Raw genomic sequence first — 71,752 nt, forward strand, 5'->3', positions numbered from 1 at the left:
ACAACCCCATGCAACGCTACAGGCTTGGGGAGGAGTGGCTGGAGAGCTGCCCGGCGGAAAAGGACCCGGGGGCGCTGGTTGACAGCCGGCTGAACATGAGCCGGCTGTGTGCCCAGGTGGCCAAGAAGGCCAACAGCGTCCTGGCCTGTATCAGAAATAGTGTGGCCGGCAGGAGCAGGGAAGTGATGGTGCCCCTGTACTCGGCCCTGGTGAGGCCACACCTCGAATACTGTGTTCTTACAACAAGAAGGATGTTGAGTTGCTGGAGCGTGTCCAGAGAAGAGCGGCGAAGGTGGTGAGGGGTCTGGAGAACAAGTCTTGTGAGGAACATCTGAGGGAACTGGGATTGTTTCGTCTGGAGAATCACAGAATCACAGAATCACTAAGGTTGGAAAGGACCTTCAAGATCATCAAGTCCAACCATTAATCCAGCGCCACCATGTTCCCTAAACCATGTCCTGAAGCGCCACGTCCACACGCTTTTTGAACACTTCCAGAGATGGCGACTCCACCACCTCCCTGGGCAGCCTGTTCCAATGCTTGACCACTCTTGCAGTAAAGAAATTTTTTGTAACGTCCAATCCAAACCTTCCCTGGCGCAGCTTGAGGCCATTTTGTCTCGTCCTATCGCTAGTTCCTTGGGAGAAAAGACCAACACCACCTGACCACAACCCCCTTTCAGGTAGTTGTAGAGAGCAATGAGGTCTCCCCTCAGCCTCCTCTTCTCCTCACTGCAAGAAGGATGCTGAGGTGCTGGAGCGTGTCCAAAGAAGGACAACAAAGCTGGTGAGGGGTCTGGAGCACAAGTTTTATGGGGAGCGGCTGAGGGAACTGGGGTTGTTTAGTCTGGAGAAGAGGAGGCTGCGGGGAGTCACCATCACTGGAGGTGTTCAAAAACCATGTAGATGTGGCACTTAGGGACATGGTTTAGTGGCCATGGTGGTGTTGGGTTGACGGTTGGACTTGATGATCTTCGAGGTCTTTTCCAACCCTAACGATTCTATGATTCAATGATTTCCAAGAGAGCTTGGAGTCAGGCCACCCGGTCCAGAAAACTGTGCACCTCTCTACGTAAGGCAGGGACATCCAGCTACAGCAGGCGTTTTCCTTTCAGCTGTGTTTTTTTGGGGGGCTCTGCCCACTTCGTCAAGAGAGCCCCTGGGAGCTCGCTCCTGCCGGGCGCGTTTGTACTTGCTGCGATGCCCAGGAGCCGCTGAGCCGGGCGGAGGGGCCGAAGGCTGGGGTTGGCCGTCTGGGTGCTGCTGCTCGGGTGGCTGTGACAGCGCAGGGGACGGGTCACAATGGGAGCGGTTCCCAGGGCCATGACCGGGCAGCTCCCACTGCTGTTGGACTCGGTGACGGGTGAGTGCAGCACGCAGGGGGAAGGCTGGGTTGGGTCGGGGACGGGGCAGGTGGCCGGGGGGCTTCGAAGCCGGAGCCGGAGCCCAGCCCCTCAGGGCAGGGCACGGTGCCGCCCTCGGGGCTGGGGCAGAGGTGCTCGGGGCTGCCAGTGGGGGCAGGTGCCCAGAGGGGCTTTGGGGAGGTGCCGGGTGCCCGTGGCTCCACGGGCCGCTCTTGGGCGGCGGGGCTGGGTCCTGGGGAGGCTCTGCTCTGGCGTCCCTTGCCCCCTCACGGGGCACAGCGCAGCCCGGGGCTGGCCACCAGGGTGGCTTGGGCAGGGTGGGCCCCACGCTGTCTCCAGCCAGGGCCTGCATCCCCTTCCGGCCCGGCGACACCGGTGCCCAAAGGCTTTCCTGGGCACGCAGCCCGTGGCTCCTGCGCGTGCGGCGCTCGCAAAGCCTGCCCTTGCTCCCTCCAGCCGCCCTCAGCCCCTCTGCCGCCGGCCCCCGGCGCCAGGCGGCTCCTGGCCCGCTCCCCCAGCCCCGTGCTCCCTCCCGCCCAGCCCCCTGAGCCCCCTTTTCTCCCACCTCCGCCAGGCCATGGCTGCGGCAATTGCCTTCGTCCTGGCCGTGCTGGCCGCCCAGCACGGGCTGAAGCACGATCAGCACATAGACGTGGCCACAGCTGAGCGCATGCAGCAGCGTGAGGAGTATCTGCGCCGGGAGATGAGCCGGCTGCTGCAGGACGTTGAGCGGAGCTGGGGCGCGCAGGAAGCCACGCTCCTTTCTGTGTTGCAGCAGTGGCCGCTTTGGACCATTGCAGTGGCCCTGGTCCTGCTGGCCCAGGTCTGCTGTGTGGCCAGGGAAACGAAGCTTGCCTGGGACAGCTGCCGTGCGCAGCACTGCTCCAGCAGCGACAAGGAGGACGACGAGCTGGAGGAGGACGACGAGCTGGAGGAGGAAGACCTCAGCGGTGCACGCAGTGGCGTCAGGTCTTTGGCCGTGTCCGTCCCATCGCCACTGCAGGGCCTGCCCGACACGTGCAAGGTGCTGAAGGAGCTGGTGGATGACCTCCTTGGAGTCTGCCGGGTGCTTTGCAAGCGGGCTTTCATGCCGCAGATGCACCGAGCCGTTGGGGCGGACGGCACCTGTGAAGCCTGGAGCGTCTGCGAGAACAGCATCGCCTACCGCCTGCTTGTCTTCCTGCGGCCACCCCCCGGGCACTCTTTCATCCTGGAGCTGGACACCACGCGGCAGCTGCCAGCAAGGGAATCCAGCATCCACGTGGTGCTGGAGTGCACGTGCTGGAGGGAGCAGCTGCTGGGGGACGTTTTGTGCTTTCTCCACCACCCCGACAACAAGCTGCTGAGGGATCAGAGCTCCCACCTCCTACGCGCTCTCTGCACGGGCTCCTGCTTGGACGTGGAGAAAATCGCCTGCTGGGTCCAAGTGCTGGTGAGATCAGCCTGGCTGCTCTTGCCTGAGTCGCAGCACTGCCAGCTGACGGTGCTGCCCTCCTCCCAGTCCTGCAGGTTCCAGCTGACCAGCACCTCCGTCATGAACATCTGCACGGAGATGATCTTTGCGGTGCAGCCGGGCAGCTCGGCTGCCTACCTGAGCCTGGCGTAGGCAGAGGCCAGCTTGACCAGCGGCACAGCATGGCCGGAGAGCTGCGCCGCTGCCGAGAGGCTGCCGGCGAGGCACACCCGGCAGGACCATTTCCACCTCGGAGGTCTGCAGGTCTGCACCCATACGCTGCTGGTCCCACGGCGCTTTTCCACCCATGCCTGTGACCCTGAGGACCTCCTTTCCGCTCACACCGGTGCGGCCCGGGGGACAATTTCAGACACGGGGACGGAGAAGCCGCTCACCCCAGAGACTGCCTGCGGAGTCTGTGCCGCAGGCTTGGCGTGGAGGTGACACCGCTCCAGAGGAGCTCAGCATCACCAGAGTTTGGGGAATCTCCCGCGGTCCCACAGAAGATGCCGTTGCAACTGAGGCTCCTGTGACCAGCTGGAACAGGACGGGACCGCCCATCCCGTTGGAACCAGTTGATCCCCGCTGGGACCTTTATGCGACGCAAAGATGACAATAAATGACCTTGTATTAAGCAACCCTCTGTCTGTGAGTGCCTGTGCAACACTTTGTTGGGGAATGTGGGCAGGCAGCAGGTTTCTACCTGCTCAGATGCAGAAGCAGCGGGGCGGCGTTCGGAGGCGTGTGAGGCGTGCCAAAGCAGCACGCTTCCCCCGACCCCTTTCTCCTTTCTTTCCCAGTTTTCTGCTCTGCTTCCGTTTTAAGGGGAAGATGCCCCTGTGCAGGTGTATCTGATGGGAGGGAACGAGGGCAAGGGCGCCAGACCTTTCTCAGCAGTGACGCCTGACGGGACAGCAACCAGCGGGCACAAGTGAAAAACCGTGAGATTCCATCAGAACTCGGGAAAGCGCGTCCTGACCCTGAGGGGGCTCTCGCCCTCACGCAGGCTGCCCAGGGCAGGTGTGGAGTCTGCAGCCTGCGAAAGCCATCTGGACACAGTCCTGGACAGGCTGCTCAAGGCGGCCGTGCTTGAGCAGGGGGGTTGCTCCAGGTGAGCTTGGGGCAAACCAAGCCCTGGGAGTCCGACAGCGTTGCGCTGGGGCGAGCCCTGGGGAGGTGGACCTCACGGCCTCCACGTGGAGAAGGGAACAAGCACCACAAGTGCAGCACGGGGCTCCGGATGCTCTGCTTGCCGCACCGGTGCGAGGCTTGGGCACCCTCACCCCCACATCAGTGTCATGAAGGCACCGAGAGCATCGTCATGTCTACAGGCACGAAGGGCAGCACCAAGGGAGCCGCTGCATCTCGCCGGCTGGCAGAGCGGGAGGAAACCATCCACAGGCCGCATCAGCTTCTCTCACACCTGCACGCTTTGAATGCCTCGGGGTGGCCTGCCTACAGTCCCGGGCAGGTAGAGCAAAGGTATGCCTGGGAGGTTCCTGGAGCGTGCGGAAGATAACTTCCTGACCCAGGCGGTGAGTGAGCTAACTAGCGAAGGCTTTCTGCTGGGCCCGTGGTTTGTGAACCGAGAAGGACATGTGTGTGACGTGATGGTTGGAGGCCGTCTCGGGCACAGGGACCACGAAAGGCTAGAGTTTTCGATTCCCGGAGAAGTAAGGAGCGGGGTTAGCAGAACTGCTACCTTGGAGTCAAGTTGCGCGAGGGCGGGTTCCGGTTGGATATTAGGAAAAATTTCTTTGCCGAAAGGGTTGTCAAGCACTGGAACAGGCTGCCCAGGGAAGTGGTTGAGTCACCATCCCTGGAGGTATTTAAAAGATGTGGTGCTTCGGGACATGGTTTAGTGGTGGACTTGGCAGTGCTAGGTTTATGGTTGGCCTCGATGATCTCTGAAGGGTCTTTTCCCACCAAAACGATTTTGTGGTTCTGCATTCCCTCCGCTTGGGACCTCAGGTCCCCACCACCTCGACAAGAGACACTTAGTTAACACTCGACGGGGCTTCAGGGCATGCTCCCACTTACTGACATCCCCTCGGACGTAGGGCTCTGCACATGCTGAACTGACACAAAGGTGGCACCCGTGTCAGCCTTGGTACATATGCAGCCAGGCTACAGCAAGCTCTGGAGGCATGTGGGTCTCAAGGCACGCACTCATGCAGTACAGGCCACGTTTGTGGGAGGCATGATCTGCAGGGGAGCGCTCCAGCTCCAGCGGTGCCCAGAGGCATCTCCTGAGCCGCAGAAACCTGAGGGGAGCCGAGAGCTGCGGCCCCGGCGTGGCCTCTCCTGCCCCCTTGCTTGCCCTTGCAGGGAGCAAGCCTGTAGCCAGAGGCAGGAGCCACCGGATCTTTCCCACTTGCACCAGGGACACGGTTTGCATTTTGCTTGATTGTCAGGGCTTGCAGGGCTAAGTCCTGGCCCAGCAGAAGGAATCCAAGAGGAGAGGCGGGAGGAGGAGATTTGTCTCGGGCCAAGGGCTCGTAGCTCTTCTGGCAGGTCATGCAGAGAGAAAATTAGGAAGGGAAAAGCCCAGCTAGAACTCAATCTGGCCACAGTCGTAAGAGATAACAAAAAACGTTTTCATAAACAGGTCAACAACAAAAAGGGAGCCAAGGAGAATCTCCATCCTTTGTGATACGTAGGGGGGAACATTGGCACCAAGGATGAGGAAAAGGCTGAAGTACTTCATGCTGCCTTTGCCTCAGTCTTTAATAGCCAGACCAGGTATGCTGTATGCTCAGGGTATTCAGCCCCCTGAGCTGGAAGACAGGGATGGAGAGCAGAATGAATCCCCCACAGTCCAGGAGGAAGCAGTTAGGGACCTGTTGTGCCACGTGGACACCCACAAGCCTATGGGGCCTGATGGGATCCACCCGAGAGTACTGAGGGAGCTGGCGGAGGAGCTTGCCAAGCCACACTTCATCATTTATCAGCAGACCTGGTTGACAAGGGAGGTCCCAGATGACTGGAGGCTTTCCAATGTGACGCCCTTCTGCAAGAAGGGCCGGAAGGAGGATCCTGGGAACTACGGGCCTGTCAGCCTGACCTCCGTACCAGGGAAGATTATGGAGCGGTTCGTGTTGAGGGCGCTCACAGGGCATGTGCAGGACAACCAAGGGATCAGGCCCAGCCAGCATGGGTTCATGAAAGGCAGGTCCTGCTTGACCAACCTGATCTCCTTCTATGACCAGGTGACCCGCCTAGTGGATGAGGGGAAGGCTGTGGATGTTGCCTACCTGGACTTTAGGAAAGCCTTTGACAGCGTCTCCCACAGCATTCTCCTGGAGAAGCTGGTGGCTCGTGGCTTAGACAGGTTTACTCTTTGCTGCGTACAGAACTGGCTAGACGGCCGAGCCCAGAGCCTTGTGGTGAATGGAGTTAAATCCAGCTGGTGGCCGGTCGCAAGCGGTGTTCCCCGGGGCTCTATTTTGGGGCCAGTCTTGTTTAATACCTTTATCGCTGATCTGGATGAGGGGATCGAGTGCTCCCTCAGTAAGTTTGCAGGCAACCCCAAGTTGGGTGGGACTTTTGATCTGCTGGAGGGTAGGAGGGCTCTGCAGAGGGATCTGGACAGGCTGGATCGATGGGCCGAGGCCAACTGCATGAGGTTTCATAAGGCCAAGTGCCGGGTCCTGCCCTTCGGTCACAACAACCCCATGCAACGCTACAGGCTTGGGGAGGAGTGGCTGGAGAGCTGCCCGGCGGAGAAGGACCCGGGGGCGCTGGTTGACAGCCGGCTGAACATGAGCCGGCTGTGTGCCCAGGTGGCCAAGAAGGCCAACAGCGTCCTGGCCTGTATCAGAAATAGTGTGGCCGGCAGGAGCAGGGAAGTGATGGTGCCCCTGTACTCGGCCCTGGTGAGGCCACACCTCGAATACTGTGTTCTTACAACAAGAAGGATGTTGAGTTGCTGGAGCGTGTCCAGAGAAGAGCGGCGAAGGTGGTGAGGGGTCTGGAGAACAAGTCTTGTGAGGAACATCTGAGGGAACTGGGATTGTTTCGTCTGGAGAATCACAGAATCACAGAATCACTAAGGTTGGAAAGGACCTTCAAGATCATCAAGTCCAACCATTAATCCAGCGCCACCATGTTCCCTAAACCATGTCCTGAAGCGCCACGTCCACACGCTTTTTGAACACTTCCAGAGATGGCGACTCCACCACCTCCCTGGGCAGCCTGTTCCAATGCTTGACCACTCTTGCAGTAAAGAAATTTTTTGTAACGTCCAATCCAAACCTTCCCTGGCGCAGCTTGAGGCCATTTTGTCTCGTCCTATCGCTAGTTCCTTGGGAGAAAAGACCAACACCACCTGACCACAACCCCCTTTCAGGTAGTTGTAGAGAGCAATGAGGTCTCCCCTCAGCCTCCTCTTCTCCTCACTGCAAGAAGGATGCTGAGGTGCTGGAGCGTGTCCAAAGAAGGACAACAAAGCTGGTGAGGGGTCTGGAGCACAAGTTTTATGGGGAGCGGCTGAGGGAACTGGGGTTGTTTAGTCTGGAGAAGAGGAGGCTGCGGGGAGTCACCATCACTGGAGGTGTTCAAAAACCATGTAGATGTGGCACTTAGGGACATGGTTTAGTGGCCATGGTGGTGTTGGGTTGACGGTTGGACTTGATGATCTTCGAGGTCTTTTCCAACCCTAACGATTCTATGATTCAATGATTTCCAAGAGAGCTTGGAGTCAGGCCACCCGGTCCAGAAAACTGTGCACCTCTCTACGTAAGGCAGGGACATCCAGCTACAGCAGGCGTTTTCCTTTCAGCTGTGTTTTTTTGGGGGGCTCTGCCCACTTCGTCAAGAGAGCCCCTGGGAGCTCGCTCCTGCCGGGCGCGTTTGTACTTGCTGCGATGCCCAGGAGCCGCTGAGCCGGGCGGAGGGGCCGAAGGCTGGGGTTGGCCGTCTGGGTGCTGCTGCTCGGGTGGCTGTGACAGCGCAGGGGACGGGTCACAATGGGAGCGGTTCCCAGGGCCATGACCGGGCAGCTCCCACTGCTGTTGGACTCGGTGACGGGTGAGTGCAGCACGCAGGGGGAAGGCTGGGTTGGGTCGGGGACGGGGCAGGTGGCCGGGGGGCTTCGAAGCCGGAGCCGGAGCCCAGCCCCTCAGGGCAGGGCACGGTGCCGCCCTCGGGGCTGGGGCAGAGGTGCTCGGGGCTGCCAGTGGGGGCAGGTGCCCAGAGGGGCTTTGGGGAGGTGCCGGGTGCCCGTGGCTCCACGGGCCGCTCTTGGGCGGCGGGGCTGGGTCCTGGGGAGGCTCTGCTCTGGCGTCCCTTGCCCCCTCACGGGGCACAGCGCAGCCCGGGGCTGGCCACCAGGGTGGCTTGGGCAGGGTGGGCCCCACGCTGTCTCCAGCCAGGGCCTGCATCCCCTTCCGGCCCGGCGACACCGGTGCCCAAAGGCTTTCCTGGGCACGCAGCCCGTGGCTCCTGCGCGTGCGGCGCTCGCAAAGCCTGCCCTTGCTCCCTCCAGCCGCCCTCAGCCCCTCTGCCGCCGGCCCCCGGCGCCAGGCGGCTCCTGGCCCGCTCCCCCAGCCCCGCGCTCCCTCCCGCCCAGCCCCGCTGAGCCCCCTTTTCTCCCACCTCCGCCAGGCCATGGCTGCGGCAATTGCCTTCGTCCTGGCCGTGCTGGCCGCCCAGCACGGGCTGAAGCACGATCAGCACATAGACGTGGCCACAGCTGAGCGCATGCAGCAGCGTGAGGAGTATCTGCGCCGGGAGATGAGCCGGCTGCTGCAGGACGTTGAGCGGAGCTGGGGCGCGCAGGAAGCCACGCTCCTTTCTGTGTTGCAGCAGTGGCCGCTTTGGACCATTGCAGTGGCCCTGGTCCTGCTGGCCCAGGTCTGCTGTGTGGCCAGGGAAACGAAGCTTGCCTGGGACAGCTGCCGTGCGCAGCACTGCTCCAGCAGCGACAAGGAGGACGACGAGCTGGAGGAGGACGACGAGCTGGAGGAGGAAGACCTCAGCGGTGCACGCAGTGGCGTCAGGTCTTTGGCCGTGTCCGTCCCATCGCCACTGCAGGGCCTGCCCGACACGTGCAAGGTGCTGAAGGAGCTGGTGGATGACCTCCTTGGAGTCTGCCGGGTGCTTTGCAAGCGGGCTTTCATGCCGCAGATGCACCGAGCCGTTGGGGCGGACGGCACCTGTGAAGCCTGGAGCGTCTGCGAGAACAGCATCGCCTACCGCCTGCTTGTCTTCCTGCGGCCACCCCCCGGGCACTCTTTCATCCTGGAGCTGGACACCACGCGGCAGCTGCCAGCAAGGGAATCCAGCATCCACGTGGTGCTGGAGTGCACGTGCTGGAGGGAGCAGCTGCTGGGGGACGTTTTGTGCTTTCTCCACCACCCCGACAACAAGCTGCTGAGGGATCAGAGCTCCCACCTCCTACGCGCTCTCTGCACGGGCTCCTGCTTGGACGTGGAGAAAATCGCCTGCTGGGTCCAAGTGCTGGTGAGATCAGCCTGGCTGCTCTTGCCTGAGTCGCAGCACTGCCAGCTGACGGTGCTGCCCTCCTCCCAGTCCTGCAGGTTCCAGCTGACCAGCACCTCCGTCATGAACATCTGCACGGAGATGATCTTTGCGGTGCAGCCGGGCAGCTCGGCTGCCTACCTGAGCCTGGCGTAGGCAGAGGCCAGCTTGACCAGCGGCACAGCATGGCCGGAGAGCTGCGCCGCTGCCGAGAGGCTGCCGGCGAGGCACACCCGGCAGGACCATTTCCACCTCGGAGGTCTGCAGGTCTGCACCCATACGCCGCTGGTCCCACGGCGCTTTTCCACCCATGCCTGTGACCCTGAGGACCTCCTTTCCGCTCACACCGGTGCGGCCCGGGGGACAATTTCAGACACGGGGACGGAGAAGCCGCTCACCCCAGAGACTGCCTGCGGAGTCTGTGCCGCAGGCTTGGCATGGAGGTGACACCGCTCCAGAGGAGCTCAGCATCACCAGAGTTTGGAGAATCTCCCGCGGTCCCACAGAAGATGCCGTTGCAACTGAGGCTCCTGTGACCAGCCGGAACAGGACGGGACCGCCCATCCCGTTGGAACCAGTTGATCCCCGCTGGGACCTTTATGCGACGCAAAGATGACAATAAATGACCTTGTATTAAGCAACCCTCTGTCTGTGAGTGCCTGTGCAACACTTTGTTGGGGAATGTGGGCAGGCAGCAGGTTTCTACCTGCTCAGATGCAGAAGCAGCGGGGCGGCGTTCGGAGGCGTGTGAGGCGTGCCAAAGCAGCACGCTTCCCCCGACCCCTTTCTCCTTTCTTTCCCAGTTTTCTGCTCTGCTTCCGTTTTAAGGGGAAGATGCCCCTGTGCAGGTGTATCTGATGGGAGGGAACGAGGGCAAGGGCGCCAGACCTTTCTCAGCAGTGACGCCTGACGGGACAGCAACCAGCGGGCACAAGTGAGAAACCGTGAGATTCCATCAGAACTCGGGAAAGCGCGTCCTGACCCTGAGGGGGCTCTCGCCCTCACGCAGGCTGCCCAGGGCAGGTGTGGAGTCTGCAGCCTGCGAAAGCCATCTGGACACAGTCCTGGACAGGCTGCTCAAGGCGGCCGTGCTTGAGCAGGGGGGTTGCTCCAGGTGAGCTTGGGGCAAACCAAGCCCTGGGAGTCCGACAGCGTTGCACTGGGGCGAGCCCTGGGGAGGTGGACCTCATGGCCTCCACGTGGAGAAGGGAACAAGCACCACAAGTGCAGCACGGGGCTCCGGATGCTCTGCTTGCCGCACCGGTGCGAGGCTTGGGCACCCTCACCCCCACATCAGTGTCATGAAGGCACCGAGAGCATCGTCATGTCTACAGGCACGAAGGGCAGCACCAAGGGAGCCGCTGCATCTCGCCGGCTGGCAGAGCGGGAGGAAACCATCCACAGGCCGCATCAGCTTCTCTCACACCTGCACGCTTTGAATGCCTCGGGGTGGCCTGCCTACAGTCCCGGGCAGGTAGAGCAAAGGTATGCCTGGGAGGTTCCTGGAGCGTGCGGAAGATAACTTCCTGACCCAGGCGGTGAGTGAGCTAACTAGCGAAGGCTTTCTGCTGGGCCCGTGGTTTGTGAACCGAGAAGGACATGTGTGTGACGTGATGGTTGGAGGCCGTCTCGGGCACAGGGACCACGAAAGGCTAGAGTTTTCGATTCCCGGAGAAGTAAGGAGCGGGGTTAGCAGAACTGCTACCTTGGAGTCAAGTTGCGCGAGGGCGGGTTCCGGTTGGATATTAGGAAAAATTTCTTTGCCGAAAGGGTTGTCAAGCACTGGAACAGGCTGCCCAGGGAAGTGGTTGAGTCACCATCCCTGGAGGTATTTAAAAGATGTGGTGCTTCGGGACATGGTTTAGTGGTGGACTTGGCAGTGCTAGGTTTATGGTTGGCCTCGATGATCTCTGAAGGGTCTTTTCCTCATGATTCTATGATTCTATGATTCTATGATTCTCATTACATAAACTGAATAATTGACGTCACTCCCCATTCAGAATCTTTTCACTGTCACTTTTTGCATTCTAGCTGTATGTACGTCTCGTGGCATAAGCTTTGAAAGGCAGGAACAATTTGAAGCAAGTATATACATCAACTTACAGAACACCACCTACTCCATTAAAAAAATAAATCCCCAGAAAAGCTCTGAATCACATGTAAATGCAAAGCTGATATTTAGAATTTCAGAAAGAAACAAGGTACTTGGATTTTCCTATTGCTAACTATAAGGTGGGATTATACATGCATATAGGTATTGTAGAGCAGCCTGAAAACTTCCTGAAGGACCCACTCCTCACTTTGACCGGTGGTCTTGTGAGATGAAGAGAAAGGGCTTACTTCAAGTGTCCACTTATGGACGCCTGCAGTTTGCTGGTTATCCAAAATATTTGAAGGGGGCTGGCAGATAAGAAAAAGGACTTCCAAGAAACCCAGGCCCATCCAGGCCAATAGTTCGAGGCTTGCTGCAATATGCCACAGAACCTACAACAACAGCGGACTATTAGTGGACAAGTTCAACATCTCAGTCCCAGCCCTATTCTCTGCTTCAAAGAGCCTTACAGTAGGATTTTTCAGCCTCTTTGTCTCTGTCACTTGGAAAGCTGGAATGGACTAGTTTAAGTAAGAGCAGTTTTAGGTGACCTCTAAATGCTTTTGCATTTAATGTCAGGAAGAAGAATTCAGATCTGCTTAAAAGTTAAAATTAAACAAGTATACTAGAATCTCATAATTTCTCAACAGTTGAGAAAAAAAGTACTTTAAAAGGGTTAGTTTTTCCTCAGTGTAAAGATGAGACTCAGTCACAGAGGAAAATTACTTTTTTTCTGAAGTTATCGAGCTAAGAATGCTCCAGTCCAGAAACCTATGCTGCTTCTATAAATGTTTAGGGTTTAGAAAAGGAAGCAACTGCTACACGACCAGCTAGAAAATTGTAAAGCTAAGACAAAACCCAGTGCAATGCTATGGATGGCAATGAATGCCACAGGTTTATCTATGAGGCATCTGCCTGCAGAATAAAATTTTTACAAAATGGTGTACCGTAGAGTTTCTTTCAGGAAACGTACTGGGATTCAATCATGAGGAAAAAAGCAAGTTAACTTTGCCAATTAGATTGACTGTGTATCATTGACTAATAATACAGATGAAAAGAAACAGCTCCTAACAGAACATTTATGCATACAAATGATAATTATTAATAAAAAGTCTTTCCTACATCCCTACTGAGAACACAAAATAAAATGGGATTTAAAAGAAAACAAATGCTGCCGCCTAGGGAGCAAAATGGAAATCCCTAAGTTCAAGCCCTTGGTCCTGACTTGTCTCACACAGAATTCAGACCATGGCTGCCCCAGTTAGACCTCTCCCTTCTGCTCTTGCTCATGTTTCTGTGCCACCCAGGACAAATGGAGCAGCTGTATATGAATACAGGCTAACACTATGCTGGTACTTGGGTGACCCTTAACGGCCAGCACCTTTGGATAGATGTTCTCCAATAGACAAGGGTTTTCAACAGCTAGCAGTATCTTTTGAGCCTTAAGCATTTCAGTGGAAGCATGGTCGGTTTGGTACGTTTCTGTCACACCCAAAAGAACGTCAGGATCCCCAGTCCTGAAAGGCTCTGCCAGCAATTCAAGGAGAGATGCTTTCCTCCTTTTTCAAACCAAAGTGTGTTACTGTCTCTAGTTGAGAAAACCTTCAAGCCCTCAAAAGACTGCCTGAAGCAAAAGGGCTGAGCACTTCCAAACTACCCGCAGCTAAGCTGGGAGCTGGAGCCTAGCTCTCCCAGAAAACACACCCGCAGTGTCTGCTGGCCAACAGTGCGTGGAGTCCAGGGAACATTTTGTTTATGTATGTTTCCTGGACAGATTTTACAAAAATTTTTCCTCAGGAGGGAGAGTTGGGAATTTAATCAATTTAAAAAGCTCAACCAGGAACAAAACCATTCATATCTACCTTCATCAGCAAAAAACAGTAAGACATCTTCTGACCTTCATTTGACCTAGATGGATGGTTGCACATTCTCTTCCCAGTCAAGTCAAGACTGTGCTGATCCTGGGAAACTAGAAAATATACTAAAATACTAATCAAACAAAATATTATCTATCCATCTGAGCTCAGACAGAAAAGAGATCCTTTCATATCTTGTTTCACAATCATGCCATTGAGCTAGTATAATCCCTTGTTAGCCTCATGCAGATGTAATAAGCTAACAAGAATGCTTGGCATGAGGTTTGTTGATGTCTAAAGGTTACATCCTTCTGTGTTACTGATTTTAGCTAGTTTGTCAATGCCATGAGTAGATGCCAGTCAACACTTTGAGCAATCAAAGTGGCATATAGATTTTAGTGCATGTGATAAATCAAACATGGTGGTCACCAAACACTGGTGAGTAGTCCCATACTAGTAAATTTTTAATTTCAAGGAGGCTGGGATTTTACCAATTCAGAGCCAGGCGTGGAATGACTCAATGCTGTACACCAGTCTCTTAGAGAGAAATACACCTCTTTACTCCAGCTGGAAATTTATGTTTAAGCAGTTTGAAGAACAGCAAGAAGTATAAATCACAATTTAAAATGCACCAAGAGAGACAAAAAGGAAAGTTGGGCAACACAGCTGTAGCAGTTGCAACAAACTTTCAGAACTGTCCCGTACAAAAACCAGTTTGCCTGGAGGGGAAATAACAGTAAGATACATGAAAATTCAAGTAAAATGAAAAGAAGTTTACAAAAATAAGGAAATTCTGGGCAATTCCTGCTTTCAATGATACTGTTTATTTATTACGATAAGAAAAGCAATGTAAAAAGTTTAAAAGAAAAATAATCTCAAGAGAAAAGAAATATTTCTGCCTTGGTTTAGTGGAAAAGTTAATGCCACCTGCTCCAAGGAGCTCTAGGTACCAAGGTGGAGAGTGTTGCGAGATCCAATGCAATGTGGTTATAGACTCAGTGCCTGGACATTTCATCATGCTCTGAGCCTGCCCAATCACCTTCCCCTCCAAGTAACATACTTCCAGAATCCAGTGACTCCAGAAATATGAAGGAGAGGAGCATAGTCTGGCTTCAAAAACATCCTTGATAGGTGACTTCCCTGAGCAGCAGAGGACAGAGGTGCCAGCAATGAAACCATTCCTGCAGCTAAAGAGGCAGCTGGGTGACAATTCTGAGAACAACTAGATTGTCCAAATTTTGGGCAATCAGAGCACGTGGGAGTCATCAGTGTCAACCCACGGTAGCCACTGATGCAAGATCCACAGGCTGTTTTTCCCTCTCTGCCACTTAATTTTGCTGCTCTAGCACTCTGTCATCTAGATGACTTCCCACCTCACCTGTATGTAAAATGGACCTCTAACAGCACCACTGATGGCAATTGATTTAAATCATAAGAGTGAGTATTCTTCATACAAGTAAGCTTTCTCCTAAGGCTTTATAGGAAGCCTTAAAGCCCTACTGTAGAAGTATGAGTCCTACTCTTCATATGAATGAGACCGTCATTGTCCTAAATGTAATGTACAATTTTAACTTAAAACAAGAATTAAGTCCATCATACCAAAATTCACCACCTTTTTGAGCTATAAAGCTTCACAAACAACCAACTGGAGTACATTCCTGGTTTTCTTTCTGAGTTTGATAAAGGATTTTTTTTTAGTGAGGATTAAGATATGATTAAGCCTTTCTAGCATTGTCCCACATGCACCACAAAATTCTGATTTATGCTTATGCAGTTTGAAGAACAGCAAGAAGTATAAATCACAATTTAAAATGCACCAAGAGAGAAGAAAAGGAAAGTTGGGCAACACAGCTGTAGCAGTTGCAACAAACTTTCAGAACTGTTTAAGACACAAAGCACAGCGAGAAGATCTACATAAAGCAAGAATGTAATTCATAACAAAATACACTATAAGAAATGTTGAAACATTACTTAAAAATATATCAAATGCCTATGAAGATTATTTCAGACCATGATAAGGAAACTTCTGCTCCTACATAGTAATCCTTCTCCTTCTTAGTTTCCACAGACAGTAGTGCAGAAGTTACTGCAAAGTGGCGTTCACCTCCGAAGACTCTAATGTGTTCTAGGCATTCTCAAGCAGAGGAGCCATTCCACCCACCTTCTCTGTAGATGTCTACTGAATGAGAAGTATTTTGTCTTGGGTAAGACAAGAAAGGAGTAGGATCCATGACATACATCTGCACTTCTTCACAAATCTTGCTGTCAAAATTTACCTGTGGGAATTACCAGAACCTTTTAATGTACAGAAAATGAAGTACAGACATTGGGAGCAGATTTGATGAGTAATTACATGCAGTGCTGAATTCACCACTTTTCAAATATGCAGAAAAATAGGATGACTTAAAGTCAGCTTTAAGGTTATATCTTAAGCGTTCATATGCTGGGACCAGTGCTCTAGTGTGATTGTAATTGTCAGCCTACGTGCTATTTTTTATTTGGATTTGTTTTATTTAGTGGTGTTTACAAAACCAGGTATTTTTTCTGACTTTTGCAAAAAAAATTGCAACGCTATGCATACTTCTGTCAAATGATGAAGCAACATTTCTACAACTAACAAGACTGGAGTTGTTAAAGTTCCCTCGTACATACAATTAGTGTAGAAATATGAAAAGAAAACAGCTTACTGTTTCCATCCACTTGTTAGTTCATAGCATAGCACACAACTGCTTCGGCATTTGGTGCAATTTGAAAAAGTGAAATTTTCCAGATCTGGACGTGGAAACAACAGCTGGAGCACACAGGAACTTTCTCAAATGGATTTGCCACCAATAGAGAAATTGATTTTCCATCCATAACTGATACCTTGTCAGGAGGCACTGGTCATCTTTCTTTTCCAACCACATACTCATGTCTCCACATGACAGCTTTATCCTAAGCTTCCAGGTTTCCAGTTATGCCATACATGACATCCCTCCATCAACGATTAGTCTTTGAATGAAGGAAATGAAAGCAAGCACATGCTGGATGATAAGGATAGCTTCAATCCTTTAAAGGAACTATAGAACAAAAGCATTATTGTTTTTCAAAACCAAAGTCACTGACCTGTAAATGTTCATCAGGCATGAAGTGTGCCGTACATCTCTGCCTGCACTGCTGCTGCCCAGCAAAGCCTGACGAAGCCATTGTCTGGGGCTAGAGCAGGTGCCACCTGGCTTGTATCAAAAGGTAGAAGCCATCCGTATATTATCAACGTACCGTAAGACAACCCAAACGAAATTCATTTCAAGCAACATGCAGAAAACAGAGGTGTTTAGCAGAACAGAAGGGAACAAACGTGAGAAAGGCTGTTTGCCCATGTGCACGACAAGTGAGTGAAGGAAAGGACAGAACCCCAGCGCTCGCACACCCTCCCTGCGGGAAGGTCTGACCGTCCCCCTTCGGAGTGTGCCCTTTTACACGAGTCTTGAGTTTTCCGATTTTCCTTTGGTGTTTGATGTAGCTCTTGGGTACCAGCCCAGGGCGGTGACACCAACGCCCCAGGGATCAGAGCCCACAGGGCTTGGGGCCTGGGGGGCAGCACATGTCCCCTGCCCACACCTCCAGTGCTCCGAAACTGCCGTTACTTGCAGCAGGAGCAGAGGGTGCCCAGATCGCTGCCCTGCACTGGCAGGACCTGCAGGCAGGGAGTTTAGGGAAGAGGCTTGGTACATGTCAGGCCGCCATCACCAGTTTGGTAGCTGGCACAGGAAACCCTTCCGGTGGCTCCATGGGGGTCGTTGGCACCTGCAGGCTCAGATCCTCCCAGAAACAAGGAGCCGTGGCCGCTGCCAGCAGTGCCTGCGGCAGAGGTGCTGGGGCCTCCTTGCTCCCAGGTGCTGCTGTGGAAATGGCACTGGGTACCCGTTTGTTTCCTTCTCCAAACAACTGACTTCCCGGTATACAGTCAGGACATCTCTTTCTTACCCTATGATCTATCTTGCATGAGAAAATAAATGGGGGTTCAGGTTATAAGTGTACTATGGCTATGTTTATAAACACTGGTTTTAATACAGTAACAGCACTTCGTTTAAACAGGCAAGCTCATTTATTAAGACAGGCTACATAGAAGGTACATTTAAGGCATTGTTTCCATTTGGATTGTCTGTGTCCCCCTCATTTGCTTGAAAAGTGGCCATCTGCCATATCAGCATCTTCCCATCTTGAAAATTTGGACATCCTTTCTATTTTCACTGCAAGCAGAAGAAAAATATTTTAGAAGAGAAGCGCTACACTTGAATTTGACAGACATTTTATAAAGCGGACTCCCCCATGTCTTTCTATGTGTTCAATTAAATGCAGCGATGCATTTAATTGCATCACGTACGGCAAACATTGCTGCAAAGTAACTGTGATGCAAAGACTTATGAATCACACACACAAAGCGAGCAGCATACCAGACAGCCTTACATTGGGCTTTGTTACCTATAAAAACCTGACAAAACCACGTGCCAATCTGAGACGTATCAAACCACATGACAAATCTCGCCATGAGGACTGAAGTGTCCATTACAAAGCACTAATGCAAGTCAAACTTCACAGTCCCTGAAGTAGGAAACAGTTCTAATGATTACAAAATCTCTCCCTTTCACATGGAAATTCAGCGGGAAGGGTGTGCAACTTGATGCATCTCTGCATCCCAGGCTTCACTAAAATTTGAACATGTGGTTCTCTGAACACTGGAATCTTCTTTATGGAAATTTTAGCCAAGTCTCCCTTAGTTTAGGAACATTAGATTTTTTTTTGGAAGTCCCATATATGGTACTTTAGGGCACTCCATTTACAAATCTCATTTTACCAAGCAAGTGCAGATAGAAAAAGAAAGTGATAGAATGCAAACTGCCCTAGATCTTCGGTTCCTTTTCCTATCTTAATAGGATCAAGCTGTTTTTACTCCTCATGAAATTCAAGAGGCTTACGATTATCCAAAAGCAGGGATAATCTCTACTAATAGTTGTATCAGGGATCTTTTAACCAGAAGACAGTGGAAAAGATTAGGAATATGAAAGGAAAAATCAAGCCCAGGGGATGTAAAACACATGTAAAGATGTAAGGAAAAGTTCTGGCTGAAGGACAGCCCTTACACTAAACCCTGCAAAGACAGCTCCGGCTGCTGGGTCTGTTTCCAAAGAGTTTGTGGTGCTGCCAGACTAGGTTTAAATTAAGATCAGCTGTTGTCACTGCTACTGGACACCAAGTGTGGAAGAGATCTGTGATTTGCATTTGAGCACCCACTTAAGAATGGATTAGATCTAAACTTTAATAAAAAAAGAAAAAAAAGGCCGAGAGGAAGACCAGATTTGGTCTACAGTTAACGGGCTGCACTACAGAACCAAGGATGAGCAGGGTTTGTCCTGCACCTTTGCTGCAGGTGTCTCATGTTACTGTGGATCAGCCACAGCAACCTCCCCTGCAGCACTCTTGATGCACATGGGGCTCTCCAGGTGCCCACACAGTCTTGCACGGCTAAAAGAGCCCATGGACGGTACTGCCTTGGCCATCAGGGAAGTACAACTCCCTTTAAAACGTCCTTTAATGGGCTTAAACACGGGCTGGAAGCGACCTGCAAGTTGGCTGTTGAGAATCACCTAAGTTAATTTAGAACTGACTGTTTTGTGATTCACTATGGGATATGCCCATATATCTGTTTCTACACTGCCACTTTACACTATTTATCCCAGCCACCACTGGTCATGCAGCTTGTTAAGAAGGGCAGAAAGATTTCTTTGTTGTCCTCTCGTAAGGAGTGTGATGGACGGTACCTTAGACTCCTTGAAGTGAAATGACCATTGCTTATGACTATGAACCATTTTTCAAAGCTGAAATTCTTCCAGTAAGACAAAGTGTTTTATCCTTGTTGTGTTCATGCCAAGTCAAACACTTCAGAACAACAACTCCAGACTGAACTAGAAAGCCACTGAATACGCCAACTACTGAATTATTAAAGAAAAAAAATCAGAATAGTATCTGATCACCCTGTGATCAGATGCCAGAAAAAAAATATGGTTAAGATAAAAATCTGTCTTGTGTGTGTAACTGGATTAAATCCCGTGTTTCACACAAAGCATGTACATTACATCTCATACTAATAAGACGTAAACCCCATCATGAATTACTTAAAGAACTGAGTGGAAATAAACAGCAGGTTTGCCTATAGAACGCTTTCTATGTGCAGCGCTGTATTTAGGAATCTACCATGCAGCCACCTGAAACTGAGGGATCATGCCTAAAAAAATGAAACATCCTAGAAATGTAAGGCTAGATCTCAAATCCCATCATTCTGCTCTGAGAAGGGATCAAATACACTGTTTAGGTCATGAGACCTCCTGTCTGTATCTCCACGACATGGATTTGCACCCTATGTGCGATACTTAGCACCTACCTTTGACTTTTATAATACTGATTTCAGTCCATTTCTCCAGATCCCTGGGAATTTTGATATTGTCCTGCACAGATCATTGTATCTTATGCCATTTTGCAAATTTTTATTGTCTTGTTTCCGATATCCAATTTATTACAAAAATACTGAATTATATACCACACCTAAAGGAAATCTCACTTAATAGCTCTTTCTGGTTTAACTGTAAAACGCTGATTACTGCTTTGAAACCACAGCATTTTAAGCTGCTCTGACTTCATCCTGTAACAATTTCAGCTGAATAACAATTTGTCTGCTTATGTGAATGTCAAGTGGAGCTATGTAAAATGCCTTATTAATGTCATGGAGCAACACTTCTGTTTCTTCCTACTCTGCTAGACTAGTTATCTTGCCAAAAAACTAAATCTCATGGATTTGATTGGCTTATTTCTGACAAATCTGTATCAGCTTTACTTACTCCCTTTTTTACCTCTGTCTGTCTACAAGTCAACCGCTTAACAACTTACTCCAACATCATTCTAGGCAGCAAAGATGGGTAGGCTCCTAATATGCAATGTGTCAGCACCTCTTTTCTCCCCTTTTCACAGATTATACTGTGTGTGCCCTTTGATTCCCTGGTTGTTTTTGTGTTGGGTTTTTTTTTGTTTTGTTTTTTCCAGATTGTAGGTTTACCAACTCCCTTTGCAATTTGTCATTTACTTGGGTAGTTTGTGATGTACTGTGGTGAAGATGTTACCAAATTCTGCAGATCTGCATACCTTTAAACATACTTTGACACACTTTGGCACTTTCTTTAAATTATTATTTCCTTAAGTACCCTTTGATACCTCTGACACTTTCCTTATGTTCCCTCTATCTCGGTCATTTGAATTCTGTAAATTATCTGGTCACAATTAATATTTCCCCCCCCCCCCCCCCAAGTCAGAAACATATTTCAGCGTTCCCTTTCTTGAGATCTATCTATTTGTAATTTTGTAAATGCCCATCACTGCTGTTGTGCTACTCTCACTTCTTCCCTCTGCTGGAAACAGAAATTCTGTTATTTCATTTATATAAATACCTTTCACCATCAAATTCAATTCGTAAGCAGTTCCTCCCAGTTTGTACTCAGAGGATACTCTATAGAGGTTTCCAATCAATCATAATGGGGGGTAGCAATGCTCATTAAGTACTGATCGTCTGTTTTCAATTTGTTTAAAAAAAATATTAAATTATTAAAGAATAAAATACCCTCTCTCAAATATTGGGAGAGCTTTTTCTTGATTTTTAAACAACCTGAATGGCAAAATAGTGTTTTCTCTTAACATTTGGCATTCTTACTCTTCCCTGTGAAAGGGAGTACAGGAGATTGGATCTTGAATGTAAACCTTTTGTAGTAAAAGCTGCATTTTGTGTGCGATATTTCATGTTTTCTGATGGAGAGTGTGGAAGAGTCCGGCATTATACGTAATGGCAATGTGGCACTGCATGAATGTGACCCCCTCTGAGATGCTCCTCCTTAAGAATTACAAAAGCAAATATTCAGTACTCCCAGCTAACTGAAACCAATCATCTAAGCCATTTACAGGTATCACGATAAAAGCTGTTGCAAGGGACTGATAGTTGAGAGGACACTGCTAAAACTGCAGTTTAAAAGACCGCGAATGGTCCAAAGCCAATAATCTGTCAGTTAACTGGGATTTCAGGGTGAATATTTCGCTTGGATATAGGGAAGAGAAGATTAGGATGTCAATTAAGTAACTACCTGTTTGAAAGGCAGAGCACACACTCATTCGAATAGGTCTCTCCATCTGTCCCACAGACTGGATTGTAGTCCCTTGGACATCCAGGCACACCGTACTTGTAGCAAGCGGGCTAGGGAACACAGGTATGTAAGAAGCCTAAGATACACCATTTGAAACAGGTCTCTGATCAGCGGTGGATCCGAGAGTTTCTGAAGAACACTGGCACGCTCATGGACAGAAAAGAGCGTTAAAAAGTGCCCCATGATCTTTCATGCTCTTAGGGGAATTTATCGCTTGATGCTTGGCTTCTACTGCCTAGCACGGCTTGAGCTGTGGCGTCAGGGGATATGTGTGCTACAAAACGCCGCTCCTTCCGATGCCTTAGCATCAGCGGGACACATGGGCGTCAAGTTGCCGTGAAGGGCAACCACAGATGGAGCTGGGAAGAGATGGGAATCCCCAGGGCATGTGTGCTGCAGCCCTTGGCAAGCCCTGGGGAAGGGGCCTCCCTGCTCCGGGAGGAGGCCTGGTTGGCGACATGGAGGGCGGGGGGGGATCGTTCGTTCCCAGGGACCACGGGGCAGGCCGCACTCACCGGGACGCTAGCGGCGCCGGGACACGAGAGGAGACCTGTGGAGAGCAACCGGCGTTAACGGCGCCTGGTCCCGCCCGGATCCCCCCCGACCTCCCCCGGGACCAGCCGCTGTCCGTTACCGGGCCCGTCCCCGACCAGCCGGTGTCCGGCACCGTCCTGTGCCGGTTCTGCCCCATGCCCCCGGATGATGCCCGTTACCAGCTTAGATTCCCCGTCCGCCCGCCCAAAGCCGGCCAGTGCCCGGTACCCGCTCAGGTTTCCCCTTCCCTGGGACGGCACCGGGCAGGGCACGGTACCGGCCGGGTTCCCGCTTCCCCGGGACTGTCCCCCCGCCGCCCCCGACCGCCACTGCCCCGTCGCCGTGCTCCCGGTACCGGCGAGAAGGGCGGGCAGCAACACCAGCACCGGCACCGGCACCGCCATGTCCGCGAACGGAGCAACGGCGACAGCGGGGCGGGGCCGCCGGGGCGCAACGGCCGCGGCGGAGCGCGGGGGGGGGCGGGCGGCAGTGCCGGGCGCCGGGGCTGGGAGGAGGTCGGGGGCACTTGGATGCCGGGGCGGGGAGCGCGGAGCTGGGGGATTGAGGGCCCGTGGGGCACCCGCAGGAGTGCGATGGCCCCGGGACACAGCGGGGAGGCAGGGAGTAAGGACTCACCGCGGGGAGCGGTGGCACCCGTGGGGCCACCACGGTGGGGAGGGATGCGCTCTCGTCTCACCTGTGGGCACCCCCAGAGGCACCTCCGGGGCTGGAGAAGGGATGGGGACCCTCCCACGCGGTGCTGGGGGGTTGCGGGGCTAAGGTGCCCGAATGCTGTCCTTGGCAAGCAAGCCTGTGCCTGCCCTACCAGTAGGTCCCCATGGGGTCGCTCATCCCTGCCATTTCCACTGGGAACCCCCAAAATATCCCGTAGTCAGCAACTAGCCAAGCTCTGCTTCTGCATTGCACAGAGCAGTGCAGAAAGCTTTAAGGTCAGGGCTGTGCAGTGGGGCATCAGAGTTAATGGAGGGCACCCAGCTGGAATTTCAGCATTTCCTTTCCTTCCCTGCTTGACTTCACCTCGTTAGCGCCGCGCTTTGATTGCAGCGCCTCTTGGGCAACGCGGGGAAGTTGGAAATATGCATGCAGTGCCATGTAGCTGTTAAGGTCATAGCCCCTGCCTTGTCATAAAGCGATGTGAGACGGCTTGTGCTGAGCTATGAGTGCATTCCTGCCAAGTGGAACAGAAAATCAATACAGCCCCAGGAATAAAGCCAACTCGCCTGCATCCAAAGTCATGGGAGCCCAGGCCAGCGCGGGGCTGGGAAGGCTTGGCACGCCGTCCTGTCAGCACGACTGGGTGTCTGGCTGCGGCTCGCCAAGGAGTATCTCATCTGTTAGTCGCTGATAAGAGTGGTTAGCTTTGCAAAGCCCAGGGGCGAGCTTTACACAGAGTCTGGCTCTGGAATTGTTTTTATGCAGTTTCCTAAAATCTAGGGTATGGGCTTCTTGCAAAATGGCCTGTGCTTGTGTATATGACCTGTCAAGTGTTTTGATATGTCCTGCATAGGTCATATCAATCACACATCGTTCGTGTCTCTCTTTCAGCCTCTGGGTCCTTCCAAGCATGGCTTTTCTTCTCCTGTGTCTTTCTGACAGTGTTCCCTGCCCACATAGCATCACACTCAGGTTATTTTATTATCTGCTGAATATGTTCTTATTCCTCCAGGTAACCTCTGCAAATTGATTGCAGTGTTAGACTTCCATTCAGAGCACACCTTTGAAATGAACACCCATCACAAGGGATGTTTCATGCAAAAGCCTCTGGCTTGGATATTTTAAGCAAGACGCTTAATCTGAATGTTTTGTGGCTGGTGGAGCTTGTAGAGGGGTATTTCTCTCTGCTAGATCTCCTTCCCTAGCTTTGCCATGGTTTTTGCCCTAGATTTGCCTGCTAAGACATTTGAGAAGCGAGCATCTTTCTGCTACCTTGTTATTGGTGTGTGGCTGCTGGATTTGCCATCCTTGGGGGACCTTTAGGTCCCAGAGAGATTTCCTTGGGAGAAAGAGGATCAGAGGTTTAAATACTGAAAAGTTAGGCTGGGATGTTTCCTTGCTTCTTGGAGGTGTGATTTTTCAAAGGAAAAGGTGCCAGCTGAAGGTGAAGAAATCAAAACCAAGGGGAAGCTGAAGAAAGCAAAACCAAGGGTTAGGAGTTGTCTCTTCAGTTGTTCATTTCTTAAGTTCATGTCCCTAAACAGTTAAGTGCAAAGCCCTTGCACAGAGCTGTGTTTGCACAGGAGAAAACCCAATCACAACAGACCAAGTAAGAGCTCAGTGCCCCAGATGTTGGTAGCCCAGACAAGCTTTCTCCTGAACATCTCCAGCACAGCAGGCACCAGATGGATGTGTACTGTTGCCTTGTCACCTAAGTGAATAGCTGCCCCCGCCCCAACATTCTCCACACTAATGTATTTTCCAATGAGTTAATTATGTGCTCATCAATTTGTTGCACTTGATCCCAGATAAACAGGGTGAGCAGGACCATTTTGGTTTAACATTGTTCCAGTTGCCTTTCTGTGACAGTAACATGAACTCATTTGAAGCCATGTGTTCTGTCCTGGATGCTTCCCCTTGACGTTGCAGAGAAAGTATGGAAAAGTAACCTGCAGGTGCTTTATTAACTCTCAACGTGACATGTATGTTAACTTGGTGCCAGTCCAGCCTTCTCAGTGCTGAAAACATTTCCTTTCACTTGTTCAAAGTCTTTCCACTGAGAGTATTTAACTTTGCCTTATTTGAATAAAATTTCAGATACAGGTTTTTAGAGAAGGGAAAATGAAAGAAATGAGATTTTAAAAAGAAGAAAAGATAACTTACACAACTTTTCTTTGGCAAGATGGAGTATCTATTAGAAAATACCCATTTTCTTCCATAAATTATTAAGAACTGGAGGCAAGGAGGATGGTAATTACGCAGGGGGCTTCTTAACAGCCTTTGTATCCTGTTAATACACATTTCTGATATGAATGCTGAGTCACTGGAAAAGAAAATTGCAGAATTATTTGCATATCTCTTAGAAGTTATCTTCTTGTTAACATCAGGTAACTGATTAATAAACATGGAAGATAATAATGATCCTAGCATATAGGCTGCAATACATAATTAGAAGTTACATCCCTACAGAGTAGGTCTGTTTCTGCCTTATGCTTAGTGGAATAATCCTCTGTGCTTGGAAGCTAGAGTTTATCTGAACTTCAGTCACTTTTCTAAGTAAATGTATATGACTCCTTGAAAGAAAAAAGTTCCTTTGGTGAATTTAAATGTAGTTCATATTCTTCTGCCGCCCAGTGGCTAGGTACTAGCAAGGTTGAGAGCAGCAGAATTGACACCAGAAGCACATGTCTCTGTCCTTTTGGAGTAAAGAAGTGTTACGTGTGGGAGTCTATGTTTGGCCTGGAGAACACAGGGCACAGGTCAGAGCCTCAGGTTCACCTAAGAAGAAAGTGATTGTATAGGAAGGAGTATTTACCACTGCTTCCAGCAGGGCTGGCCTGTAGCCTGGCTGCGTCTCGGAAGAAACAAAATAAAACAAGATGCTGAGCAAAACCTTTGGGGTTGAAACCCTTCTGGTGCTCTTTGGCCTTGCCATTGCTCCAGTGAGTGCTAGCCAGGTCCTTCTGAGATGTACTTGCAGCAAAGATTGGCCTTTGATCATGACCACCCTAAGTGATAGCAACTTGTGATGGAAGGTGACGTCCTTTTATGGCTCCCAGCTGTATAGTTTATCCTCAGCCACTCATGACTGCCCTGCTTGCTGGAGATGCCCGACTGCTTGGGTCTGCCTGTGGGAGTGTTTCTTCTCTTAAATCTGTGCAAATCAGTTAGGTGAGCAAAGACCTACTGTTAAAGATCATCAAGTACCCCAGCCACATTGGGCTGAAGTGGCAACCTCTGGCACAAGGTCCAGCTTATTCCAGGATGAGAAAGTTCGTTCCATATCTCCCCAAAGCAGGCTAAGCGAAACAGGAATGGTTGTTACATTCAGTCAGTAATGGGCAGGGCTGAAATGAAGTAGCTAGTGATTGAGGTGGATAGCCACAAACCACAGAAAAAAAGAATTTGGTTGAATGTGAAATGGACTCAACACCAAAGAAAGCTTTTAGACAAAGAATAGTAAATTCCATTATCTGGTGTTCCTTTTTAAAGAATTGAGTCCTCTTGTAAAAAACTGAACTTGCCCCACTCTTGGTGTTCCTCAGGAAGAAAATGTGTTGAAGACCTGTGGACACTGACATCTTCATCCTTGGGGATTTCCAAGACTCAGCTAGACAAGGTTACAACTTTGCTGATCTACTGTTGGCAGCAGTTCTGTTCTGAGTGGGAGGGTGGGAGAGAGACCCCAGAGGTCCTTTCCTTATCACTGCCATGACTCCATGTCCCTGGCCCTGAAATTCATTCAGAGCTTTCATCTGCTGATTCATAGTCTTACTTACGTCACCTATCCTCTTGAAATCAGTGGGCATCAGGCATTGGAGGGTTGGAGACTTCCAGTGAGAGACAGCCCAAAACTCATGCCTGTGCTAGGAAATTTTTACTGGTATCATTCTGCGACGAGGGTGTTGGTCTCTTCTCCCAAGTAACCAGCGATAGGACGAGACGAAATGGCCTCAAGCTGTGCCAGGGGAGGTTTAGATTGGATATTAGGAAAAATTTCTTCACCGAGAGGGTGGTCAAGCATTGGAACAGGCTGCCTAGGAAGGTGGTGGAGTTGCCATCTCAGGAAGTGTTCAAAAAACTGTGGATGTGGTGCTTCAGGACATGGTTTAGGGAACATGATGGCGCTGGATTAATGGTTGGACTTGATGATCTTGAAGGTCCTTTCCAACCTTAGTGATTCTGTGATTCTGTGATTCTGTATCAGTGAGACACAGGCGATTTCTGGGAGTGCAGAAGTGTCTGCATCGTAGTAGAAAGGGCTTCAATATATTGCTTACTCTTCTACCACCTGAAAAAAACCAGGGTGGGGATCTAGTTTATAAACCTTAGCAGCATTCTCTCTTATTCTCTGATTCATGGAAAGCATTTGAATTAGTGGACAGTGGACATTAATGCTACAGTCACACGGCACCTGCAGTTAATGTCCTCGCGCAGCCCCCAGTCATATGGGGGAGGATGTTTACATCCCCTGAAGCTGCAGGACGGTGCCGCTGGCTTGCCCGCTCTGCTTCAGGCAGTCTGGCAGGGCACAGTGTTCGAGCATCTCCCAGCTGTACTTGTGCCATGCATGTGAGTCTCTTGCCGTTAAGTACGGGAGCTTGTCGTTACACCTGTGTAATGGCTGGGGTGAAAGGAAGCAACACTCTTGGAGGAACATAGCACAGAACAATCAAAAATGCTTCTGAGCTGCTTTTCAGCCTACCAGCCTGGGGCAACTCTGCTGAAAGCCTCTTTCCTAATGCACTGGAGGGCCCCTGCTTGTGATGAGACGGGGAATGCCCTAGAAATGGTTTGGCACTGGCTAACTGACAGTTTCTGCCAGCTCGAACCTGGCACAGCAGCAGGGCAGAGAAGGACAGAGGGGAAAGAGCTGGTTTTCCTGAACATTTTTGTCTCCGTGACAATGATTCCTGTAGGGAATCCTCTAGTCAGCAGCACCGAGCAGACTGACAAGCTTTTGGTGTAATTCCGTGTTTGCTGTGCAGGGGGGATTGGTCCCAGTTGACAAGCTGCCTCCCTAGCCAGGTTCAGAGCACTGAGCTTTGGCATCGCCTCTAATTTTGGTAGACTCCTCCAGGCTGTTTTCGTAAAGGCTGAGTTCAAAGGTTCACAGAAAGATGTGGAGGAAGCTCCTTGTCTCATTGCATTCCCTCACCATCCTGTCAGTGGCATTCCCACCCCCATACCAATAAGAGATTGCTCGGGGGGTCCTATCTGTCACACGCAGCCCATGAATCATTCATTTCAGCTGCACTCCTACATTTGCAATCCCACATAGCCCAAAAGACAGGATCCAGGCCTCAAGGATTCAATCATGCACACGCCGCTCACCCTCTCCTTCCTTGATCCTTCCATGCCCATTCATTTTGCTCCATCCTGCGCTGTTCTGTGCTGTATCAGTCACAGGTGGGCAATTTATCCTCTCCTGTTTCCCACGTGAGCCCCATCTATCACCTGCCTGCCTTTGGAATTAATTTACTGGCTGACCACTTTGTGTCCCTGGCTCGCTTCTATCTGTGTGTAACATGGGAGGTGCTCCCAGGAGGGGTGGGGGTGTGAGCATCTCGTGGTGGCTGCATGTGCTGCCTCGTACTATGGCCCTAAGAAGTGCTGCTGACCTGCTGGATGGCACCACTGCACGTGCTGTGGGACAGAATCACAGAATCATTAAGGTTGGAAAAGACCTTTAAGATCATCAAGTCCAACCATCAACCCAACACCACCATGCCCACTAAACCATGTCCTGGAGTGCCACATCTACACATTTTTTTAACACCTCCAGTGACGGTGACTCCACCACCTCCCTGGGCAGCCTGTTCCAATGCTTCATCACGCTCTCAGTAAAGAAATTTTTCCTAGTATCTAGTCTAAACCTCCCCTGGGCAACTTGAGGCCATTTCCTCTCATTCTATCGCTTGTTGCTTGGGAGAGGAGAACATCACCCACCTCACCACAGTCCCCTTTCAGGTAGTTGTAGAGAGCAATGAGGTCTCCCCTCAGCCTCCTTTTCTCCAGACTAAACAACCCCAGTTCCCTCAGCCGCTCCTCATAAGACTTGTTCGGTGGAGAAAGGGCTGCTGTGAGTTACCCACATACTCCTGGAGGATCTGCTCATGCCCTGAGTCACCATCACAGCACAAAGCAGCAGCCTTCCGCCTGGCGGAGAAATGGGCGTGGGTTGCTGTGAACGGCATTTCAGTCTTGAAAAGGGGCTTCAATAGTCCCTGGAGCCTCCAGAAAGCTCCTGAAGGGGTGTCCTGATGGGCAGAAATCAACATAGTTTTCTTTTTCTTTCTCTTCCAGAAGTTTTTTTTTCTGCTGTTGTTTTCAACTTGACTAAGCACGTCTATCTATTTGATCTGTCATGGGCAGATTTACAGGTGCTGGCTTTGACTTCTGCTGTCTGTCTGTGTGCTAGCTCAAATGACGCATGGCAGACCAGGGCCACACATCCTGCTAGAGGGGAAATGTGCTTCGTCTTAGTGATTTGCCCTGGGATCATAACCACTTTGGAGGGAGGTAGCTGGTCCCAGTGGCATTTCTTATGTCAAAAGTCTTCTCAAAGAGCAGAAACTTTAAAGACAGGCTGTAAAAAGTTCTTCTAACTGCTGAAGCTGTTAAAGGAGACAAGTTTAAGGGAACTTGCCTGGAAGGCTGCTTACATTTCTCTGGGTGCTAAGGCTAAACTCCATAGATGACCTGCAGCTGTAGAGCAACAGACAGGCTGGTGGGTCAGCAGAAACTGTTTTCAGCTGTGAAGGGGAGAGATCATCCATAGGGGTGGGAGCAAAGCTGTTGCTGATTCAGCACAGTGCTTGAAAATTAATTAATCCAGCAACGCTTGTCTTATTTCCATAAGGGAAGACACTTACAAAAGTCAAAGGCATCTTCTTTAATAGCTGCCTATTTCTCACAAAGCTGGTGGTTTCAGCCAGAGCACTGTCTGTCTGAAGCTGCTTTCAGAGACAGCCTCACACCCTCTTCTGCCTCTTCACCCTGCAGGAACAGGCTCTGTGAATGGTGTGGTCGCCTGAGAAATGCCTAATCCAAGCAAAGCCTGTGTTCCACATCTCTGTCCCAGCAGAGATTCTGCCCAGCTTCTAGCGTCCTTGGGCCAGGTTTGTGGGACAAGTGTGCTGTATCTCATCAGTGCCGGGGGAAAGGGTTGCTGGTAGCTATCACCATGGCAGAGGGAAGGAGAAGTGGAAGGGAGGACAGGCAGTAAGATCAGCATCTCCATTTTACCCATGCCTTGTTGATACAGTGCTGTGCTCTGAGCATGTTTCATGGCAACATGTGCTGCAGCTCTCTCTGACCCCACAAATGAAGCTATTTGTATCCTGGGAAAACCCACCCAGTGTACTTTATGGTCTCCAGGAGTGAGGATGAACTGCAGATAAGAATTTCAGAGTTGGCTGGTATATCGCGATCAGGGCCAGTCAGGCTTTGATGCTTGTCTGCCTGATGGATTGTCTGGTAAAATGGAAGTTAAAAAGATCCTTATTCACCAAGGAAGTTGAGTGATGGCTTGGAGATGGAGATGAGTTTGCTGCAAAGGCAGCAGGCACCATCCCCATGAAGGCTCAATGCTGCTGAGAGCTGTGCCCTCCCTGTGAAGGCCAGTGCCAAGAGGTGCCACTTCTTGCTGGGTGTGTGTACGTCTTACTGCCTGCCCCACTGCCAGCCACAGCTGCGGGGACTGTATTTTTGTTAGAAACCTGCCATCGGTCAAGGGAGGAGACCAGCAAAAAGAGGAGGAGGTGACAAAGCCTGGGGCGTCTTGGAGGCACCATTTCTGAGCGGCGCTGCTGGATGGAAAACCTACAGAAGGCAGGAATCCTCAAAACACTGCCTGGGCTTGAAGATGATGGAGGAGGGTAAATCTCATCTTTGTTTTCCCCTCACCCTTTTATGGCCTGACCTGGCCCGTACGCCTCTGTCACAAAGCTGTGGTTTCTCTTGCTCTTCTTGCTTCTACATTTGGGGCAGTATCTGGCATCTGGGGTGTTTATTGGTAGGCCTGCATTCTAGAGAAAGCTTATTTTTAAATAGTGTTTGAAATGTTTTTACCTACATCATCTTTTTTTCCAACAATAAAGACAATTTTCATGTGTAATGGAAAAATCCCAGTTCTCCTCTAGATTTTCAACTCCTCTCTCCCCCACATTTTTGGGGAATATTTTGAGGGGGCTGAAAGGGAGGAAGAAAAATATTTTCCGTCTTTTGCATATGGTTCTGTTGTTGCAGAGCAGAATCACAGTTACCTGAACTGCTCTGTAGTTCAACGTGAGAGGCCAAGGTCCCCCAGCCATTATTGGAGGTATGCTTTTGGATTAGTTCCATGCCCACAGGCAATGCGAGTTTAGGAATGCAAGAGCTCGGTTTATTTTTGTCTATCAGTGCTCCCAGGCCCCGCTGAGCCCAGGCTTCTCTGATCTGTGGGGCACTCTTGAACTGGTTCACTTGATTCAAATCTTCCCTAGTGAGAACAGCCAGATCTCATCTGTCTTAGGAATCCTTATTTTGCAAGATGATGGTGGCTTCATTTCAAGAGATCTCAATGACTTGGAGGAGAGAGAAGGATGCAAGAGCGGCAGTTCCTGACCAAGTTAATTGATCCAGCTGAGACATCAGGATTTGGCCATAGCTGGTTAATGAGGCCAGGGCTGGTTGGAGGTGTGAGGATGGTTTTCGCTGCTTCTGCTCTGTCTCAGGGAGTCTGCAGGCTTGTCCTTGTACCATGCGGTGGCAGCCTTGCCCACAGTAAGTGCTCAGTGTCGCCTGCTTGCCTGGCTGGTTGTGTCTGCAACATTTTTTTTAGGGTGAAGAGCTCAATGGACCATGTATGTTGTCAGCTGGGTAATGTTGTACCATAATGTAGTGTGTTCATCCCCGCAGCATCGGCCGTGCACAGCTGCTCTCTCTCCTTGCCGTGCTGGAGACATCCATAATTCAGCGTGAAGCAGCCCGCTCCGTTGGACTGGGTGCTCCACATACAGCGTCGGGGCCGCGTGAGCGACGGGGCTGTGCAGGAATGAGGATGTGTTTTTGGGGCATATGCGAGACTTCATCCAGCCTTTCAGATCCCTGCCTGGCAATCCCAGAGGCTTCCAGGAGCTGTGGGCGAGGACTGGTAGCAGGTAGCAAGGGCCATTCCTAGCCGACTCCTTTCCCCTGCTAATTCACACAGGATTTGTCGGCTCCGTACTGTGTTTCAGTCTGAGCCCCATTTTGGAGGGCTGGGGCCTCTTCTGCTGGCAGGGTTGCCTGTGCCGGCGCTTGAGGGGAGGAAAAAGACAGGCAGTACTTAGTCTGACTGAGCCGCAGCGTTGTGTTTGGCGGGGCTTTCCAGCAGCAATGGCTTGACAGGTTGTGGGCATACTTGGGAGTGAGTCACCAAGCAGTAATGGCAGTAGGAAGAGGAGAAGAGAAATGCTCCAAGAGGTAGGTGTTCAGCTTTTCCTGACGGGATCCAGACAGAGGGGCAAGGTTTACTCGGAGTGGCAGAAAGCATCTAAACTGAAAGGTCTCCTGAGGTGATCTGGCGACACAGCTCAGCTGTGGTTTCTGTCTCAGATCCTCATGTGTTCCTGTCACCAGTTGATGGGGACACCTCTGGCAGATGCATATGATGTTGACAGGAGAACGTTCTACCTGTCAGCTTCTTTAGCCACCAAGAATCTCATCAGGCTGATGTGGCTATCCAAAGACATGTTTGCTTCAGTCCAACCTGGCTTTGCTAGAAAACATCCAAACACGTTATATTTAAACAGAGCAGCACTCAATTCTGTAATAAAATCCTCTGCACGGAGACAGTGTGCCGCAGCTGGTTTGCACTTCACTGAGCCCTGGCAGAAAGGATGTGTGTGGTTTGCAATATTGTTTTTTCCTCCTGAATTTTGGTTTTCACTGCTGTTTCTGATCAGAGGTACACGTGTGGGATAGTAATTAGGTAGGAAGTACTCCTTAGGTTGCATTTTGGCAAATGCAAAACTACTGCTGGTGTTTTCACTCTGCAATACATGCTGGCCAGGTGGCCTAAATGAGGGAGCTCCATGTTTGTTGTGCTTCTGATATGTGTGCCCCACTGAGGATTGGTGCCCTGTGGGCATGTTGCCATTACTGTGGGATCCTGCCAATCCCAGTTTTCCTACATTTAGAGACCCTGTTGCTTGCAGGCACTAACCCCATGGTAATGACAATAGTATAAAAACCTGCAGGGAAGGTGGGGGTGGGGGGGGAAGTAGATGGGAGGTTGATCTCACAGCATTTTTCTTAAACATGCATTTAAATTATTTGGAGAACTGAGTCTGGGCTGGTGCATTTTCTTTTTGACTTATAGCACAGAGGGGACCCTTTGCAGCAGATCTACTTAGTATAGGTGGCTTTGGGCTTCAAGTGGGGGGCTTGGAGCTATGAGATTAATTTGTTGTAGGAACCAAGTGTAGTGCAGTAACTAATGACAAGATAATATCAGTACAGAGCTTGCGAATGAGCTATAATTACTGATGGCAGTGTCTCCAAAGGACAAAGAAGTCGTGGCTTCTTCCTCATGTATTTGCTATTACTTTAGCATGGAGCTTTTCCTGCTGGTAAGTGGCACTGTGCAAGCTCCTCACCCTGCTGCATTGGCCCAGGGGGAGATGTTCCCTGTTTAACTGTGATTCCCAGTAGTTCCCTGCACATTACTAGGCTGATCTACCAGACCCTGGAAGCAAACTGATGGCTAATGCTGAGGTTGCCCCTGAGGCCTGTGGCTATACTGCCTGCAGGAGAGGTGAGGAGTGACCTGACCCGTGGAGCAGCACCCTTGGGTGCACCCAGCATGTGGGAAGCCTTCTTCCTGTGAATAGGTGTGTGGAGAAAGGCTGAGGTGAAGCCAAGGCCCCTAGATGACCCCCTTCCACAGCTATAAAGCTCTGACCTCTTAAAAGGGCCTTCAACCTTGGGTCAAGACTGCTGTCTTTGGGGTGGGCAGAGTTACTGACATTCCTCCCAAACCCTGTGTTAGAGGGGTTTTGAGCGGCAGATCCTCTCTATTTTTGGAATGGTGGTATCAGAGAATCATGGCTTAGGGATATCTAAAAATGGCAATGGAAAGGCACCGGGGATATATCCTAGCCACTCTGACTTTCTTTGGTTGATCCCAGCTCTGAGTCTGAGCAGGTGGTGACCAGTGGCTGCAAAGTCTCATACATCACGTGAAGGGAGCCAAGAAGGGCTGGAGGGAAATCCCAAGGTCTGCTATCCTTCCAGGTCTGTTTGGGGAAGAAAGGCCTCTTGTCTGTGCATCTCGGAGGTCATCTTTGTGGGTGAATTGGATGTGCAGCAAACATCAAAGGTGAAGTGATGCTGTGTTCACCTCAGTTGTCTCTTTAGTCCCTCGTTTTTCTGTGTTCTGCATGCCCATTCCCATGGTGACCATACCTGACATGGACACATGGACACCTCTGCAGTCTCTAGGAGATATCAGCAAGCCTCTTCCGTAGGCAGCTGGGGACCAGACATGGAGCAGAAAGTGCAGTGTGAATTTGGGCCTGGGGGCACTGTTCAGAGTACCTTAGGCATTGCTTTGAGTCCCCCCAAAATGCAGTAAGGGCTAGAAGGGGAATGCCTGTGCTCTGTGCTCACTTGGTGCCAAATCTGGAGCATGCACCCGACCAAGAGCATTGCTGAGAATTAGAGCTTTACCTAGAAGTTTTAGAGAAATTAAAAGTTTTTGCTCTGAAGTGCAGCCTCAGCCTTGTGGCTAGTGGAACTTCTAGTCACAGCCTTCAGGGCAGAGAGGACAGGCTGAGCTTGCAAACCCATTGTGGGCATCCTTCAAAGCCTATCAACACCAGGAGCCAAAGAAGCTGCCTTGGAAACTGTGGTGAAGCTGAAGTTGCAGGGAGCTCCTGGTAGGCTGACTGGAATTGCAATGTGGATACTGTCCCAGATGCTAGCATCAGGTAGAACGCAGCAATCCCAGTGATTCTCATCTCTAGCTGAATGTTAGAAAGGACCATGCTGGTGTAGGAGGATGCTAGGCAGCTTTTCAGTTGCAGGTCTGCCCACTCTGGGGAGCATGAAGAGAGGCAGAGTTCATATCAAAGTACTTTCTCCCCAGGGAAAGAGACTCAGGTGAGTCGACTCTGCCTGTTCCTTGGTTATATTATCCTCTTAGAAAGACGAGTGAGCAAAGCAGGTACATTTGCAGCAGTGGAGGAAGAGGGTTCTGCGAGGAGTTGGAAAGGAGATGGACTGGAAGACCAAGCGGCAGATAATTTGCCTAAGGGACAAAGAGAATGAAGCGGGTTACTCACTTTTTCTTTCACACTTGCCACAGGCTAGTTAAGGAATCAATGTAATGCTGGAAACCTCTGAATGCTTAATGGAAAAACAGCTAATTAATTAACATTAGAAATCATAACCATTAAGGAATTAATCTTTCATGAACTTGATTAGGAATGGTGAGTGAATGGGTACATGGGAGGATGACTTTTGGAATATGAATTGCGGTTGATGCTTTCCGAATCGCTGCTAGTTAATGAAGACACAGAGCAATATTACTGAGCAAACAATGCAGAAGGGAACAAGGCTGTGTAATGATCTTAGCTGGGAGTGGTAATTGATTCGTTTGTTGGGAAGGCTTACAAATTGGAAATGGTATTTGGCATGAACGCTCTGTTGCTAGAGATGACCATTTACTTATGGTAATGAAGGGCTAAATTGTCCTTGACTGTCTGCCTGGAAGGCAGAACTGACTGTGGCTGAGGCTTTGCATCCAGTTCCCAGGGTTGGTTGTGGTCACTGCCCAGGGACCTCAGGAGTTCTCTCATCACAACGTACTCTAATGTATATGAGAAACACAGTTTTCAAAAGAGGAAAAATGGCCATAGGGCTTTGTGAGAGCTATGTAGAAAGAGGTTGGAAGGCCTGAGAGGACTGCAGTGGTGTGGACCATGAGACTTCCCTATGTGACATTTTCCTAAGGGGTGTGTGCTGGCTCAGTCTGGATTTAAAAACTCCAAGTGATGGTTCCCAGGGGGTGTGGATCCACCTGTGTATTTCCTGACTGTTAACAAATGTGTCTCTCATTTTGTGCCTGCATTAGGGATCAGTTTCCCACTGTCTGAAGCTCTTCTACTACCTTTTGCTAAGTCCTTTCTGCACCGAGGTGGAGTGAATGTGTCGGGGCTGTTCCCAGTGGTGCCAGGCAGAGCTCTAAGCGAGCAGAAAACTCTGGCTGTGGTTTGGAGAGTTTTCTGCCTTAGTTAATCAGCTCTGTTTCCTGCTCGGTGCTCATTTGGGGATCATTCTGCTAATAATTGTTGATTAACTTGGCAGTCAGACAGACAGAGAATTGAGTGAGGCTAAGAACTCATTTGGGGTGGGGGAAGAGGCAGATCTTATGGGGATTTAGCCTGGGGGGCACATGCCAGTGGGGTTACAGTAATAGAAAAAGGAGGGGACACAGGCCCTCTGTTTTTATTTCTGGCATGTGTGTCTGACATAAGGTTACGCCAGGGACTAGAAAACTACAAATTGGAACAAAAGCTAATGAACACCCTCCCTTCTTGAAATATGATTTAAAGTACATGGTTAGATACGCATTGCTGTGATAACACAGCTCTTCTGGCAGCAATTGATAGATTTCTCTTTCATTAAAGAAGCTCCTTAAGAACCTTATTCTCCCCTCTTTTTTTTTTTTTATTTAAAGGATTTAGGTTGTTTGTTCTGCACACAGAAAACAACCTATGTCAAAGGCTAACACAGTTAAAGAATAAAGGATGCTTATGGACACCGCTCTTCTCTGAACAGTTCTTTCTGATGCTGTGCACCTGGAGTTAAACTGCATGTCTTCACAGACATCTGTTTGCATTCTCCCCTTCCTGAAGAGTAGGAAGTGTGTTTTTCAGGTGGAAGTGGTAGGAGGCACAGGATGTTTTCAGGGATTTGCTGTTCCAGGCTCTCTTTGAAGGTCCCACTCCCTTCTGTGAGTAGACAATCGTCCTAGCCAGTGCCCAGTCTTTGGGGTGCAGACACTTGGTGCGTAGAACTTGTGCAATGTACTAAGGAACATATCTGGGAAGGGGTAGTGGAACCAAGCTTTTTGGTGATGAGTGGCGAAGCGGAAAGAAGACAAGCTAGTCATGGACCTTGCTTACCAGAAGTTGTTTTGATTTGGTGTGGAAAGTCCAGCGTAGCCAAAAGAATGAGCTCTTGGAGTCTGGGGATTAGCGATATTTCAGGCTGAGCTTTGCTCTGATAACAAGCCCATCTATAAAGTTCAGACTTGCTTCTGGCATGAGTGTTTGGACTGTTTCCCCACAGAACAGAGTAGCGTGTGGTTGTTGAGAGCATGCGATAGTCCTTGGCATTACTTTGTGTGTGATGGCCTGCGCGATGACTGGGAACCAGCCAAATGCCAGCACAACTAACTTAGAAGCAAGAGTCCTGTGCAGAATGAAGCAGCACTAATTTTTTCATGCTGGGCTCACTGGACCTTCAGCAAGGAAAGGCTTCCCATTTCTGCAGGGAAGGCTGCAAAAGGCAGCAATTAATTTAAATAAATAATAAAATAAATAAATAAATGAGAGCAAGTTCTATTAACATGCGTTTTAGGCTCCTAAAAATACCTTTGTGAATTTGGGCTTTAGATATTAAGCAGAATCAAATGTTCATGGATCATCTACTTGAAGGGATAGACCACTCCCATGTACTCTTTATGGATTTTACTAAAAGAAAAAAGTGAGCAAGTATGTGCTTATCAAGCACATTATTAGGCTAATTTACAACAGTTTCATGAAACTAATTAAAGAGGAACAAGAAAAGGATGAAAATAAGGTCACAATTAACACTGAATCAATAAATCACCAGATTCAGCAATTTAATACAGCAAGTAATTGAACCGAATTATGACTTTGGCATCAGAAAGAATTACTTTTTGTGTAAATCCTGTTCAGGGGAAGACAAAGGAGACTCAGCTCTATTTGAAGTGTGCAACTCATTTCCTAGTGGGTTAGTGCGTTGACTTTGCTTGAGAGAACTTGAGAACTTGATCCATCATGGGCAGAAGTCTCTGTAGGATCTAGACACCAGGTCCTAGCTTAGCCCCTCACCAGGTGGTGTTGCTCAGTACAGACTGCTCTCTGCCCAGTAAGTCTTCCATAAGGAAGGAAGCAACATGACTGTCCAGAGCAGCTCCATCTCTTAACACGCTTGAATGGAGTTGAAATGTCCTTGAATATCTCTGTGCTTACATGGTTTTATCTTGGTCCTTATTTCCCCCCTACCAAGTTTACGCAGATATAAAAGAGCCTTTTCACACCCATCATCCAAAGGCAATTGCCAAATCGAGTTGAAGAGCAATTTTAAGCAATGGTCTTTTTAAATCACCTATACTTGCTGACAAACTGGGAGATGCACATACTCAAGAACTTAGCAGTGCTAGGTTAACGATTGGACTCGATGGTCTTAAAGGTCTTTTCCAACCTAAATGATTCTATGATTCTAAGAAATTGGACCTGCCAGGCTCTTTTTGTTAAAGCAAAGGTGAAGATATATTGAGGGGTTCCTTGATGGCTTCAAGTGGTGTTGCAGAAAGCAAGAAATCATTTTGGATGTGAAGCTTTTTCTGGAAGACTGTTAGAAAATGTAGCTTGTTTCACAGTTAGGAGCAGACTTTTAAAGGGACCTGTGTACTCTATGATGAAATTAAGTGTATTGAATGGATATAAATTTAGTATTTCTTTAAATACTCAACCGTATATATCAAAATTGCCAAACTGACAGATGCAAGCAATTCCTCCATAAAAAATTAACCACTGCTGCAAAAAATTCATCTGTTGAAGACCCTTCTATGTTGAATTCTAGAAGTTAAGGAAATTCAGAAGACTGGAATTCACCAGAATGCCCAGATCCTGAACTCAGCAACTTCCAGATTTTTTTCACTTCATCATATGATCCACTATACACCTATTAAAAATGAACAAATCTTCCAGAACTGATATCTAATCTCACGATATCTTCACTGTGGCCTAATTTCTACTGGGTTGTTTTGAAATGTTAACTCTCCAAGCAAGGGACGTTGCCTATGAGATTTCAACTATTTAAAAAATAGGTTAAATATATCTTTAGCTATTTGACTCTATTGTAGCATTGTCTTCTATCTGCTGTCCCTGTCCAGGGCGAGTCTGAGGTGACTGGTGGGGCTTGCTACTCCTTCTGACATTTCTGGGCTTGCTGCTGCTTGTGCCACTCTCTCTTCTCTCATTGCATTAATTAAACTTTATATGGGAAAGGTAATATACTAACAGTAATAAAGTCCTGATGAACCGGCCAACTCCTCTAGTAGCCAAGTATGAATTTTAAGTGTTTCTCTTCATTATGAGGTCTTCAAGAATTGTAATGCTGTAGATTATTGTTCCAGAACACTTGAGATTATGCCCTTGCAGCAAATTTAATGCTGAAATGAGTGACAATGGAGTACTTATATGAACTGGCAACTTCTAGTAGTTATGTTCTACTCCTAGTCACTACATACTGCTCTTGTTTCATCATTCCCAGACTGACACTATACTGGAAGGTTGTCATTGCCCTGGCTGTTTGCCATAGGACTGAGAGGTTAGGAGTGTGCCTGTGTGGTGTTGGCAGCTGTGAAGCATGGGAAGAGTGTAAAAAACTAACCAAGTTTGAATGGTAGCCATGCTGTACCAAAGAGAACTGGAAATGCAGTTTTGTTTCTAGGCCAGCATTCTTCAGCAATGGGGTCTTGTTTGCAGCTGACTCACCTTAAAATGTGATTTTTTTTTTTTTTTTTTTTTTTTTTTTGTCCCAGCAGAAAACCAGCTATTTCCTGAGTTTTTCAGCTGAGAGATCTAAATGCTATCAAGGAGGAAGACCTGACCACCTCCAGAGTTGTTTCTGCCTGCATCACACAATTCCTCCCCTTGTGCCTGTGGCATCAGTATGACTGAGGTTTGCACTGCCATCCCCACAGCTCGCCAGGAGGCTGTGTTTGCCTCCTCCCGTCTCTTTCCTCTGGCTTCTATCTCCAGAAAATCGCTCACTTGTTGTTGGTGATCATCCACATCTTACTACATCTCCCCTAACAAACAGGCAGCAACATATTGTCCAGGGCAGCTCTTGCCATCCCTGAACACCCCTTGCCACCTTGCGGATGAGGAGCCCTTTACTGTCAGTCTCCAAAGTATCTTCCTGGACATGAAGGAGGTGGATAAGCGCAGTGGGACTCTGACAGAGTAGGGGTTCAGCAAGGTCCTTTCAAGGTCATGCTGCTACAGCAGGAAAGACGCAATCGTTTGAGCGAAACACACCACAAGAAATTAATGAGCTTTAGCCCCACATGTCCCCTTTTGTCAGTGTAGTAAGGTCACCAAAACTAATGCTTCAAATCAGTGCCAGTGCCTGATTTTTAATGGAGCCCTGGCCTCTCTCGCATAGAAGGAATTTAAAATAAACTCATTTACAAGGCAAGATCTGGGGAAAGAGAAAGAGTGGCTTTGGATTCCTTTGGACCCGGTGTATTGAAAGAGAGGTTTGAAGCATGATCATCAGCCTTGTTAAATTACTGGGTTGTCTAACGTATCTGATATTGGTGTCACTGCTGCTAAAACTATTGCTCTCAAGGGGTCAGCAGTGGTGATTTACTGGCTTGCGGCAACTTAGAGAATTAGTCTGGCATTGCTAAATTCCAAACCCAAGTACACCTTCGGAGATGTGAAATCACCTGGGAAAACATGAAACTTTCTAAAATAATTTGCTGTTAATTGTATCTTACTGTTGGAATGGTTCAGACTTCTTTCTAACTCAATGGGATTGAAATCTGAAAAAAAAAAAAAAGGAAAACGAAAGGAAAACAAAAGGACAAATTAAGACTCCAAGATCTGGTGCTTTAAAAGAAAAATGGCACTCATGGGTGAAATTACAAGTATCTGCAAAACTGTCGAGGAGTGGTGGGATCCGTAACTGGTATTGCATTAGGTGGGTGCTGATCTCAGCACCAGCTCTTAAGTTGTAAGTAGCTCCTTTGATTTCAGCAGAGTTGCTGAAGATTATTCTAGTTAGGAATGAGATCATAGACACAGAGGAGCTGTAAGGTTTGCCACTTATGTATCTTACTGGTATGAGGCAGATCTCTGAAATAACATTGCCCAGAAGAAGAAATACTCAAACAATTGTTTATTCCCATTCATTCTTCCTCCGCAGGCAAATGTATTAGTGAGAGAAATACCTGCAGTGAATGAACTACAGGTAAGTGCCATGTTAATGCATCAGAACAAAGTACTTGCTCTTATGTCTAGGTTTTCAGTGAACAAAAATAGCTGCAAACCAATCCATGGGTCAAACTCATTTTAACTAGGTTCTGTGGGCAGGCAGCGGTCTTTCCCTTTAAGCAGAAGGACGACAGTCCCTTGCTTTTATAAATCCTGCTTCTCAGGAGCTCCTGAAGGAGGATGGCATCAGGGTGCTCTTTTACAAGTGGAGGTGTGGGGCAGGGGGGAGAAGTGAGGGGATTTGGCCAGCTACAGATACCGACGCAGCGTGGAGGAGCGTGTGGCTTTGTTCCAGTGGTCCTCTCGATCGACAGACTGCAAAAACGCTGGTAGCTTTTTGCCTGGTTGCTCACCTTGCCCACATGGGCTCAGCTGTCACCTGTTGGGGGAGCCTAGGCATTGCTTTAGGTTAAAAAGGAAAATAAAAAACTGTGCTTAAGAGAAATATAGGGAAAATGCCTGTGAATTTTTCAGGAGGCTCACACAAGTTGCAGGAGGTCTTAAAGCCCCAGTTCGTGAAGTCCCATGAATATGCCAGGCTCCTTGCTTGCAATGAAAGGAAAAGGGTGCATTTGGTTTTTGAAATTGCAGAGGAAAAACTAAACACAGAAGGGTGTAAGAAATCTTCTTTCAGGATGTTAATAAACACAGTTCTTATGTTGCGTGGTAGGAAATTCTTAGCAAAACTAAGAAGTAAGTGACAAAGAGCATAAAATTAGGAGTATTGTTAGAAAATTCCCAAATATGGGTGCATTTTACAATTTTGTGATTCTTGCAGTGGGTAAGAGCTGGCATGACTTTTTTAACAACTCCTTTCGCTCTGCTGGCCACTCATCTGATGTAAGCCAGGACATGGTTTGTGCTATTTTAAAGGAAAGTGCTCTGCCAGCTCCTTCAGCTTTGTGTCCAGCATCACCCCCAGGGCCTTTCCACCCAGGACTGCCTGCGATCTGAGGGCTCACGGCTTCCGAGTGGCGTGAAAGCTGGTTCTCTCCTCTTACTCCTCTGCCTCTGACTCGCAGCCAACAGCTATCCAAGGAGCCCTCCGCCCGCTGGCGTGGGTCTCAGCTCACCAGCTCATCAGCAAAGGACCATCCACCGTCAAACCCCTGCCCTGCAGGAATCGCTGCGGGAGTCGGAGGGATGAGGGGGAGCGCACCAGCAAAGACTCCTGCGAGGAAACAAAGCTTGTGCTTGACGTGAGAGCAAGGTGCTGGGACTCCTCTCATATATATGTGTTGACAGATGGTCTGGCTTGAAATACTCTCTCCAAATTCCATTAAGCCCTAGGAAGGGAGCGGGCAGCTAGCAGCCGCGAGGAAGTAAGCGGTTTCTTATTAACCAGCCCCCACGCTTCCCAACCGCTGCTCAGAGCAGCTGGTGGAGTGTCTTTTCCGGATGTCAGTTATCTGTCCATCTGGCAGGTACTTTCAAGCCTGCCAAAATGAGTATAAATAGAAGGGCTTTTAGGGGAAATATGGCAGACCTCTGTTGCAGACCTTTCATGTGCTGGGTTATGAGGGGTCCTGGTGGCTCTTGCTTCAAAGCAGTGCTTTGCCACGGATGTTTCAGTACTGGCGTGGATAAGAAAGTTTTCTTTTTCTAAAAAAATTTTACTCTTTCTAAGAGAAAACTGAAAGGCTGCTGTCTTGCCTCATTTTTAAACGCTGTAAGGAATGAGCCTGGAAGCTAAGCAAAAGGCTTCTCCTGAGGTTTTTTTTCCACCACAGAAATAAAGACTGATTCAGTGGTGCCAGAGTAGGATCAGGGCGACTGAATTGTTTGCATTTAGAGCCTCAAAGTGAACTTTAAAGGAAATTGAATTTAGATTTTTATGGGATTTGAGCAATGTTGCAACCAGATTCTTGCATAAGCACTATCAGTGTGCAGAATTAACAGGAGAGAGGCACCCTTGTAGGGACACTTCTAGTGCTCTTCTCTGCCTGCATCTTTCAGGACATCACCTAGAAGAGCACCTTGTTTTCAGGTGTGGATCTGGTCTCGAACAGACAATGCTCAGATTTGGCAGTAGTGGGCCAGTCAGGCTGCGTGTTTGCAGGTCAGTTAAAAGTCAGTAGGGTGAGAAGGATACTGGCTAGACATCTTGGCTGCTAAGTGTGGATTTAGGCACTCCATTTCGACCTAAGCATCTCAATGTGTGCTGAAATCCATTGCTCAGTGTAACTGTTAGTGTCTTTGTTATGATTCATCTGTCTGGACTGAGGTATCTCCAGTACCATGCTCTACCCCTGTGCTAGTGGCCTGAATTCCCTCTGACAGACTCTGGAGAGATGAGCACTTTGTCTCATTCTAAGATGGGCACCTAAAGTCAGGTGAGATGCCTCTCCTCTCATATCCAGTCCCTGACTCACGTGAGTTACTAAAGATGTTACAGTAATGGAGGCTCAGGTCCTTGTGGTGGAAAGACAGCATGAACCTCCTGGTGTTTCTAGGTGTCTTATAAGTGGATATTCACTATAATAATGCAAACTGGGAGCTAACTAGTAACATGATTTCCATGGCTGACAAAGTGCAGGGAAACAGCCAAGTTTTGCCCTTTGGGCAAATGAGTATGTTGGCTTTTCCTGGTTCAGATGGGCATATACCGATACGAAAAGGTGGAAAAACCAAGAGGAAAAGCAGCAGGGAGCTGGAAGATGGCAACTCAGCAAGATGAAGGCCTAGCCCACTCCAAGAAGCAGTAAAGACTAATTGTTTTTCCACCTGACCAAATCTACTGCCCAGGCAGTCAGCACTGAGTTCCCTTAGTTGGGGTGCATGTTAGTCCATTCTGTGTGAGTGCATTAGCCAACAGATGATTGCTGTTTACTCATAAATTGTATATAATCCGTCTTTCAAACTTCTGTTCATTTTTAAATATGCCCATCTAAAAGTGACCCTAATAGTTGAGAGTTACAGCAAGTGTGGTCTTCTTGTGGGACCCATGGCACTGCTGCTGATCCTGTCCGCGGTTGGCCTGACCAAGGAAATTACAAGCACTTGCTCAGAGAAGAGTTCTTATCTTCCTCTTAACAGACTTCACAGGTGCCTTGATGAGGCTATCTCTTCTCACTGTTTCAACTGCAGCCCAGACCAGAAGATATCACATCCCACTAGCCAGCAGAGGAAGGCAATCGTGCTGCTGAGATCAGGGATGTTGCATGTTCCTGTGCCCTGTCAGCACCAGTTTATCCCAAATACAGTGTCTGACCCCGCTTGTGACACTGCTGAAAATTGAAGACTCAAAACCAAGCTCTTTCTTTGGAAAGTGTTTGATAGTGTCAGAAAGCAGAGCTGGTGTTCCTCAGCAGCTGGTGGAAGATATAGCAAAGGACTGTGGGACTCAAGTTTATGTGGTGACTTTCAGCTTGGTTCTGAATGTATTGCATTGAATTGAATGGGAAATCTCTGTAGTCTGGAAGATAATCTGTCTCCATCTATCCAGATGGTATTTGTGCTTTCTGCCTTTTCTGCCTTTTTGAGAAAGGAGAGGTGCTGGAAAATGGCTTTTCCCCTGTGATCTGGATCTTAGGCTATGATGTAAACGTATTTTTTCAGAGTACAGAGAGGATGTGATACCCCAGAGGGCAGTCATTATCCATACTACACCTCTTTTTCTCTACTGCTGTGCTCCTGAAGTACCAGACAGTTGAAGATTAGTCAATATGATCTCGGAGACAACTCAGCCTGGATGGTGCCTTGGTATTTCACATGAGCGCACGAACTGTTTTCTGCTAGGTGTACTTAACCATGCTTTTACATTTAAACGTTCACTCAGGCCACCTTAGTGCTTGTGTGGAGAGTTGGAATGAGGATGCTGTATCAGAACAGGTCCCTCCAAGTTCAGAGGTCTGTCATGTTTCCATCCAAACTCACTAAACTGATAGATGCTGTGTCCTTAGGGAGGAGACCTGGGCGCTTCTAGAAGGAAATTATCCTTGGATAGACTTCTGAAACTACTACAGGGGCTTATTTCTCTCTGTTGATTATAAAGGGAGTCTGAATGATCAGTTCAGATGTAGGTATGCTTCTTTAAAGGCTAGGAAAATAAATCGCACCACTTCTGGCCCTGATTTCTGATCTCCAGGATGGTCAATATGGCATACAGCGAATTCTCTATAATGTATGGTTATTCTTACTGTGGTGGCAATTCCAGGTGCAAAGCTAATCCTGTGGGCTGAGATTTAGATGAATGGGATGCATACCCTTGTTATTTCTCTCAGTTGCTGTGAAAGTATTTGTCAGACTAATTTCTGGTATCTAAAGTGGGCAAAGTGGGCTTGTCGGCAGCAAGTGCTAAGAGCAGGTATGTTCTGCAGCACATGAGTTTGTACATTTCCACATCTTTCAGTCGAATATGACTGCAAGATGTCCTATTCTAGTGACTGGTGTAAATCATGTCCATGTCCCACAAAGCCTGAGGAGCTTTGTGGAGCAGGTAACACTGCAGGCTAGTGGTGTGATGTGTTTTCAGCACTTGCAGTATCATGCAGCATCTTCTTGTGTCATGAGAACAGGTAAATTAGCTTATCTGATGCTCACCTTTAGTAGTATTTTTTGCTTCATGTGTCTCATCTATGGTATTTTATTTATCCTCCTCTATGGTATTTTATTTATCCTGCTTTCATATGGAATAGCCCTCATCTCCTTAGAGCGCCTGGTACATATGCACCTCTTGAGACCTCACTGTGTTTGTGAGGAGCTCTTTTTCCACTTGGGATGCCCATGCATCTGTTATGCTGCTGTCTGCTGCTGTGAAAAGAGAAATCCTCCAGCCGGAGAAGGCAAATCACCTGCTCGTTTGCTTATTCTCTGTATCATCTTCTGGAGGTTGAAGGCATAGCAGGGAAGAGGAGAGCTGGCTCTGCAGACTGCTTGCGAATGCTGCCTGTGTTGGTGGCACGAGGCCAGCTGGGTTGCCCTTTGGCAGTGAGGGACTGTAAGATGGATTGGACGGCATGCGGTCTCCGTGCTTGAGTGCCCGGGGAGCTGGCTTGGAGGAGTAATGGAGCACGCTCCCAGGCACGCGCTCGCCGTCCATTGATTCGGTAAAGCTGTTCTCTCCCGTCTGCCAGAGCTCACGGGCTTCTCCAGGCTGCCCGCGCAGCCCCCGCCAGGACAGGATGAATGAAACTGTGGTAATTACTACAGCGTGACTTCACTAGGACCATATTGGTAGGGTTCATCAGCAGCTCATTAATTAAATAGTTGCTATGGTGATGGTTGCCCTGGTAGCATGAAATCCTTTCTCCTCCTTTCCCCCTCCTCCCCTCCACTTCACAGCGTTTCTCATTCATATTCTTGTATTCCGCATGAATGAAGCCAGAGGCGATCACGGGGCTAGGTGAAGAGGTCCTGGAGAAAAGATGACACCCGTTTCCCCACCACGCCTATCCCCTTGTGGGTCTGAATGATCACTCAGCCCTGTCCCTATGTTTTGCTTTCTTTGGGTACACCAAGTCTGCCTCATATCCATCCTATTTGTTTTCTTTGGCTGCTTATAGCTCAAATCCTTATTATCCTGAGCACGTGTCCTAATCAGGGGTCCTGGGACCAGCTCCCCTGATTGCCAATGGTGCAAGTGAAGGACTGGGCACTTCATTTGCAGCCCAACTGCAGAGACTTGGCAGTCTTCCAGCACTGAGCCTTTGCCCATGTGGGTTTTCTGTGCTTGATTAAATCACAATATTTTCTCTGGCTCTGAAGCCAGAAAGGACCGTTAACTCTTCTAGGCCGGCCACCTGCATAGTACAAACCAGTGGCTCCCACCCAATGCTTTCTGCTTTGTGCCTGAAAGCTTCTGGCAGAGCTGTGACTTCCTTGTCAGAAGATGTCTCATCTTGGTATAAATGTTGATAATGATGGAGAACACTGTGCCCTGTGGCAATCTTGTCCAGGTGTTTAAGCACCCCTCACTGCTAAGAAGCTGCCTCGCCAGCATGCATGGCGAGTCTTGTTTGGCATTACTTCTCCCTTTCATGGTCTCAGTTGCCTTGTGGGTACTTTCTCACAGCATCTAGCAGCTCCCTTCTTCACACAGAGTTGGGATCCTTTTTAGTCCCCATGGATGCAGAAGGTTGGTTGATGATTTGCCTTGAGCTCATCATTCTGCCCACATCTCACTGTAGGTATTTAGAGAAGAAATACATCCTCAGCAGATAGCAAGACATGCCTGTATTCATTTTGTAAGGGTGTTCTTCCGGTTCAAAGTATTCAAAGTAACGACAGGGATGTGTTTCAGCATCCAAGAACAATGTTTTCATATCACAAAATTGAGAGCGTGTGGTATGTAGAACTGTGAGGAAGTACAGCCTGCTGGGACAGTGTCAGAGGAACATATAGGGTCACAGAGCCCAAACTGACCTTGCCCATATAGCTGCTGTGAGCGGTCCCTGGTGTGTGCTGTCCTTTGAGCCATATCCTGGGGAAAGACGCTGTTGATATGGACCAAAATCATACTTGTAGTGTATGAATGGTTAGGTAGTTTGGACGATCAGAATTCTGGAGTTCATCTTTCTCCCTGGCTCTGTTTTATTTAACAGTCTAGACATTACATTAGATGTGGGGATAAAATTTAGCCCATAGGATGGATTATCCCTTGTCTGCCTGCTACTAGGTTTCATCCAACTTTGTCCAAAGTGCCTGGCAATGGCAATGCTCTGAAGGAGGCCACTGGAGCAGATGGAGCTAGGGTCTGAGCAAAATTGAAAATTCACATGTTCCTGACGTGGCCCTACCCAGAAATATGAAAAATTGCCAGGTCTATAACATCAGCTCTGTTTCCTCCAGCCGTGATATGTTCCGGTTGACTGCCTGCCCTTTCGGAGGCATGTAAAACTCTTGTGAAAGTGCCATGAGAAGTGGGACACCCGGCAGAGGACAGCACCTGCCTCCTTGGTAGCTCACAGCCACCTCGTGTGACTCTGTGTCGGTGTTGCCGTAAAGCTTATTGAGCACAAATACAAGGACAAGCAGAGCCAGACCAAACCCCCATTGTATTCTGTTGCCAAAATACTTTCAGCCCATCTGAGGGTAAAGGAAGAAGGACCGCAGTTGCCTCACTGCCTCTAAATTACTGTGTGAGCAACTAGGAAATCCTTGACTCTGTGTGGAAAAGCTTCCTGTACTAGAGATGGGAAACCTGACACAGTTTTGGCCTGCCCTTTTTTGGGTTGTTACTTGGTTTCTCACTGTGGTTTTCCTTCCCCTTGAGTTTTCTGCACTAATTTTGTAATAACAGTTAGTGCTGGGTTTTGTAACACAGACATACAACATGCAATTAGAAATTGCTTTGTGTGAAATAAAGTAGCTGTGAGTCATATCCAGACAAGTAAATTATCTGTGATTATTCAGCCAAGAAGGGAGACAGTGGTGAGCAGAGGAATGTGCACACCAAGGGCTACGCATCGTTATTAGCATTTCCACATTATTTGGAAGCGTAAGGAGGAAAGCAAAGCCATATACCATGGCAGGGTTGGGCTTATTGGGATGTCTCTGTATAGACATCCATGTGATCAAGTCCTCATGGGGAGGAACAAGTGATCTTCCCCTCTGGTCCTAAGACTTGTCCATCCAAAGGATGGGGCAGTAACCTCACTAGGTCTATCTCTGTTTCTAAAAACAAAAGGAGGATAGATGGCAGATACAAGTGTCTTCTAGAGTTCTAAAGTTATGTGAAGCAAATCTTAGCCTGAAGAGGAACTAAGGCTTCTTCAAGGCAAGAGAGGAGAAAAAAAAGAAAAATATTTTTGGCACTGCCCTTGTTTGATGTGCCTAGTGGATCTGCTCCTTTTTGTCCTCTGGGAATGAAAAGTCACATCAGGAAGGGGCCCTTGGCTGTGCAGAAACTGCTGGGAGACCTTTGGGGGTGAAAAGTCGCCTGCTTTGTGAAACAAGGTGGTTTCTGCAGCGACCCCCCAGTGCGTTTGTTGTTCATTGCCAGACAGGCAAGTTGGGGGCTGCAGCTGCCGGCGAGGAGGCACAGGCTGGAGGGCAATCCGCATTTCCTGGGTGGGCAGTTCACCCGCCAGCGAGAGAGACGGCGACAGCGTACGGGTAACGTGGGCAGTGGGGATGCCGGCTGCCTGCTTCACGCGGCTGCACCCTTGTCAGGGGAAGGGTGACTCTTCTGAAGGCGCACGGTGGAACTAGAGGAGCTTCCGCAAGGCGAGAGCTACATACAGCGAGGGGGGCTGACAGCTCTTGCTAAAGAGCATCTTCACAGCCCTCAGTGTGTTGCTTCAACTGCCCAAAGAAGTTTGTTTTCCATCCACTGCAGAGAATCAGCTGACCCTTCCTCAGCCAGTCACAAATGCCTCCATCTGTAAAATGACAGTGAAAAATGCTTAATCTTCCAAGATAAATCTAACAGATGCTTCTCCCAGGAAATGAACTAAAGGTTGCAGCTTTGCTTGAGCGATTGTGAGTCGGGTATGAGTCATTTCTCCCTTGAAGGGCATCTGGATGTGCTTTGCTGATAAACACATGAAGAGCACAAAGGCTGGGGTGAAAGGTTATTACAGGAAGAAGAAACTAAAAAAAAAAAAGGGCAACACAAAAAGCCTCTGAGATATACCAGTGTACCCTGAAACCTCTTCTGTGGCCTGCAGGATGCATTAGCTGGGGGTTTTAAAGACATGGTCCCTTAACTTCTACTGCGTGCCAACTTGTAAAAAGCAGACAGGGGCCCTCTGTTTTAATGGAATGTGGATATTTCTATCATATCTATTGTTCCTGTTGTTTCCAATTGCTGCAGGTGCCTTGAACCCAGGGAACCGGGAGTTGTGGATAAAGTACAACTTCAGCTGTTTTTCCACACCAAAGCAAGGTGGTCTGAGTATAGATTAAAGTCAGAGCCACTGAGTGTGATAGCACAGAGTATTTGACACCCCAGTAATTGATTGGTGTGAAAAAATACGTCATTTGCAGGGAATAACGTGGTACTGGATGGCTTTCCAAAGCAATCATAAATGAATGAAGTCAGTGCAGAAATCGCTGGCCAAAATTACCTGTCCTTGAGATATGCAGATCAGGATAAAGGATCACAATAATTCTGCCTGACTTCAGAAAAGTCACAAAAGGAGGCACTGCTCTATAAAGATTTGGGTATAAAACTTGTTTCTTGGAGTAGACCACAACTGTTTTTAGACGATCCTGTTAGCTTGATGATAATCCCTGCTCCCATGGGATATCAGAGGCAGGAAAGCTGGCTGCAGCAGCGACAAATTAGCATTAATTGTGCTTCATCTGATGGAGCTAATCCTAGCCAAGTGCAGCCAGACACCGATTTTCATATATTGCCATTCTGACCATGATTCTATGATTCCATGATTTTACTATCAAGCTGTTTCTTAGTGACGTACATTTATTCATGGCAAAGGACCTACAAAAAGCAGCCTAGCGTCCTGCCTTAGGAAGGCAGTGGAGCGTGGTCTTTGGGAAGAGCTCGTATCTTTTACCAGGCTGACAGGTACATCAAGGAGGGGGCAGACATGCTTGCCAGCACACAAATACCATTCCCAGGTCAGGAATAGAATCTGCTGCTTCCAAGTAGAGGCAGGTCAGGAGCAATTACTCTGGCTTCAACTTAATTATGCTAATCAATCAAGCAATTAGAGGGATAAGGGTGGCTGACTTGCAGGGATGAAGAATAAGCTAGCCTTTTTGGGAAAAGAGAGACACTAGCAATTATCTTAGTTTGGGCTGGGAGAGGAAGAAGTGGTGGGGAAGATTGAAATAAAAATCTCTGTGTCTATGGCTTTAGATGTTTGGGTTTATGATTTTTAGATTTTGGACTTATCAAGAGCTTACACTTTGCCATGTGATGGGATGTTCTGTGGAGACGCTGTTTCTCCCAGCTGCTGCCTGCCCCAAGCTGATGCTGACGGATGCATGGAGTATCAGTGTTCCTTGTTTCTACATATTTGTATTGCAGGAGACCCCATCCCTGTCTCCAGGCTCATTCTCTGGGACCAGCCAGGCTACGTTTTTTTTTTGCATGGCTATGTAAAACAGAGCTCTATTTTTCACATTTGTCATCATGACAGCGATGGGGATTTCAGGTCTGGACCATCTCATAGCCAAACTGTTGTGCATACCCCTGGCCCATGCAAACACGATACGTCCTGCCCCAGCTATTCACAAACTGTCTTTCACCCAGGGCTTTGAGCCTGGAACAGCCATGGCTTCAAAACTGTCAAGAGAATGACAGTCAGGCCAAAGTGTGACCAAGGCTGGGAGGTTAGTCCTTGTAGCTCTGTGCCATGGCGGAGGTGAGAGATGTCAGCCCTTTGGGGGTTCAGGCCAGGGTGAATGAATAGCACAGAGAAGAGCCTGTTCGGGCTCAAGCATCTCTTCCAGAAATGTTCTTAACTTGAATGAGTCTTAACTTGAAGAGCTGAAGTATTTTCTGTGTGTGTCCTTTGAAAGTCATTTTAACTATGTCAGTTACCTTGACTGGAAAAACTCAAGGCAAGAGGGAGCAGATCCTTCGTAGAGCAATAGCTATCGCTGGATAAAGGGCGCATTTTTGGTCCTTCCTCAGGCCTGAAGTAGAAGCAGCAGACTGGAAGGTAAATCCAAGCTGCTCAGTGTTGAATTAGGTGTGTACCAGTGAGGTTGCCTCTGAAAAAAATTGGTATTTGATACCTGTGAAATAGAGGAGGGAAGAGAGAAGTGGAAGGGAGCGTCTCTGAAGGGAGGGAGATAGCAGTGTGTCCGTCCGGTGAAGAGGGCTGGAGTGGCTGCGGTGGAAGGGGAAAGCGCTTGTAGGCCAGGCCGGCAGGGATAACGTGCTGGCCTGCTCCGTCTTCTCCTCCAGACCTTGCTGTCACAGACCGGCTTTGGCAAAACGACAGCCAGGCAGGCTGGAAAACTTCCTCAGAAATAGAAAAGTCAAGAAGCATTCCACTCAAAAAAAACCCCACAGCTTCCCAAGGCTGGTGACGTGCTTCAAGATGGTGAATAATCGGCCTCAACAGCGGAAGGGGAAAAAACCCGACGACGCTCTCTGCTCTTCCCTCTGGCAGGCCCCGGCGCCCTGGGAGCCGGCGCTGCTGACTCATTCGGAAAGCGGTTTATCAAAGCATGACTCCTGCGCTGGGATCTCGACAGCTCCTTTCCCTTGGAATGGCAGCCCGCCTGCCCCGAGCGGTGCAGGCGGGGTGGGAAGCCGGCCCTGCTCCCTCTGCACAGCTCTTGCCTGGCCGCCGGCTCGGGTCTCCGGGCACAGGCACCCCCCGCTCCTTAAGTCTATGCTTAGGTCTCAGAAGCCTGTTTGCAAAAAAAAAAAAAAAAAAAAGCCAGGGTCCGATTTTCGGAAGCCGCTCCGACACGACGTTCATCTCCTGTGCTCTGTGGTAGAGAGCCACGTAAAATAGCAAATAAACAGGTATCAAAGTACCAGAAACATGAAACGGGAGAGGCTGCTGCTTCAGTTTTTTCCCGTCAAACATTTGGTTTCCGATAGATGAAGGTTGGAGCGTGGTGCAATGGAAATACATTTATTTGTCCTAAATGTACAAATCCTGTCCTGGGAAGGCCCGAGGGTACCTGGCAAGACGTGCCAGGGAAGCGGCGGCTCTCCGCCTGTCCCGTTGCGGGCTTGGCGCGGGTGCTGGGTCCTGGCTGCTGTGGGAGGCAGGGTGCTGGCAGCAGGGCGTGCTGGGGGGCCGGTTTTGGGCACGTGAATTAGGCGTCCTTTACCCGGGTCTGGGCTAGAGGACATTGCTGTGTCGCTCTTGCGGGTGCTAAAGGGTTTTTTGCTTGGGCAGAGATCAGGGAAAGCTACCGGGATGACCAGAGTAGCAAGGACGGCTGTGTTGAAGGACAGCCCAAAGAGGACCACGTTTCCGCTGAGAGTTCACTTCGGTACTGGGACTCTTTCCTTTCACAGAGGACTTTTAGTGCTGGTACCACCGCAATCTTCCCCCCAGCTGTGGTCGTGGTGGGGAAACGCCTGGGTGGGAAAAAGGAAGATTTTATTCACATAGCTTTTAGCAGGTCTCACTCTGCCCTGAAGCAGAGACCTGTGCTGGAGAGAAGTTCTAGCTCCTTAAGGTTTTCCCCATGAATTGCTACCGCTTTGGCATGGCCGGAGTCAAGCCAGCATCAGCAGCATCCTTCCCTGAGCAACCTCATGGTGGTGGTGAAACTGGGAGGAAACAGGAGAGCTCCCTGTGGGAGCTGCTGGGTGATAATTCGGGTGGAAGCGGGGACACAGTGCTTGTTCCTCCTCTAATCTGTAGTGGCACAGGCAGGTTCTCGGACCTCAGTTCTCAGCGTGAGCGATTGCGTGAAGCATTTTGTCCCTTGCCTGCTTCCCAGGAAGTCAACTGCTCTTCCTCCCTTCGCGGGGCGCAGGTAGCACGGGCGGTTTCTGCAGACAAACGGGGGGCTGGGGAGCAAAGGGGAGCTGGGGCCTGGGCATCTGCTCCACGGGAGGTCGGGTCAGATCTGCAAGGCTGGGGCTGGCTCATCTGCCTCCCTGGCTGGTGGCAGCTGACAGCTGTGGAAGACAGAGGGAGAGGAGGAGACAGCCTTGATGTGAAAAGAAAGGGAGCTGGGATTGCAAAAACACCCTGATGATGGTTTTGCTCGTAGAATTCCAATTCCGAATCTACATGTGATGAATTAAAACCTGAAATGGTGTTTAGCAAACGCCGCTTGCCAGGACAAATTAGCAGCCTCATTTGTTGCTGGTGGCAGCTCTTTAAAGCTCTTAAAAAGGGGCTCCTTTTAAAATGTGGCATAAATAGGATGTTTTCTCAACAGTAGCATTTCCTCGCTTGAGCATCACAGTCATTTTTGTACCCTTTGGTCTCCCACAGCTGCTATACCAAAAGAAAATGACAGCACAAAACCCAGCTGAGCTCCTTGGAAATGCAAACAGACTGGAAGCACTGGTGTCCTCTTAACACAGCATCAATCACTGCTGGGTGCTGGAAGTGGCAGCATGGTCATGATGGTCCGGGCAACCATCGCAGGCAGCAGATGGAGAAGGTTTAAGACCTAGTAGCAGTGTTTTGGAGGTATGCAAGATTCTCTGCAGAAAATGAGAGTGCAGGTGGGGGTCTGCTTTGACCTGCTCGCTCTGTAACTGCAAGATCCTTGTGTTTTCCAGAGCAGCTCTCTATGTCTAGGCTCTGCGGCATGCTTTAGAAGCCCTGCACGTACTCCCTGCTCAGGCTGGTCTCTGTTGGCTGTTAGCCGAGCTTCCCGTGGATTTGCAGTGAAGTAGCAGACAGTAAACCAAGGAAGCTCCTTAGCTTCTGGTGGGCTCTTCTCAAGAAAAATTGACCTGTTTACTTTCTCCCAGCAGACTGTGTTTCCAAAAATAGTAGTCTTTGGAGACAGTTGCTTACAGGTGAACCATTGCAGCTGGGGCTCAGTGCCACATCCATCAGCCATAAGAACAGAATCAGATCCACCCATACCAGAGGATTCCCATGCCACAGAGACTTCTCCCAGAAGACTGGGGAATGTTAGAAAGCATGGAGGCCATGCTGGGCTCTCCACTGGAATGGTGGTGGTGTGAGATGCTTTGACCTGGTGATGAAGTGTAGGGTGGCTTGTAGCCATAGTATGTTCTGACTGATAAATACTGGCTTTATCAACCGAAGAGTAAGATGAAGCCTGCCACTGATTTCAAGGCAAAGGGAGCAATTCTTTTAAGGAGGAAGGTGATAAATAGAAGGAGTATAGTAAATACTGTGTTGTGCTCTTGTTTGCCTTGCAGGATGGCTCTCATTAGGAGATCAATACAGATGCCATTTCTTGTGTGTGCCATCTTTGTGGAGAACAAGCAACAGTCACTTTCTAGTGGATGGACCTACACTGGGCCTGTTCCAGCGGCCTGCCTCTTGAGGAGCTGTCACTTACCACCTCTTCTTCCTCACTGACTACCAAGGGAGCCTAGGAGAACATAGTGAGTTGCTCCTTTCATTTCTCCTTGTGCACTTAGAGGCTTCAGCGAGGTCTCTTATGGATCTGTAGCTGAAAGATGTGTTCAACAGAAATTATTAACCCAGTTAACACTTTAATTCACACATCAGTAAATTTTGGTTCTTTTCAGTAGCATATTACCAGCCTACATAGACCTTGGAGCAGAACATTTTTCTTCCCTCTTATTGTCCTTTGAGTCCTGATTGTGCTGTCCATATGGACAGCCCTGGTAAGTATTTCTCAGGAGGCACTGAGATCTGTAATTTTGTATTTCTCTTGGCCAGGTCTACATGACACATACCTGACTGCGTTGCTATGTTGGGTAGATAATAGGTGATCCTGGTGGACACAGGATTCCAGAAGACAACTATTTTGAAGGTTATGTTGCAGCTGTAGTTATATCAGCAGCACTGCTTTCAGAGCTTGTTTTATGTGAGTAGCACTAAGGATGAATTTTGCGTTGTGCTCAGAAAGATATCACATTGTTATATTAGCCTGAGCACCTCGTGTAGGAGCATGCCAGTTCTTGGATGTCCTTGTGGGATGTTTGTTTCTCAGCCAATTTCTGTTTCAGAGCTCGTTTTTTCCAAGAACACCAGGTGGTTATGCGAGTCACTGCTTTTCAGGTTACTGCCTCTTTCATGCCATGGAGCAGTGAGGGGTATGTGATGCAGCTGCCCAAAGGAACTGCTGATGATTTGTAGTCACTGAAGGCTAGTACATACTAGAAGTTATTAATAGCTGTGCTGGTGGTAATACAACTGAAGGATCAATCCAGCCTGTGTGAACCACAGCTTAGAGCAGTGAAAGATTTCTTGCCAGTGTGGGTGGATATTTGCACCACCTCTGTCTTTTAAGATGCTTATCATATGTTGCCTCCAGGGAGGGTGGTTGGGAGCCAGAGCCCAGCTTGCGAGCTGTTATAGATCCTTTTCTCCTCCTTCAACTACAGGTGGAGCTGAGGGGCCACTCTCTACCTAAGGGAATAGTTTGACAAGTCTTGTCCCCTGAAATGTCATAGTTTTCCTTTTCCCCTGAGTACGTCCTCCTGCTTCTCTTCATCTCCCTCAATCTGGGGAGCTGATTCCACTTAAAACAAAACTTTTTTTCCTCTTTTCCCTGATCCCACTCCCTGCCTGATCCCACAAACTTCAAGGTTGATGCAATGAAAATGGTGGGCAGGACTAGATGTTGTCAAAAGAAGCCATGAGTTGGGCCAGGCCTTAAATCCCAAAATGTTACAACATAAGACAGATTGGGAGGGAGGGAAGAAGGGAGGGGAAGATGCTGTTTTAACCCGTGCCTGGAAAATGAGGAAGGATGATTGTGAAAAAGAGGGGCATACTTGCAGGATCCTCGATCCGTTGCTTAGCCAAGGATAGCAATTGCTCTACACCAGTGTGTGGCATCACATGAAGAGCTGGCTGTTGTGAGCCCTGTGAGGTTCTGACACATCTTGTGCAGCTTTACAACCTACCTACCATCAATAGCATAAGCACAATGGGTGAATGCTTCTTCTGCAAGAACAAATAAGCTCCATCTTAACTAAGAAACAACTGTAGTTGAAATTTAGAGGAGGTGAGGGCATTCCCCACTTGACATTCCGCAGGATGGTCCCCAGGGAGGCATGCCTTCAGTGTCCTTCCTATGGCTCTGTGTGTGGGAATCTGGCCCTGCTGGCAGGCATCTAGCAATAATGGAGAGGCTGGTTGCTTCCCTCTGGCCTACTTCCATGCAAAATCCAGCGACAATTTAGAAAAACAAGGCACGTCCTTTTGATAGATAATTTGATTCCATGAGCAGAGCAGGGAAGTTACAGTTGTGTTCAGGACTCCGTGCCCGCTGTTCAGTCAGCAGGATGGAGGGCGGCAACACCAACAAACGGGGAAACAAACACCCATTTCATCATCTGGACACGCTGGGAGGGTTGAATGCATGCTCAGGTCAGGTCATTCTAGCCCCGTGGTTGGTTAGGCAGCCTCTGGTTTCTGTTCATCTTTTTCCAGGCACTGCAACTGATGACATTTCTATTGAAGTTGGCGGAGGCGCACTGAGGTAAACAAAAAGCACAATGAGGCATGGCTGGGCTCCAAAGAACTGTAAAGTGGTGTCGATACCTGACCTGAGCTGCTCCTTGCCCACCTGTAGCATGAGAGCACTTTGCTGCGGAGCACACCCCACTGGTGTTGGCTGTTCATACAGGAAACCTCGGTCCCTGGCGCATCACCCAGAGTTGTGTCAGATTTCCTTGCCGGGGGGGCTCATCCATTCTTCTGCATGGTACGCAGAAAGCAGTAGTCCTGGGCTGCCTGATGGCCTTCGGGTGTTAACAACCCGTGGTAGAGCCTGAGCTGGCTTTCACACAGATACGCCGTCCATCCCTGTCCTCCTCAATATTTCTGTGCCAAGCAAGGGTGGCTGCTGCAGCTGGGCAGCTGCTGGCCCACAGGGCAGATGCCTCCTCCAGAGCTCCTCTCTTGGAGACCGGTACAGCTCTCCCAGGCACAGGGTGGGAGCCAGGCAGGAGGCAGAGCTTGGCTGTACATACTATTGATTGTAAAGGATGTAAAACAAGCAGCACTGTTTACTTTCTGCCCTGAGTAGACAATACACCCTCTAACATTGACTTTCCCACGCAGTGCCACGGTCAGAGCTATTGTATTTAATATTATTATTATTTTTTCTCCCAGTTGTTAGAAGACATAATTTCATTGTTGTTATTTTTAATCTGCCAGCTCCGGAGCTTTAGGATGCTACCTGCTGACCCCCTGTTTCAATTCAAATCATACCTTTTTCCTGCTATGATTCGTATCACAGTGACAAGTCCGCTCCTGAAAACAACAATGGTGCATTATGCAGACTTGCGCTTCTCAGTTGATGGGAGATAAAATTATAAAGAGGGGTAGGTGAATCATCTGCTCTGAAGCACTGATGAATACACACGAGGCTTTTAGATCGCGGCTCTGTGTGGTACGACAAGTGGGTTGGAGAAAGCGGAACAATAAGAGATTCAGATAAATCCAGGAAAGCAAGATGACAGTACGTGCTCGTAGGAGGGTGTCTTTTTCCACTCTCATTCTGGACTCTCCTGGCAGAACTGGAACGTTATGATGGTGCTTTTACCCTCTCTTTTTTAATCCTGTCTTGTGGTGGATTCAGTGAGAAAAGGGCGTTTGTGTGGCATGAAGATGGGGGTCCTTGTCTCATCAGGTGGTTGCTGTCACCCAGGCTGTGCTCAGTGCACCACGGAGTGGGTGAATGCATGGAGAGTCAGGGGTGGCTCAAGAGAGGACTTTGAGAAGGCGATTCCTCAGTACACCAAGGCATGTACAGCTTGGGGGAAGGATCAAAACAACAGAGCTTCATGTTAATTTAAAAAAAAAACCACCATAAAATTTGCCTTCCTTAAATGTTAAGGAGATAGGGAAGATATTCTCTTTTTCTCTACCAACTCTTTCTTTTGCTCCTCTCACCTCAAAACACAGGGAAATGTGTTTGCTCAGAGATCCTTTCTTAAGTCTGAAAAACTGAGAGGGTGGAAAGCTCTCTTGTTCTTTATTTTGCTTCACTTGGAAGACCTGGAAAAGACAAAAGAAGGTACTGCTTTGAATGTTTGTCTTTGTTCTGTTACTGTCCTTCAAGATATGTCCTTCAAGCTTGTGAGCAAGCTTTTTGAATTTTTATGGAGGAAACAGAGCATTCAGAAAACAAATTTACACTTTTCTGAGTGCCACATAATATCTCTGAGGCAAGAATCCTGGATAATATCAGGAACTTCTTTAGCACTAAAACAGTGCCAAATCTGCCCAATTAAGTGAGAAGTCTAGGAGGTGACCTGAACATGGTGTCTCCATGTGTTGTCAGAGATAAGACACCACATGCCAGAAGGCTCCTTTGGTTAATAGGGTCAGGTCGAATGAAAAATGGACATTGAAAAATAGCTATGGCAAATAAAGTTTTGCATACTATTTAACAAGGTAGCTGGTGAACCACTGGCATGAGAAGAGAGGGAGACATCTTTCTGGTCTAAATCAGCTCACCTAAGCTTCCCAAAATTTCTACTACACAGTATGAAGCTGGTTATTTTTAGAGAGAAGGAACGACCATTGACTTAGTGCTGACGTCAGATTTCACTGCACTGTGGTTGAAGCACTTGCTGTGGAAGAAAGGTCCACGAACCAATGTGGAGACTAAACCGCTTGTTCATATGTATCTAACTAAAACATTATGAAGGAACTTCTGCACCAGAAGTTTTTCTGTTATTTGCAGCAATGTAAACACAACAGGCATGAGCGGTCTTCCTCCCAGTGGAAAAGATGCATAAAAAGATGTGAAGGTTTTCCCCCTTCCATTGAAATCATCCCCAGGGCAACTGATGTAGTTCCTGTCGGAGCAGTTGAGCTCTTCCCGCGCTGTACGGAGAGCCGTATTTCTGCTGGGTCACAGGGGCTCGCAGTACCCTTCTCGGTAGCATTGGCTCTTCGTAGTAATTCAATAACCCACATTTATTACAAAACTGTTATTCGTATCCCATTAGATTGGGGGTGCGGGTGGGCAGGACGGGTGTGTGTGCAGCAGTAAGCAAGGTACATTTTCACGGTTGACAAAGTTCTTGTGACACTTGACAGCCGAGAGGAAATTGCTTTTTTCCCTGCTGTAAAGCACCTACAGAGATGGAAGGTATGAAATTAGTCAGCCTTAACATGCATTAATCAAGGAAAGGAACTTGAAGATGGCCTTGGAGAAAGACAGACTGAGAGGCTGGGCCCAGAGCCTGTTTTTTGCCGGTAGCCCATGCTGGCGGGACAGCTCTTGTCAATGGCAGCAGAGGAGCTGGGTATGAGCGGCAGGCAAGAGAGAGTTAAGTAGCCAGCCTGGAGAGACCATGCTATCACGAAAGCAGCTAAGATCAAGAGGCTGATGAGGATTTCAGCACTGGGAGCAGGGGGAAGGGGAAGTTTGGAAATAGCAGGTCTAAGGGAGGCTTTCCTGAGCCACCTGGGATTGCAGAGTCTTTGGGTTGTTGCCGGTGGGAGAGGCACCATGCAAAGACTGGAAGTGCATACAGCTGGCTCTGCACCTTCTCTGCTCTGGCACTGTCCCCGCAGGTGACCGGTCTGCACGGCGTGTGTGGATCCGCAGGTGCCAGGCTGCTGGCAAACCTCCTCGGCAGGGGACAGCGCGGCACCCTCCTCCGTGCAAGCACTGCTGTGCTCTCTCCGGGCGACACTGAGAGACGGGGACGTGCTGCGCCTGTCACCGGGCTGGAGGAAGAAGAAACAGGAGAGAAGCTGATGCCTGCTTCCTCTGGGAAACGGGCTGGAAAATCCCAGGCTGGCCTGAGGTTTGGTGGTTCTGGAGTGCTAGTAATGGTGTTGGAAGCACAGGACGACGAGGCAACCACAAGCCAGCACGCAGACAGCCATAAGCTCCAGGCGCAGCCAGAAAGCTGCCCTTCCCTCTAATCCTGCCTGCAGTCACTAAGAGCTAACAAAAAAGCAGCTTCATCCTTGCATCTTTCTTTATTCAGCATATTATTCACCCCCCACCCTGGCTTATAGTTGTGCTTGTTTTCTCCTACATTCAAAGGCTGTGTGTCTGAGATTCCTGGGTGGAAGGTGATTGGTTTTGGTGCTGAATATAGCCTTTTGGGCTTGAAGAAAGACTGATTCCATTCATGAAACTTGAGGTGACTTCTTCTAGCATTATGAAATGGAAATAAAGCTCACCTTGCAGATGGTTGATTAAAATATTAAACAGTGATTCACCATTACTCACTGTCTTGTCATCTCATAAATTTAAAATAACTCCCTTTTCTATCTTTTTTTTAATTGAAGGAAAAATAAAAGAAGTAAGCCTGTATTATGCATAACTATGCTAAATTGATCCTACAGATCAATAAACTTCTTGCTGGCTCTTTACATTAGTTGAGAACTGAAGCAATGGGAGGGGGAAGAAATTTTGCATTTCTATGTTTATAGAGAAAATAGGAATGGTGACATATCTGGAAAAATAAGGGAGTAGAAATGTGAATGTTAATTGTCCATTATACTACTTAGGAGGATGAAAATAACAGCTGGACACTGTGATCACAGGCAACAGAAAATAGGAAGGTGCTGTCCTGTTGTTTCTGGGGTCCCTATTAGCTGTCATTAGACGTTTCCCAGGAAACAATTTGTAACCACTGAAATCCTCATTAAAAAATTCTCACAGATTTCTGCCTGTAAACCAAGCAAGTTCTTCTTTCCTACAGCAACCCTCTGTCCCCTAGGCTGGGTACCCACCGCCTTTCTGGGCATTAGGGCAGCTCCAGCCCATATGTACCAACCCCGCTTGTTTTCTTCCCCTTTTCTTTCCTCTTGGAGTGTCAGTGCAGTACTCTGCCTGCAAACCCCTGCTTCCGTACTAGGGGAAGCTGGGCTGTAGATAGGAAAGCAGAGGTGACACTGGATACACAGCCTCTGGGACTGAGGGGACCATGATGGGCTGGTCCCTTCTTTCTTTTTTTATTGATGTAACTAGCTCTGAAGGCTTGTTCTCCTCAGAGAAATAGTGAATTTAATCCAAAAGCTCTGGAGAGACAAAGCCAAAGACGTGGGTTTTCCTATTTGTTTTTAGTCTACAGTAAGTTCCAGCAGTCCCTGCCCAAAGGTTGTGTGGCCAGAGTACAGACTGGGAGAAGAGATCAAGACTATCAAGGTGAGTGGCAAAACTAGAAATTTGAACAGATTCCCAAGGCAGGACTCCCTCTGCATAGACCAGGCTGCTTAATTTGACTTCCCTTGAAAGAGGGGTAGGATCCCTTCCCCCCCAGTTTTAGCTGCTCTGGGATCCAGCCTAGAGCATGTGGTACTAAAACCTACTGAGAGCTGTAGTAGCTGAATTTGCCCCGGGGATGAGCCACCTCCCAACTACAGCCATGGCATGTCAGAAAGCATGTCATTTATCAGTGTTTGTGCCTGCTGGGGCGCATCCAGTGGTCCCCCATGGTTGGACCAGTGCATGCAGCACTTTGTGTGCCTGCTTGAGAAAGAAAAGTTGCTGAGGGACGTTTGCAACATCTCTGCTGACTAATACCAAAATTCAGTGATTATGTTGTTTTGTGTCATCTCTCATAGCCTCCAGTGGCTGTAGTACTCGCTTTTTAACATCAAGTAGAATTCACGTCCCATTTTTAAGGATTGTTCTGACGCTGTGAGTGAAAGCTGGTGGGACCATAAGCATCTCTGGACTGCCAGAGACGTTGCTTGCTCTCTCCTTCAGCCAAATAAAAGCAGAGGGAGTCAGCCTAAGAAAGCAGCAGAGCATGAGTCCTTTCAGTGATCAGCAAATGCTTCTGAAAAAGAAAGCATGATGGCAGAAAAGCGCTGGCACTAACAGCTTTGAATGGTGGCAGTGGGATGGAGAGACTGAAATCAGACCTCCTCCCTTTTGCGGTAAAGGAGAGAGAGGCCCCAGCTTGCACCTGCCCTAGGAACTGATGCTGGTTCCCATCTCGTGCAAGACTGAAACCAGAGTGCATCCAGAGAAGATACCCCGGTCCACCAGGCTTCTCACGAGTTATGAAATTATGCCACGAGGCAGTTGTCTTCACCGTGTTATGTCTCAATTGCTCTCTCGTAATGAGTCTTGCCCATAAATCAAGTCTTATGATAGAGGCCTGATGTTGCCTGTGAACGTGTCAGTAAACTCCGTCCTCATTCTTCAGCACGGGGTAGACATACCTGGTGCCTTTGCAAAGGAGGGATGGGACTGGTCCCCCGGCAGCCCTGGGAGGCAGGGTTTGACTCACGCTGCAGAGTCCTCTTGGTGCAGCCTGGGCCTCGCAGTAAGCACGATGTGTGGGCATTGGAGAGGCAGAAAAACACCACTCCAGAGGCTCAAGCTCTCCAGGGCCTCTTTCCTTTTTAGCTTTGCGACTAAAGATGGCCTTTAATATCACTGTTGTCTCTGCCCCCAGCTCCTCTTTGCAAGCCATTGCTGTGTTGGTCCTGGGGCTTGTTTGGATGAGGAAGCGTTGACGTAGGCTCCCAGAGAAGTTTCCATGCTTTTGTGCTCACATCAGCTGCATCTCCCCCGGTGGTGCCTTTCCCTTGTTGAGGTGCTGGTCACCTGCAAGCTGCCCAGGAGCATCATGATCATGCAGACAGGGAGTTTAGGTGCTGAACAGCAGGGATAGAAGAGGGCAGGCAGTGGTAGTGCAAGGTTGCCCACTTCTGCCTTGCACCAAGGTTCATGCTACCCATATGATGTCATGGGTAGGAGTTTGAGAGCCATTGTAGACATTGCCTGAGGGAAAACTGCCTGAAGAGTGGCTTATTTGCCACTTGGATGCTGAGTATGACAGGAAAAGCGCATGGTCCTTCCTCTCCTTCTCTCACATCTGGCCTCAGACACTGTGGCAGCCTGGGAACAGCCTGGCGTTATTTTGGTGTCTTAGCCTCTGTTGTTGTGATGAAAGGTGGGTCCTGTCTGACCTCGCTGTCCCATCAGGGTTCCTGTGAAGGTTTCCTGCTTTCTCCTATAAAGGGGGCTGAAAATGCTTAAGGAAATGGCAGTTTCCCAGGCAACAACACTCAAAAGTTTCATCAATTAATCACGAGGAAACTAAGGAAGAGAATGGGAAGCAGATGCTCTGAGCAGGACAAGGCTATGAATGATTTATGCCATCTAAGAGACAGGGAGAATTTACACCAGGAGAGACTCCAGCCTGGGGCTGAGGCAACCTCCTATGCAAGAACTCGTTTCTGCAAAACGATGGCAGGGAGCCAGGAATGGCTACCAAGGAAAATGTCCAGTCCAGCATTTAGAAAATTATGAGGCACACTGCAAAAATATAGCCAGATGGGCTCAGAAAGGCACAGAAAGACTCAAGGATAGATGGAGCCGGAGTGATATGCTAGTTTTCCCTGCCACATGTGACAGTTCTCCTATTACGCCTAATAAAAATGGATCTTTGACACTCCTCAACCAAAGTTATGGGTAAGTGTGATCTCTTAAAGACGTTAATTTCCTGCCGCATTTGTGGTCATGACGTGTTAGCTAGACAGTCTGTATGTTGTAGTCTGTGAGACACATCTAACAAGTACTGCCTTAAAGTACTGCCTGTGTATGCAAGGCAGCTGAGGGAGAATGGGTTTCTTCTGGGGGTCCATGGTTGGATTAAAAGTTGTAGAGTTCTTAACAAAATGACTCAATGCTCTTGTTCAAGCCTTGTTGAGAATGGCAACAGCAACGAGAGGAAATCAATCCAAGATTTTCCAGGTTTTGGTGTTCTCTTGCAACTTGATCAGAATGAAAATGAAAATGTCTTAAGAATCTCCTGAGACAACAAAGTGAAAAATGACTTGACATGATAGAAGTTTGTTACAGTAACTTTGAATCCATTCTTTTTTCTTTGCTTTTAAAACATCTTTTATACTTCATTTTCTTTTTCATGGCATTTTTCTTCATAAGATTTTATTCCTTCTATTTCCCTCCACATTTAACCATCCAACTTTTCTCTCTGGTGGAAGCAACTAACTGGACTGAATGATGAAGACAGCATTGTGAGTATCCCTTCTTCTATATGCTGCATAGCTTTTCTCTATATGAATTCATATGACAGTGTATTATTCCCTTAACACTTTCATTTAAGTGAGTGTTGGAACAGAGCTTTTGTATAAATCAGCAAGAAAAAACAAAACATATCTTGCTGTAACCATTTGTTTCTTTTACTTTGGTAATAAATCTTTCCGGGGAATGAGGTGTAATTTATCAGTTGGTTGTAATGCACGTTGTGGTACTGTATTTCACATGCCTGGAGTGCATCTTTTGATTACAGCAGACCTCAGCTTTCTCTTTGTAAAAGCAAATGAGAAGATGCAATGGCAATGTTGAAATGAGTATTAATTGCATTAAAAAATCAGCAAGTAAAAGAGCAAAGTTCAACCAATCAAAGCGTTCATAAGGAGAAAAGCTAATCAGAAATGTTAGAACTGGATTAAATCTATTGTCTTTACCAGGATGGATTTGCTGCCTTTAATGATATCAGGCCTATGGCTTTTCTTTTTCTGATACATTCAAAAACCATTAAATACACCTTCCAGCTTGCATTATGGGTACCTGAGATATACAAGACATTTCAACCTTTGATTTCTTTTAGATGATTCATTTTAGCCCTTTCTTAGGCCTTAGGTAAGGAGTGGGAAAAATTATTTCACAGCAAACAAACTGGATTAATCAGCTTTTGAAAGCCAGACAGACCTTTTGGTCCCTCCAGGTGCAGTTTTTGGTCAAGTGTCTGGGATGAGCAGGGGCATGCATCTTTCTGCATGTGTCGGGTTGGGATGGTGGTCCATGATGGTTCAACATTGCATGTATATCAAGTCTCGAGTCAGGAAGAGGGAGAAAATGTCAGGGCCTCAGCCAGGACAGTTTTCAAAAGCAGTGACCGCTGGCTGCCTCCCACTCCCCAGGTGCTTCCTAGTGCCACAGCCACTCTCTCCTGCCCCAGGACGTCTTTTCCAAGTGATGGCTGAAGCTGCAGAAGCCTCAGCTGGAAAGGGATGGTGTGAGGAGCAACTAAATAGGTCTCATGGTTGTTCCTCAGACATGAGAGGTTGGGAGGTTGCTTTCCCCAGTTACGGGCATGGCTCCTGTTACTGTGGGAGCTGAGCACTTCAATGTCCTACCCCTGCCTCTCCTTACAGTGTCTCCCACCTGGAAAGGTAGTAAAGAGAGAAGTTAGGACACAGAGAATGTGATCTCCCTGGACACTAAAAAATGCCATCAGGCAGATCTTCAGCCATGCTGCTCAGCTGCTCTCTAAACCTTGGGAGAGACCTAAATTAGCCAAGGGGTCAACTCCTCTTCTAACCAATGTGTTGCCCTGGAGTCTGTCTGTTCCCTTGCCTTCTGGGTCAGGCTTTAGCGACAGCCAGTTCCAAGGATGGATGAGGAAGATGTACTTTCCCGGGTAAAATGACCATCTTGAAGTAAGTCCTACACAAGAATGTGAGAGTTGACTACAGAGAATCTTCAACACTCCCTCCCATGCTGTCTTGGGTGACAGCCCTTGCTGTTGTGTCTCCTAGACAGCTAGCAAAAAGGTCTTTATTTATTTCCACCTCCCTGTCTCTTTCTAGCATCCATCTAAGGGGCCAAACACATCTCTTTTGTGTTGGTCTGCTGAAATGCAAAACAGCATGGGATAAATGGAATTTAACACTGAACTGAGTGAAGGAAGAGCAGTTAGTTGGATGGTCCTCTCTGTTCTTTGCTCCCTTGCCTGGCCAAAATCTGAGGGGAATAGTACGAAGGTAGGAACGCTGCGAAGGGAAAAACTACTCATCGAAGGGCACAGTTTGTCCATCCTAAAGCAAATGCAAGCTACACTCCCCCAGGGATGAGAGAGGGCCAAGCGCCTTCTCAGAATGCCGCCACAAGGCTGCCGGCTGCCGGCCGCTGTGCCGCCTGGACCAGAGTCCAGCTGAAGCTGCAAGAAACCCCTGGGGGTAACCTGCCAGACCACAGCGCAGGTTTACTCGAAACATGTTTGCGCCTGCCCATAAATAACTTTTGGAAGTGTGGTTGCAATCTGACGCTGCCTTATTGGTTGGGCTGTCGCTAATTATAAGCCACCTCAGTGGGAGAGTAAGGAAAAGGAGCGATGTGCTCTCCCCAGCACCGAGAGCCTTGTGGCTGGCTTCGTTTCCGTTTAACAACAAACCTTTGTGACACGGTTTCAGACTGCAGAAGCTGAAGTTCCTTTGCACACAGGGAAAAATGCTAAGGGTCAACTGTGGTTAACCTGCAGACAGCGATAACAAAAGCAATTGTATGTCCATCTCCATGAACTGAGTCAACTACATGCTCACGATGAGGGCTCGGCTCATGCCGAAAACTGGGGTGTTACGAGAAGGGGCGACAGATGCACACTGCAGAAAGTTGATGAGCTTGCTCTTGCTGTGGGCTGCTTATGTGACCATAAGGTTCTCAGAGGAAACTTGTCATCTCAGCATAAGTTTGAAGCACCTCCTGGCCAGCAATGGACTCACTTGGATTAACCCTGGCGTAACCAAGGTCAGAAACAGATTGGAGGAATGCACCTGTACACACATATACCTACCACCTGTATGAACAGCAGCACTGACAGAAGGCTCCAAAATTGCTGAATTAAATAAACTTCAAGAATCTCTCTGACTTCCTGAGAAAAGTGATGTGTCTCTATTTCAAGTGGGGTTTTTTTGCTGTTACTCAGTGGGATCTTAAAAATATGGACCCATTTGTTGTTATCAGACACTAAATGGCTTTTTAAATTAAAGAACAGTGGTACTGGTGCAGGATAACCAAGGGGTCAGGCCCAGCCAGCACCTATTCATGAAAGGCAGGTTCTGCTTGACCAACCTAATCTCCTCCTATGACCAGGTGACCCATCTAGTGGACGAGGGAAAGACTGTGGACATTGTCTACCTGGACTTTAGGAAAGCCTTTGACAGCATCTCCCACAGCATTCTCCTGGAGAAGCTGTCGGCTTGTGGCTTGTGTACTCTTCGCTGGGTAAAGAACTGGCTGGATGGCCGAGCACCAAGACTTGTGGTGAATGGAGTTAAATCCATTTGGTGGCCGGTCGCAAGCGGTGTTCCCCATGGCTCTATTTTGGAGCCAGTCTTGTCTAATACCTTTATCGCTGATCTGGATGAGGGGATCGAGTGCTCCCTCAGTAAGTTTGCAGGCAACCCCAAGTTGGGTGGGACTTTTGATCTGCTGGAGGGTAGGAGGGCTCTGCAGAGGGATCTGGACAGGCTGGATCGATGGGCCAAGGCCAGCTGTATGAGGTTTAATAAGGCCAAGTGCCAGGTCCTGCCCTTTGGTCACAACAACCCCATGTAACGCTACAGGCTTGGGGAGGAGTGGCTGGAGAGCTGCCCAGCAGAAAAGGATCTGGGGGTGCTGGTTGACAGCCGGCTGAACATGAGCCGGCTGTGTGCCCAGGTGACCAAGAAGGCCAACAGCGTCCTGGCCTGTATCAGGAATAGTGTGGCTGGCAGGAGCAGGGAAGTGATGGTGCCCCTGTACTCAGCACTGGTGAGGCCGCACCTTGAATCCTGTGTTCAGTTTTGGGCCCCTTATAACAAGAAGGATGTTGAATTGCTGGAGCGAGTCCAGAGAAGGGCGGCGAAGGTGGTGAGGGGTCTGGAGAACAAGTCTTATGAGGAACATCTAAGGGAACTGAGATTGTTCAGTCTGGAGAAGAGGAGGCTGAGGGGAGACCTCATTGCTCTCTACAACTACCTGAAAGGGGGTTGTGGTGTGGTGGGTGTTGGTCTTTTCTCCCAACTAACAGTGATAGGATGAGAGGAAATGGTCTCAAGTTGCACCAGGATAGGTTTAGACTAGATATTAGGAAAAATTTCTTTATGGAGAGAGTGGTCAAACATTGGAACAGGCTGCTCAGGGAAGTGGTGGAGTCACCATCACTGGAAGTATTCAGAAAACATGTAGACGTGGCACTTCAGGATATGGGTTAGTGGGCATGGTGGTGTTGGGTTGATGGTTGGAATTGATCTTAAAGGTCTTTTCCAACTTTAATGATTCTGTGAATCTGTGATTTTGTGGTCAGGTTTTTTTTAAATCAGAGGACGTGGCCCTTGAGATATGTTAGATGGTGTTCGCTTCCGAAAAGCCAGGAAAAGCAAGCATGAGAGAGCAATTACAGTGGCTGCACATTGCTTGCATGGATGTGGACTGCCAGCTGGGAAAGCCTTTTGCTGTGGTTCTGCACAGCACTAATGAGCTGGGCAGCAGTTTGGCTTCCTTCCCTAAAAGAGCCGTGCTGGTCCATGTGCAGAAAGGTGCATAGAGATTTCCTTGATACTTTCATTTAAAAGATAGGGTTGATCTTTAGGCAAAACGTTATTCACTCAAGCAACAATGTCCTTTGGTGCCTGCCTGGCCCAGGCTTGACCTTTTTGGAAAGTTGCAGCTCAGGTGAGTTGTCTGTTTCCCAGAAGGAGGTGAGGTGAAATGATGCATTAAAAATATTCTGACATCTTCAAGACCCTTCCTGCTTGGAAGAAAAATGTGATATTTAGTAGAAGGAAGACAGCTCAGGATCAGGCTTTCCAAGCTCTAGCTAGAGGTTGTGTCCTTAGAGCTATAATTTTTTTGAGTCAAAACCTGCTGTAAAAAATCATGCACTGGAACAAGAGTCCAAATGCAGGCAACTCCTCTGCTCAGCTAAGGCCACAGATGTCCTTGAGTTTTGGGAAACGCAAAGAGCATCTTGTTTTTGAATATTTTGGGCAGAGCAATTCTGGAGTGGGAGGGGCTGAAGGGCTATAGGTGGTTACGGACACAAAACTGGTCTCAGAACTGCTCTAACTAGTTCACAGGAGCAATTTTCTCTTGACTTCTGCTGGAGGGAAGTGATGGCTGGGGCAGATACTTGCTCAGTCATGGTCCACAAGTTGCAAAAAGAAGGACATTTAAATAGATGGGATGAGTATCCAGGACCCAGAGGATTGCTCAGCTCCATCAGTGCTACCCCTGGACTGATACCTGCTGTCTTTCACAACCAGCCAGAGGAACTAACACTCCTGTGGACTAGGCTTCAGACGGTGAGGAAAGCATGGGAAGCTGAATGTGTTCCTGTAGGAGGTGAGGATGCAGTTCCATCCTCTGTGGACCTGCTTTCCCTGCTAGCAGCCCTAGGCTCTGCTGGACTGAGTCCCTGCTGATTTGTTGAGCAGGCTGGGAAGGGATCTCACTGCTCCTGGTGATGTAGAGGGGCTGGGGGATAGGACCATTGTCTGGAATTGTCCTTCTCTATGTTTTGCCATACTTTGCCCTATTTTATCCAGTCATCTAACATATGCTTCTAGATCCAGAGGGTCCAGGTGATATTACTGTCTGAGCTGTATTGCTGGACAAAGGGGAAAATGCATAGACATGAGAAAAACAGGAAGGGAGAGAAAAGGGAAATCACTTTGGTTCTGGTAACAAAGGTCTGCTCTCTCCTTCTAGGGATATATATTTGTTTATCTTTTTACAGATTATCTCCTTTTTCCCCTGGAAAAGCCTCCCATTCAGCTGTGCCTTCAGCAAGTGGAGCAGTGGAGTGATGCTGTCCGTGGACAAGATGCTTGTTAGCTGGGCAATTGGTACTAACAAGAGCTGGACCAGCTCAGGAAAGCTGTTAAACATGAGTGGTCTTTATCTTGGCTTTTCCTAATTAGATCTGGCTCATGAGCTCTGTTGTCAGACCATCCACATCCTGTAGTGGCTCTGACTGTCCCAGCTTGCAGCAGTGCCTGGCCATGGTTCAGGCGGAACAACAGGACAGGGAGTACTCCCAGGATGTATAGATAGAGAAGACAGTTAGTTGTATGGATGTGAGCTCTGCTGTGCTGCTTGCCCTCTTGGCCAGACAGAGAGCCTTGGCCCATGTCATTTACCAGCCCGGATAAAGCTACTGGGACTTCAGCCCATGGTCAAGACCTACTGGAGAAGTGATGTCCTTGAGCCACACTGCGGAGTCAGCACAGCATCATGTCCTCTACTGGGAGAGAAGCAGTAAGATTTCCAATATGCTGCAGGTTTTGGGGAGGGAACTGTGGCAGCTGAGACATGGAGAGCTGTGAGTGCTGGTGTGAAGAGTCCCATGTGCCATCCTCTGGAGGCTTACCTTGGTATTTGAGTCAGAATGACTCTTCTCCTCTTCTTTCCCTTTCTGAGTCACTGCCACAGTCTATTTCTGGCTTATGTTTTACGAAGAGTGGGTTGACGAGAATATGTTAAAGAGGTCATAGCTGGTACCAAGGGGTACATACCAAGATGTTTTCCATAACTACATTAGTCTAGTTGGGTTATACATGGTGACACTTTTGTATACAGTGCTGTGAAGTAGGTTGAGGCAAAAGTCCAGCACTGCCTGGGTTCACTGAACCCAAAGAGTTGGGATGGGGTTGAGACTGCCACCAGTGGTGGAGTTTTTTCAGGTCCCCTGGTGCCCTGTCTGTGAAGAGCAGGTGCCTGACATAGTCCCAGAGCCTAACCTTAGCCCGAGGAAAGCCAGAGGGAACCCAAGGAAAGTTCATCCATTACTCTCTTGCCAGAAGATGACTCTGGAAAGGGGGGACCCACTACTGTTAGGTCATTCCCAGAGGGGATGGAGTCTGCACCTTAGAGCAGGAACTCACAGGAGCGCCCAGACACAAGTTTTAGTCCAAATACATCATCCCTAGATGTATGGGTTCAATTCTTCCCTCCTGGATATTAGGTAGGGGGCAAAATTCCCCACCTGGGGGTGCCTGGCTCTGTCCAGGGACCTCATAATACTGAGCTTGAAGGAGATGGCTGAAATCAGAAGAAGACTCCCAGCCACCCTTGCTTATGAGGTGGCAGCTGTGAAACTCAACACTCCAGTCCATCTGCACCAAATGTCCTGGACAAGAGGAGGACATGTTTCTGGGATCCAGCCTTTTGGGGAGCAGGCTACAGACTCTCTAGGATCTCTGGCACTGAGGCAGCACAGGGCCAAACAGTCAAGAGGAAGTGTCAGAGGTCTCAAGGCTGTCTCAGGTTTTCCTCTTGGGTGCTATTGGATGCAGAAGCGGGTGGTACTGGCTGCTTTCCTGGTAGCTGCTTTGTGGGAGCTGAGAAGATCCAACTAGAGCAAGTGAGAAAGATGACGACCACGAGTTGCAAGAAGCATGAGAGGACCAAGGTTCTTGAGACACCTCTGATTGTGGTGATATGAGGTCTGGTGATATGAAATGTTACTTACAGTGTTTGAACTCAGGCTGATGGCTGTCATACCCTGGCTGAGCACAGACTGCATTAAAAATGGCATTGAGAATAAACCCCAGGC

Source organism: Phaethon aethereus (assembly GCF_964289735.1).
Source record: "Phaethon aethereus genome assembly, chromosome: 4".
Taxonomy (NCBI): Eukaryota; Metazoa; Chordata; class Aves; order Phaethontiformes; family Phaethontidae; genus Phaethon; species Phaethon aethereus.